The sequence below is a fragment of the Homo sapiens genome, chromosome 20 (assembly GCF_000001405.40).
Source record: "Homo sapiens chromosome 20, GRCh38.p14 Primary Assembly".
Classification (NCBI taxonomy): domain Eukaryota; kingdom Metazoa; phylum Chordata; class Mammalia; order Primates; family Hominidae; genus Homo; species Homo sapiens.
Genome location: NC_000020.11, coordinates 40,472,931 through 40,545,019, shown reverse-complemented (window position 1 = coordinate 40,545,019; position 72,089 = coordinate 40,472,931). Strand labels below are relative to the sequence as shown.

Here is a 72,089-nt window from a genome sequence, read left to right as displayed (position 1 = left end):
TAGGACAAGTAATACTGGAGTAAGTGAGTATGACTTTGACAGGTTGAAAGGTATATGTATTAGTTCTCTATTGCTGTGCATCAAATTTCTCTCAAACGTAGAATTTTAAAACCAAAACATTCATTATCTAACAGTTTTGTGGGTCAAAAATCAGGGCATGGATAAATTAAGTCCTCAGGCTCAGGGTCTCCCCTAAGGCTGCAATCAGGATGTTGACTGGTCCTGAGGTTTCATCTGAGGGCTAATGAGGTCCTGAGGTTTCATCTGAGGGCAGAATTCAATTTCTCATGGGCTGCTGGACTGAGGGCCCCAGCTACTCACTGGTTGCTAGCCAAAGGCTTCTCTCAGTTCCTTGCTATGTGGGGCCCTTAACAACATGGGAGCTGGCTTCCATCAGAACAAGCAACCAAGAAAGGATGAATAAGACAAACAAGAGTCTTTGTTACCTAATTTCAGAGGTGACATCCCATCGTTTTTCTCTTCCAGTAACTTAGAGGAGAGTTATTAGGTCCATTCCAGACTCAAAGGGGGGAATTAAGCAATGGCAAGAATATCAGAAGGTAGGATCACTGGGAGCTACCTTAGAATCTGCCCTCCACAGGGATGCTTCTTACAGAAAAAAGAAGCAACATTGTGTAAAGGCATGAAGGAGTGAACCTGTAAGGTGTATTTGGGAAAAGACAAGTGACTCAGGCGGAACATTTCAGAGGGCAATGTGTTGGGTGGTGATTGTAGGTGGAGGTGACAGCAGATGGCACTGGAAAGGAGGTGAGGACTAGTCCATGAAGAGCCTTGAAGACCCTTGATAGGATTTTTTCTTTAGCCCAAGGACAATGGGGGAACTGCTGAGAGGTTTTGAGGAGGGGAGTGACATGTGGAAGGAGGATCTGCACATGTTTTTGTGTTTTCTCATGGCCTTCAGTGACTGGGCGGACTCTTCTTCAAAAGAATAAAGACTGAGCAGGAAGTGGTGTCTCAGGTGGAGCCAGCCTGCAGTTTCACCCCTAAGCTCTTAGGACTTTGTCTTATGGGTTCTATCCTCATGGCTACTTTCTCTCACCCCAGTATTGTCTCCACCAGCCCACAGATGGATATTCTTTGTTCTTATCAACCTCCTCATCAAATACTTCAACCACTGACTGCCAGGCTGGCCTGTGCTGAGCAGAGGAGATTAAAAGGTGGGTAGGGACAAAGGTGAATCAGATGCAGGCAGGGCAGACCCACCACACCCTCTGGGTAAATCAAGGGTATTTTTTTTTTTTTTTTTTTTTGAGACAGAGTCTCACTCTGTCACCCAGGCTGGAGTGCAGTGGAGCAATCTTGGCTCACTGCAACCTCTGCCTCTGGGTTCAAGCAATTCTCCTGCTTCAGCCTCCTGAGTAGCTGGGACTACAGGTGTGCACCACCACATCCAGTTAATTTTTGTATTTTTAGTAGAGATGGGGTTTTGCCATGCTGACCAGGCTGGTCTTGAACTCATGGACTCAAGTGATCTGCCTGCCTCAGCCTCTCAAAGTGCTGGGATTACAGGCACGAGCCACTGCACCCGGCCTAAATCAAGGGTATTAATAACACAGTTAACATTTACAGAGGGCACACTGTCTTAGCATATTTGGGTGGCTATAACAAAATACCATAGATTGGGTGGGTCACCAACAACAGAAACTTGTTTCTCACAGTTCTAAGGGTTGGGAATTTCAAGATCAAGATGCTAGCAGATTCATTGTCTGGTGAGGGCCTGCTTCCTTGCTCACAGATGGTGCCTTCTCACTGTGACCTCATATGGTGGAAGGGGCGATCAAGCTCCCTCAGGCTTCATTTATAAGGGCACTATTCTCATACATGAGGGATACTCCCTCATAAGCTAATTATTCCCCAAAGGCCTCACCTCCTAATAGCACCATTTAAGCCTTAGGATTTTAACATATGAATTTTGGGGGGACATAAACATTCCGACCATTGCACGCACCATGCACTAGGTACTGCGTTAACGGAGTTATACACACCTCATCTCATTTAACTCTCCGCTAACCTCCTAGTTGGTGGTGTTACTACCCTTTACAGATGCTAAGTGGATATTCTGAGAGGCAGGTGACATGTTGGCGACTGCACAGGAGTCCAGGGAGACTGGAGCCAGAGCCCAGGCTCTCAGATGCTGTGCTGTCCAGCCGCAGTCATGTATCCTGGGGAACCGAGTGTTCTGCATTTTGGTCATTTCTCTTATTAATTATGACACACATATAAACTCATTGCATGACATTTTATAATAATGGAAAAAGTCAAGAAAATAAAAACCAACCACACTCCAAAATGCAGACAATGGGATTCTGCTTAAAAACTTAAAAAAAAAAATCACATTTCTATGGCAAAATGATGCCTGACGCATTGTTTCTCTGGGACATAGGATTATCCAGGCTTCTGGTTGATATTAGTTCTTCAGGGAGGCGATGGAATATAGATAAATGACACGGAGCTTGCTGGAATTCCATCTCTGTCACTTGCAAACTGTGTGATTCTGGGTAAGTAAAACTCTTTGTAGCACATACTGCCAGTGCCCCAGCTTTATTCCCCCAGATCCCTTCACAGTTTGTACTCACCAGCCAATGGGCCAGCATGTGTGCCTTCTGGCTGCAGGAGCCCCTTAGGCACTGTGCATGAGAGCTGGAGCTGAAGGCAATTGCTGGGTGCAGGGGTCAAACATTCTCCAGCTCCATTGTCCCTAAATTGGACAGCTCTGAGGTGTGACCCATACTGTTTGCAGAGCTTCCCTGTGGGACCGAGCCAGACTCGCCTGCTGTGGGACTTTGCTTGATAGTACAACTTTGCTGACCATTTTCCTTCTGTGGTTCTACTTCCTGAGGAGTGCTTTCAAAAAATCTTTGTCTCAGTGAAACCAAAATTGATGGACATTCTACACAATTCCCAGCCAATACTCTTCAAAAATGTTAAGGTCAAGAAAGGCAAAGAAAGGCTGAGGAAATATTTTAGCTTAAAGGAGGCTAAAGAGACATGATAATTAAATGTAATCCCTGGTTCTGGACTGGATCTTGAACAAGGAAAAATAAATAGTTTATAAAAGACATTACTGGGACAATTGATGAAATCTGAGTGTGGCCTGTGCAGATAGTAGTATTGTGACAGTGTTACATTTCATGATTCATGGTACATAATTGTACCATGGTGGCATTGAAAGTGATGCAGGAACAGAAAGCCAAATATCAAATGTTCTTACTTATAAGTGGGAGCTAAGTGATGAGAGTACATGGACACGAAGAGGGGAACAACAGACAGTGGGGTCTAACAGAGAGGGAGGGTATGAGGAGAGAGAGGAGCAGAAAAAAGAACTATTGGGTATTAGGCTTAGTACATGATAGTTAACTAGTACCTAACAGTTAACTTTTTCATCACCCAATAGTTATTGGGTGACAAAATAATCCGTACATCAAACCCCCGTGACAAGAGTTTACCTATATAACAAACCTGCACATGTACCTGAAACTAAAATAAAAGTTAAAAAAAAAAAAAAAGAATGTCCTGACTAGGCATGGTGGCTCATGCCTGTAATCCCAGCACTTTGGGAGGCCAAGGTGGGTGGACCATTTGAGCTCAGGAGTTTTGAGACCAGCCTGGGCAATATTTTTGTGGAAACTTTGTCTCTACAAAAAATATTAAAAAATTAGCTGGGCGTGGTGGCTCATGCCTATAGCCCCAGCTACTTGGGAGGTTGAGGTGGGAGGATCACTTTAGTCTGGGTGCTGGAGGCTACAGTGAGCCAAGATCGTGCCACTGCACTCCAGCCTGGGCAACAGAGCCAGACCCTGTCTCAAAACAACAACAACAACAACGTCCTTATTCCTAGGACATAAACACTGAAATATTTAGGGGCAAAGGTGTATCAGGTCTCTAAATTACTTTCAAATAATTCATTAAAAAACCATGGGAGGCGGGGAGAAGAAGGAGAATAACAAAGCAAATAGGAGAAAATGTAACAATTAGCCAATCTGGATAAAGAGTATTTTGGAACTCTTTATGCTGTTATTGCAACTTTTCTTTAAATTTGAAATTACATCAAAGTAGAAGGAACCTTTGCCTCACCATCTGCTTCTGGGGGAGCCAAGCTAAGACACTCCCTGAGCCTCAGTTTCCTCAATTGTTATAAGAGATCAGGGTCTTTACCTCACCAGACTGATGCAAGAATGAGAATAGCTAATATTTGAGACAAGACTGGCACAGAGCTGGCTCTCCCCTTCCCATTTGTTAGCCATGCATTCTGGAACTCAGGGCTTGGATGACTGCAAAGAGCACGTCACACGAATGTCAGGGGCCTTGGAGAAACGCACTGTGCTTCCTAGTTACCTCTCTCTGAGTCTATGTTCTCTCACTGTACTTGGCTTGTCTCTTTGCAGAACCCTTCCCTGTCTGCAGCTGTGGTCAGTGATTTTTGTAGATTAAAAGAAACTCTGGGGGGAGGCAGAGTTTTTTTCTGGGGAGATCAAAGACTCAGCCTAACATAAAAGAAACCTTATAAAACGATATATATTAGGAACAAAACAAAACAAAAACCAACCTGAGAGCATGATCCATATGTCAGAGTCAATATGTCCAAACTTCTGCAATCTGCTCTATAGAGCTGCCAACTGAGACAGGAATGTTGCCTTGTCCAGAAAAGGCAGCCACATAAAAGAGAGATTTTTATAGACTTTGGCACAAGGATGAGGCAGGAACCAATCGTATGTCCAAGGCTTTGTGAGGAATCTCTAGGAACTGATGTGGCTTCTTTTAGCTCTACATTTTTTTAAACAGCTTTATTGAAGTATAATTGATATTAAAAATACACAGATTTAATGTATACAATTTAATAGTTTGGACATATGCATACACCCATGATAATATCACCATGGTCAAAGTAACAAACCTATCTATTACCTTCAAAAATTTCCTTTTGTACCTCCTTTTTTTGTGATAAGAGCACTTAAAATGAGATACGCCCTTTATACAAATTTTTAGCTGCACAATATCATACTGTTAACTATAGACACAGTGTTGTACAGCAGATCTCTAAAGTGTATCATTTAGTATAACTGAAACTTTATGCCCATTAAGCAAAATCTCCCTTATTACTCTCTTCCCCCCAGCCCCTGGCACCCACCATTCTATTCTCTGCTTCTATGAGTTTGACTATTTTAGCTACTTCATATAGGTGAAATCACGCAGTATCTGTCCTGTGACTGGCTCACTTAACATTATGCCTTCCAGGTTTATCCATATTATCACAAATGGTAGGCTTTCCTTCTTTGTTAAAAGTCTGGATAATATTCCATTTTATGGACAGATCGCATTTCCTTTATCCAATCCGTTATTGTGTAAATCTGGGTTCAACCAGAGACACAGAACTAGTAGGAGATATGTATTCAGATTTATTGCAAAGAATTGGCTTTTGCGATGTGGGGGATTGGCCAGGAAAGTCCAAAATCCATAGAATAGGCTGGTAGGAAGGGCAGGCTGGAGCTTTTGGCTCAAGCTGCTGTCCACAGGCAGAGTTTCTTTTACTGCAGAGGAGCCTCAGCCCTGCTCTTAAGGTCTTTCAACTGAATCAGACCCACTCAAATTATGTAGGATAATCTCCCATACTTAAAACCAACTGATTAAGGATTTTAATCACAGTCACAAAATACATTCACAGCAAGTCCTAGGTTAGTGTTTGATTAAAAAACTGGAGGCTGTAGCCTAACCAAGTTGACACATAAAACCGACCATCACAGTCAGCAAAACCAGTTGAAGCTCCCTGCTAATATCTTCAGGATCCCTTCCCTTCTCTCTGCCCTCATTTATACCACCCGAAGTCAAGCCCCAAGTCAGTGGCTCCTCCCTGGTGTCAATATATCCAGGCCCATGGTCTCTACCCCAACTCAGTGTGGCATACTTCAGGTCAGAAACCGCTTGGCATTCTCCATTGATTATGGGATAAATACCAAAATCTTAAGTTGAACAGTTACTACTATTCATTTTGTACCAAAGCTCTAAGCCACAGTGGTTTTCTCATCCACTTCAAACCTTTCCTTCTGCACATCATGATAATAGCTGACATTTCTTGGCCCTTGCCAGTTCCCAAGAACTGTGCCCTGTGCTTTGACATAGATTGTCTAATTTAATAATGAGAACAATTGCATTTTTTCACATGTGGAAACTGAGTTACAGAGTCATTAGAGTAACTTGTCTTGGTCACCAGGTTAGTCCCTGGCCTAACCTATAATCTCACAAGTCTGACTCCATAGTCCATGACTTTGAGCATTACGTTGTGCTGCTGCTCTGAAGGGTCTGTCCTCATTTATCCAATGATCTTCTACTTACCCTCAATGTCCATCTCAAATGACAACTCTTCTCTGAAGCCTTTCAGATTTCGCAGGTAGAATCTGCAGTCCTCTCTTCTGTGCCTTCAGAGTTCTTTGCTCACTGAGTTTTTTGTGCCCCTTTCTATAATAATTTGCTAACTTGACTGCATTGTCTCGCACTTGATGTGAACTCCTCAAGGAAAGGCAAAGTGTTGGCCTCACCTGTTTCCCTAAAGCCCAACACAGCGTCTGATGTAACTTCTAGTTATCAATAATTGTTGTCGAAAGATTGACTTATCTGGGGATTTATTGTCTTTCCCAAGCCTCACTAATGACCCTGCATTGCTGACAGCCATGCATTGCTCTGCTCTTTGGTCTCTACCCATGCATTCCATGGGAACTGCAATAAAATGGAAGCTGATTTCTAATCCTCTTAATTGCCATTGCAACAGGGTGCTGATGACTGATAACACCCTGCAGATACATTATCTGACTGGTTAATGAAAGAAGGGTAGTATGTGCTTTTCCCCCTTGAAGGAGCTAGGTAACTGTCTCCACTGCCAACTTCATCTCAGCTATGTTTCCCCAGTGTCTCAATGGCTGAATCCAGTGAATTATTCGCTAGCAAAGCAGTTGTCTGGGAGGGTCCAAGCATCAGATGGCATGGTGTCACTGGTGTGCCCATCTGGGGCACCCTGGCATCTCTGGGGTGGCTGTAAGGAACTTAATTTGCATGAGCCCTTGAGATGCCTTCTAGGACCAAAAGGCAAGCAGGGGCCCCCAGTGCACCAAAACTAAAATTCCTGAATATGGGCATCACATGTTACTGCCAATCTTTTAGATTCAGGTTTCTGTAGATTAAAAAATAAATCAATGGACTTGCCCTGAGGTGGGCAAGCTCCCAGATGCCTGGGCTGTTAATGGGAAGTGACAGTGTCTGGTACCAGTTGGCTGTCAGCCCATCTAGCCTCCAAATGATCCATGCCTGAGTCCCCCAAATCCTAGCTAGGATGCTGTTATACTTTGCCCTAAGTGAGAAAGCCTCCCTTGTTTGACAGGGCAATGCGTATTCCTTGGGTGGGAAGGGGATTCTGTTCAACTAAGGGAGAGCATCAGGGATGAATAAGGTAGCATAAAGTGACCCACTCTGGCATGGAGGAGAGATGTGAGGCTCAAATGGCAGGCACATGAAGTATCATGATTAGCCTCCTGTGCATGAAGACTGCTCATGCTATGGGCTGAAAGTTTGCGTCCTCCCAAATATCATATGTTGAAGTCTAGCCCCCAGTGTCATTCTATTAAGAGGTGGGGCCTTTGGGAGGTGTGATTAGTGCCTATAAGAAGACTTGAGAGTGCTCTAGCCATATGAAGACACAACTAGAGGACAACCATCTGCAAACCAGGAGACTGCCCTTATCAAACACCAGATCTACCAGTGCCTTGATCTTGAACTTCCCAGTTTCCAGAACTGTGAGATATAAATGTTTTTGTTTAAATCATCCAGTCAATGATGATTTGTTATAGCAGCCTTAGCTGACTAAGACAGCTAGTCATCACAGAAAGATTTGAATGGTGGCTACTCCTGTCCCTGAGGAGGGAAAGGGGAAATCTAAGCTGTTGCAGTCCCTTTTATTCCGCTTTAGGGCCTCAGAGTGAGTAGCTAGCTGCATTCCCATTGCAGTTTGGCTGGTCTGCCCTAGGCTTGCATGATTTCCCAACCTTCATCTGCTTGCTCCAGTGGCTTCTTCTTGGGAGCTGCATTCTATGACTTTCCTGGACTGCATGCTTCCCAAGGGCGGGGACCACGTCAGTCATCTGTGTCATCTCGAGTTCCAGCACAGGGCTTGGCACATCACTGGTACCCAATAAATATTTGATGAATAAAAATGAGGTGCCGATCACAGGCAAGACACAATTGCTTCATGCTAATAGACATGTTGATTGGTTAAGAACTGCTACAGTCTTGCTTGGGTGCAGATACAGCTACATGTCCTTGGTTAATTTTATTTGTTTTGGCAATTATGATAACAATTATGATAATAAGAATTCTCTTTCACTCCTAAATCTTCTGGCTTGAATGTCTAAGATACTTGCCAAATGCTCTGGGTATTTGCTAGTTCTCCTTTTTTGCTCTGTACTCTGTGGATATGGCCTTGATCCTCCAGAGCACTGGTGCAGAAGTGAGTTTGGGAGTTTAAATTAGTCAGTTAATCTGTTCTTTATTTGGACTAGATATATTAACTGGGGGATTGTGAGAAGAACATGAAACTTGGGGACCAAAGAGACTTGAGTCCTATTATGATTAAGGCATTTAGTCTCTGTGTAATTTTGAGTAAACATTTAACCTCAGTTTCCACATCTGTAAAATGGAATAAACCATATCTGCCACATAGTATTGTTCAGAATATTAAGGAACTACAGGAAAGATCTGGAGATAGAGAGCTCAGGCTGATGAGGGAGATAGACAATAAAAAAATCTCTCTACAATATCTGTATCCTGGCAGGGGTGAGTCTGAGGCCCGCTGTAGGAGCCTGAATTACTGCGTATCCACCCTGTGTCTCAGACTGTGCAGGGGAGAGAGGCCATGGAGGTTTATGCCCATGCATGAGTAAACGCAATGCTCGTGGCTCGCCACAGCCTCTGGCATGCGTGGGTCCTGGCTTGGGGTTGAGAGCCCTGTCAATGGACGATGATGAAACATGTCTTTGGAAGTAGGGTCCTGCACACACGTGTGAATTTAGCTCCCAGTGCACATTAGTCACAGGAAATAGAAAATGATAGCTTTCAGGAGGCAACAGTTAAATGGATGCAGAGGGCACTGGCTGTGGACACTTGTTAGAAACATGAACTTTCATTGTAGGGATCCAAACCTGTCCTTATACTAAACCGCATGAGAAGGGGGGTACATTTTGCTACTTTGTTCAGGGTGGAGGATTTAAATGGTAAGAGAGGGGCCAAGGTGAGGCCAGGAAGGGAGGTGGCCAATTTGTCCTGCTGGATCCCTGCACCTGCCCCAGTGGGAATGAGGGTGATTTCAACAGGAAACATTTAAATAATGGTGTCTAGGATGGGTAAAGGTGGGGGTGGGATTTGGGGCTGGGGAGAAGGGGGCAGTCAGTCATGCAGAGGCACAGTGCTGAAGGCCCTGGAGAAAGAGTGTGGAGTGGGGACTAAGAGCCACGATGAGGTATCAGATGATCTGTGCCAGTTCACCTGGCCTCTCTGTGCCTCAGTTTCCTCATTTGAGAACATGGTGCTGAGCTGTGTTCTGGGCACAGCAAAAGAAAAAAAATGACAGTTAAAAAGGTCTTTGATTACCCAAATCACTAAATAATGGCATTTAATTATTCATAATATGTTTTGAGATCTTGGGATTGAAAGCTATGGAGATTATATCCCGTTATTAGCTGGTTGTTAGGAACCACTGTTCAGGTAAAAGACATAATTACTACGCGAATTTGATATCATGGGGGAAAGGAGTAGAGGTCCATCCTCTAATTCCCACTCCCAGGTCTTCCTAGCTATTCCAGGGTGCGAATGTGCACCCACTTGTTCTGAGCCTTTTTCTTTATCTCATGCATGGCCTGGGCTCCACCACTGTTATCTCCAGGGAGTGCATTCTGGGTGAGGGCTTCCTGGGCTTTTTGGAGTTGATGAGGCTGGTCTCTGCTGTCCCTGTCTATCAATCATCAGCTCTAATTCGATTGAAAACATCCTCCTCCCAACCCCAAGTTTGTGGCAGCTCACATGGCTGCTATGTAAATCTCAGCCCCCGGAGCAGTTTAACGGCTGCGGTGACCATAGGTGGTAACTCAGCCACCTCTATAAATGGAAAGTAAAAACAACAACCTATTATGGATGATGGTAGGTCTGCAACCTGCACGCAGCACATCGTAAACTTGAGCGACTGCTCCTGTGCTTGGCTGAGGACAGGACTGGGGAGGGGGCACAAAGTGGCAGGAGAGGAGACTTGTGACCTGCAGCTTCCAGGTTGCCTCTCCCCTCTCTGTCCTGGCCCAGCCCAACCACAGGTGCTAAAGAACTTCAACCTGCCCTGTCCTGAGCAAGCAGGACGTGGCTTCACATCAGGCTCCATCTCCACCTGTGGTGGGGGTTAGCGTTGGCTGGTTAGTCTTGCTGCTCTCATTCTAAAGCTGCTGTGTATGCTGGACCTTATTGGGGCCACTGCAGTCCTGTTGCCCCTCTCATGTTGTGTCACCAGCTTTGGGGGGGTGCATGACAGAAGGAAAGTGTAAATGCCATAAATATGGGGACACTTTAATCACTTGCCTTAGTCACTGCTGTACCCCTAGCATCTAGAGCTGTGCCAACAATACAGTGGGTGCTCAATAAAGATTTTTCTGAGAGGAGCGGTAAATGAATAAGTAATGTCTCTGGGTTGAGGGGCCTGGTCTGATCCCAGCTCTGCTGCTTACTAGCTGTGTAAAGTGGGAAAGTTACTCAATCTCTCTGAACCTCCGTTTTTCTCATCTATAAAGTGGAAATCAAGTGCTCATGTACCTTGATTGTTGTGAGGGCTAAAACAGATGGCGTTTCTAAACATACCTAGCCCTGGCCGGCACATGAGTTACTTCAGAGTGACAAATGAGGCTATTGAGGCTTAGAGAGGTTAAGGGGTTTGCCAAAGTGGTGGAAAATGTAGGAGGGAAAGCTCAGGTGTCCTGAGTCATCCAGATTTAGTTATTTTAATTGTTGTGAACTATGTGTATGTCCCAGATATCAGAGGGAATTTGGTGGTTCCTCTCTCCAGCCCTGAGGGACTTGGGAGTCCTCAGAACTTATTCAGGTTTGATGTCCATTTCAGTAAGTGTTTATTAAGCACCTACTCCATTCCAAATTGGGGTGAACCTAGGAGTAAGGGTGGATAAAACCAAGTCCTTGTCCTCAAAGAGCTCACAGTCTGGTGGAGAACATAGGCACAGTGGAAATCAGAATAGAATATGACCAGCACCATATTGGCATTATATACAGAGTTCTTCAGAAACTCACAGGTGGGAGAGTCTAACTCTGTCCAGGGGTATCTGGGAAAGCCTTAGAGAGAATAGGATGCAAACTGAGTCTTGAATGATGAGAAGAAGCACTCCTGGAGGAGAAGAAAAACTCTCGATGGAGAAAGGAGTGGAGTATTAGAGATAGAAAGAATAGGGCAGAGGGCAAAACCTGAAAGTCCAAATATATGTGTAGTGTGCATGGATTAATGAGTGGGTTAATGTAGAAGAAGTAGAGGCAAGTGGAGGAGTAGGGGAAGACCAGGCTGGGCCAGATGGTGAAGGGCTTATGGGCTCTTCCAAAGATGTATTAATATTTTTTCTTAAGGGGAACCATTTTTTCACCGGGGAACCATAGTGGACTGTAAGCAGAAGAATGACAAATATATTTATGACTTCATAAGATTACTGTTGACTGACTGGTGAATGATACAGAAGGCTTCAAAACTGGGCACAGTAAATGTAAATTCAGATGCAACTGAAGGTAACCAACTGTGTACAACATGCCTGACTGTCATCTCATTGTAGCTACAGGCAAGGGAGATCCAAGGAATGATAGCAACCATCAGAAACTAAGGAAAATATGGAATGACCCTCCCCTAGAACTTTCAGAGATTGGCCCTGTGACATCTTGATTTTGGACTCTTGTTCTCTAGAACTGTTAGAGAATAAATTTCTGCTGTTTAAACCACTTAGTTTGTGGTGATTTGTTATGGCAACCCTAAGATACTAATACACCTTACACAACAGCCTGTGAAGGAGATGTTATTTTTTTTTGAGGAAATCTAATTCTTGTAGAGCGTGAGGATCCTGACTATCCTCCAATTATGGGAAGGGGGGAAATATCATGCAAATAATCACACAAATAATCATACCATTACAAAGGTGATAGGTGTGATAAAATTAAAGCACAGGACATGGGAGGATTATGGTTATCCTCCCAGTAAGTACAGGATCTGGGGTTTAAAATCAGGTTTATCTGACATCAAACTCATTTTCTTTTCATTAGACTGGTGAGGAATTTTGTGAGCAGCTTATTTGGGAGGGAGGTTAGCTATCTGTGGGAGCTCCAGGTCTGGAAGGTGAACAAAGATGCAGATTGTCTTTGGAAAGCCCCACAGAACATTCTAGAGACTCATTTGAAGCCAGTAGGAACTACTTAGTCAGCTCAAGGGACACTAAGGTCACTGCTCCTTTATTTTTTCCAATTACTTGAGTCCCCACTTACATTATTAGCGTAAAGAGAAAATTTCCAAGGACCACTTGGCGTCTTGTTTAGTAAAAAGGGGGCCCATTCTGTTCCAAATGTCAGGTGAGAGAACTAGAAATCTTCACCTATTCACTAGAGTATCGTTTTGGTCCTGTCCACATGGTGGCACTGTTGAACACCAGTCTCGTACAATCCAGTGGACTCTTGTTCACTGAAGCAGTAATGTTCTTGCTGGCCTAAATTTCTTCAGAAGTCACAGTGGTGGGGGCTTCAGATGTGAGGTGTCCCAGAATGGGCCACTTTCATTACAGCAAGACCCTAGACTTTCACTACAGTTATGTGTATGTGGGTGCCTGTGTGTATATGTTGTATGTATGTGTGTGTGTTTGTGTGTATAAGTGTCCGTAGGTGTATATGTGTTTACATATGCATGCATATATGTATGTGTACATAAAGCACTTGGATTCCCAAGACTTTTTGTAGGATAAGGTAGATTGTCTCTAAAATGATTATTGAAGTAGTCATCCTGATTTGACAGTATAGGGGCTCTGCCTTCTCTTCCTTCCTGGTAGTATGCTGATGGGAAGGCATTTGACCAGAGCTGGGGCGAATAGGCTGGGGACATGCTTAAATGTGACTCCCACAGGGAGGCTTTCCTTCACCCCTAAGTTTAAGTGGGGGCTGCTCTGTTATAACCATGCATGGTGTCTTGTACTTTAATTTTATCATATTTATCACCTTTGTAATTGCATGATTATGTGTGTGATTATTTGCATAATATTTCCCCCCACTTCCCATAATTGGGAACTCCATGAATACTGGAAACATTTTCTTACTTCTGTATTCCCAGGGCCTAGAATCTGGCACTTAAGAAGAATTTTGTGACTATGAACACACTATCAGAGACAACAGCTCATACCTCAGCTCTGTTGCTAACCATCTGGCCTATGAGATCTGGGGCTAGTTGTCCAATCTCTCCAAGCCTCTGCTTCTCCACTGGAAAAATAAAAATAAAAATATACCCACTTCAAAAGGATGCTGTGAGGACTGAATAACATAAAGCATGGAAAACACAGCATAATGCCTGGCACAGAGCAAGTACTCCCCATAGAGTAATTTAAAAAGATCTTCCTCCATCCCGCACTCCTCTCCCTCCCTTCCTTCCTTTTTTCCTTCCTCCTTTCATTTCCATCCTCCTGCTCACTTGCTACTCTCTCAGAGCATTGTGTGTATATGTGTATGTGAGTCCATGTTGTGTGCATGTATATGTATATGCATATGTGGTTATGTTTATGTGGATGCCTGTGTGTATATGTTGTATGTATGTGTGTGTTTGTGTGTATAAGTGTCTGTAGGTATATATGTGTTCACATATGCATGCATGTGTGTATGCATATCGATGTGTGTATCTGTGTTAATTGTATGTGTGTGTATATTATATGTGTACATGCATATGTATTTTTTGTGCATATGTGTATATACACATACATGTATATATGTGTATGCATGTTTGTATGTGTATATACACATACATGTATATATGTGTGCGTGTGTATATGTATGTGTGTTTGTATGTTTGTGTGTGTGTGTCTGTATGGGGTTTTTCTGTATGGGTGTGTGTGTATGTGTGGGGTTTTTCTGTGTGTGCACCTCCAGCGTGGGAGACTCTCACCCTTGAGGAGTAGGGCTGTGAGTAAATCTTGGGTAGAGGAGTCTGTGCTACCAGTTTAGGGGCTCCACTGCCTGGAAGGCCTGGCCCTTCCAGGGCATGTAAGGACAGTGCCATGCTTAGAGCTGTTCTCACCTGCCTGGCGGCAGCTCCACCCCTGCAAGCCATCAGCAGGGGAGGAGGCCTGATTTGTGATGAAGGCCAGATATCCATGCATCTGAGTTTGTCTTTTGCCTGCGTCATCCTGGGTCTTCTCTAGCTCCTCCTGGCCTCCAGGCTTGGCAGGTGAAGATCATGGGAGGCAGAGAACAGGCCTGTTAAGGAAGATGCCTTTACTTTCACAGGCATTGCAGAAGGGCAGTTATCAGGAAGACCCAGGGGATGCCACCCACTAGTGACCTTGCAAGTTGCCAAGTTCTTGATGTCTCAGTTTTCTCACCTGCATAGTGGGAATTTTTGAGATGAGAGTCTTAAACTCAACTTAGTCTTAAACATACCCAGTAGCCAAATGAGTGAAGAAGGTTAATTTTGGGGGATAAAAAGGATGCAGGGAAAATATTCTGACCCACATATAATTCAACCTCAGCCAATTGCTGCTGTGTGAAAAGTTCATCTGAGAACTTCCAACTTTTCAATCATTCAAGAGAAGGCAGAAATCTGACTTTGTACACAAAATCCTACAATACTTCATGTTGAAAAAACATCAAGATTTCTTAAAACACTCTATGTGTTGTAAATAAAACATCTCTATGGTCCAGATATGGTAGTCAGACCACTAGTTCATGTTCTCAGTCTTGTGCATATACTAAATACTCAAATATATTTGTAAATAATCAGATGCTGCTTGCTCCAAGAATGAAAGAAGGAGAGAACTGGGGAGAGGGAGAAAAACAGAAGTGAATAGTGGAGCAGGGGAAGGTGGCCTAGTCAGGGGGGTGGTTGAGGGCCGGTGAAGGGAGAGTTCAGTTGTGAGAGTGTGTTTGGCTTCTGTCTGATCTCAAGGTGGAGCCCCCAGGACACACCTGGCTCCCCCTTCTCCACTGATGCAGGTAAAAACCAATCTCGACGTTGGGATGTTCAAGATGGGGGCTACCAGCCAGATAGGCTTCTGTCCATGTGCATGTCCTCTTTCCCCACCTTGCTGTCATTGTAGAATATGCTATTTCAGAATAAGGAGATTCCATTAAGAGATGGAGGGGTTTTTGAGTTGTTCAGCTTGGCACTTGATATCACCAGACTAAGTCAGATAATATTGCACCAGCTGGGTTTACAAAAATCACCCTGCGCCTTACAGGGCTGGGGCCAAGTTAGGAAGGTGGGTGCCTGTCAGTGAGCTCAGCTACCCGCCTACCCAGATGCATTCCTTCCAGTACATCTCAATCCATGTGCAGGGAGCTGTAACTGCCCTGGGCAAGTGACTTCAACTTCCTGAGCTTCAGTTTCTTCATCTTTAAAATGGGGATAATGACACTTGGCTCACGGTTGTTGGGAGGACTGGGTAGTATGCCTGCTCCTTTCTTCCCACCTTGCGTTGGCCAGTGTTACACAGATCTCATCACTATACTTACTTCCCCTCTGTGTATCCAAGCTTTTTGAGAAGTCCACCTGACTCTAGCCCTGCTCCTTCTCCCAACAGCCACCTAGGGGTCTGAAGAAGAAAGGCCCAAGATATCTCTGGCTTCTAAACCCTAACTCACTCAGGTCATCTGTTGACATGTGTGAGTGTAGACTTCGACAAGCACACTCTGGAAGAGTTCAGCCTTCTTCAGATTCAGGATTGGCAGAGAGACAACGGGCCCACCTCTCAACTTCCTTTGGTCAGGAGGGATGGGGTATGTGGTTAGGGCCAATTCCTCTTTTTTTTTTTTGGGATACACATTGACTCATTTATCCTTGGGGACAGTACAGCATGGAATTAAGAGTGTGGATCAATGGAGAAAAAAAAAACCTCTTATACACTGTTGGTGGGAGTGTAAATTAGTTCAACCATTGTGGAAAGCAGTGTGGCAATTCCTTAAAGAGCTAAAACCCAAACTACCATTCAACCCAACAATCCCATTACTGGGTATGTACCCAAAGGAATACAAATTGTTCTACCATAAAGACACATGCACATGTATGTTCATTGCAGCAATTTTCACAATAGCAAAGGCATGGAATCAACATAAATGCTTATCATTAGAAAACTGGATAAAGAAAATGTGATATGTATATACCATGGAATTCTACACAGTCATAAAAAAGAATGATATCATGTCCTTTGAGGGAACATGAATGGAGCTGAAGGCCTTTATCCTTAGCAAACTAATGCAGGAAAGAAGACCAAATGCTTCATGTTCTCACTTGTAAGTGAGAACCGAATGATGAGAACACATGGATACAAAGAGGAGAACAACAGGCCCTGGAGCCTGCCTGAGGGTGGAGTGTGGGAGGAGGAAGAGGAGCAGGAAAAATAACTATTGGGTACTGGGCTTAATACCTGGGTGATGAAATAATCTCTGTACATCAGACTCCTGTGATCCAAGTTTACCTACATAACAAACCTGCCCATGTACCCCTGAACCTAAAATAAGATTTTTTTTTAAAAAAGCAACTGTCTCTTTAAAGGAAAAGAAAAGCAATTAGCCTGGCCAACATGGTGAAACCAAACCCTATCTCCACTAAAAATACAGAAATTAGTCAGTTGTGGTGGTGCACGCCTGTGGTCCCAGCTACTTTGGAGGCTGAGACATAGGAGGTGGAGGCTGCGACATAGGAGGTGGAGGCTGCAGTGAACTGCGATCATGCCACTGCACTCAAGCCTGGGCAATAGAGTGAGACTCTGTCTTAAAAAAAAAAAAAAAAGGCACGTGGATTCAGAGTCTCTTCCAATCCCAGGACTGCCATTTACAAACTGGGTATCTTTGGGCAAATGACTTAACGTCTCTGAGTTTCAGCTGTAAAATAGACAAAACAATAATGTTGACCTCAACACAGAACCAATGTCAAGAGTAAATAAGACAATGCACAGAGCATGGCAAGTAGAAGCACTCCAGATTCTCAAGTTTACACATGTACTGCGTTGATATAAATTTATAATTCCATCAATAAACTTTAACAAAAAATTGCACCTTTATTGTTTGATAGTATCCAAATCCGAGGGCAAAAAATTCCAGAAGTCTTAGAATCCAGTACAAAAATCCCCTGGCAATTAGAAAGACAATGCTTTTCTTCTGAATATTTCAGGGCACAGTGCAGAGTCTGTGTTATTTCCCTCTCAGACTCCAAGGACATTGAGCAGAGCTCTGGATTGGACTATGGGTCCACTGCAGGGGAGGTGGTAGAGATGAACAAGATGGAAGGATTATCTGGACACTCCAAGAGGGACAGGGGTAGGGAGGTAAAAAACTTCAGAGAAGAGAAGCTGAGGTGGGAATGGGTAGAATGGGAATAAATTAAATTGAAAATACTTTTTGAGCATTTACTGTGATTCTAGACACTCGAGATGGTGGGGAACAAGATGAATGTGGTCTATGAGCCACTCATGGGACAACAGATCCTGAGCAGGAATTACAGGTGTGGGGAAAGCTACAAAGGAGGATGTTCATGGTGCTATGAAGATTCATATAAGGGCATCTAGCCCTTATATGAATGGTGTGGTGCAGAGTCTCCCTAATGAAGCATGCTTGTGTTTTTAATAGTAATAGTAACAACAACAACAACAACTAACAATTACCAAGGTCTCACTATCTGCCAGGCATTTTGGATGTATGATCTCATCACATCCCTCCCAGAGCAAGCCATTGAAATAGATATTTTAAAGAAGCTGTGGCTCTGGGAGGTGGAGTAATGCCTACAGTCACTTGACTATCAAGTGCTGAAGTCCAATTTGGGGTCAAAACCTCATAGTTGTCTGGCGCATGAACACAGCGAATTCTGGGCTTCAACTAGTCCTACTTGGGCTAGTTGAGTGCAATCTGAGTGTAACCAAGGAACAGCCTCAAGCTTCCCTTCTGTTCTCTTCCTCCAGGGTATACACAAGTTCTCATAAGGTAGAAGGAGAGACCCTGGAAAAGTAGACACTCTGAAGGAAAGACTGGCATAGAAAAAGGGAGGGCCATTTCCATCTCCTCCCTTTGGTGGTGATTTTGTTGTCTCTTTCCTTCAGGAATGCACAATCTCACTGCATTCATTCAAACTTCCTGGGCATCTATTTCTCTAGGAGGCTCATACTGTCTATGGAGTGAGTTCTCCTGTGGGTACGTTTCCAACTTTTCCTTTTTATTTGGCATCATTTGAGGTTGAAGAGGGAGCTGAGGTCTATTCCTCTGAGGATTGAGGGATGAAAGAAATTGCCTGATTTCCAGCTCTTTGTGCTGCCACCTTGGGCTTCACGCACTATCCCAGGGACCAGCCCCTCAATTCAGCAAAGGAAGGGGAAGTGTGTTTTTGTGGTCTTTCCAACACTTGGACAAAGCCAGAGGCCCATGTGGGAGAAGACAGATTCATAAGATAAAATCTTCCCAAACTTAGGGATAGCATGAAGTGTGACTGCTAGAAGGGTGCTTGGTATTGGAAGTTATTTTCTTTGTAGACCTCGCACAGTTGCCTGCATGCATGAATGTGGCAAAGTCCCTACTAAAATTCCATTTCCCAGGCAAGGTGAAGGTTGAGCAAATTTTTGCTAGGCCTGGTTGAACCTGGGCAATGAGAAGAAGAAGAGGCACAAGGCACATTTTTAGAATCAAACTGGACAACTCCTCTTTGTGGTTCTAAATATTCAGACACTTTAAAACAAACAAATTTCTGTTTTCCATCTCAACTGGAAGTGGTCAGGACCAAAACTGAAAGCAGTGGCATCTAGGAGTGAGGCTGACCTCTCTGTAGTGGAGTCTCCTGTCCTGGTCTGACCAGAGTGAGACCCAGGTGCTGGGTCAGCTTGGTGAAGACTTCACAAGATAGCTTACTCTTTAGTCGCATATTCAACAAGAATCAATTGCTACTTTTTCTATGTCAAGACTTGTTCTGGAAACTGGACATTGAGAGACGGTGAAGACATAGCTATCCCTGATCTCTCAGGATCTCAAGGACTGATGACAGAGAAAATATATAGTCAAATAAAATATCCCAATGTTAAGACTTAAAACAAAGGTCTGTATGAAGTGCTCTGGCTACAGAGAGGAGTGACTAATTCTGCTGGGTCAGGGAAGGTGGTCAGGCAAGCTTTAAGAGCTTCAATTTAAACTCTAAAGAATGTGTAACCTAAATAATTCTTGACATATCCCATGTGGCTCAGTCTGATTTCGGTGTAGCCGAAGAGATAGTAAAAAGAGGCAAATGTGATTGTTGGAAGTGATTCAAGCTTTGATTCAGTTTCTGAAGGAAGTGTTAAATGGGGACGGGCTACTCTTATAAATACTGTCTTCTTATAGCTCCCTCACTCAGTATCCTCTAGGTGGGAGCGCCTGAAGTTCCTCCTATTTTCCAATCTCAACTATTAATGCCACAAGACTCTCTGATGCTCAGCTCTCTTGTATTTTAAAAAATATATCTTCCCCATATTACCTATGTCTCAGCTCTTTGTTAAATAGGGGACTCAGTCTCTGCATTCTATGGTATCTTTATGAAGACTGGAGCCCTGGTTCTGCCTCCTAAGGAAGTGGAGTGGGGAGGGAAGGAAGATCCTGAATGCTCACATTTTAGTAATTCTTTTTCTTGTTAATGTTAAATGGGGTTTCTCTAAGACAAGAAGTGGGAGAAGGGCCATCCTGGTAAAGAGGACCTTGTCAAAGGTATGGAGGCAAAAAAGAAGACATGAGAGGGCAATTAGATGTGAACAGAGCTGGGGATGTGCATGAAGAAGAAAGCAGGGAGATAAGATTGGAGAACTTAAAAGCCACTGGAGTGTGAGTGGCCTTGAGGCCAATGTGTAGGAATCTGGACTTGATCCCGAGAGTCATGGAATCTACGGAGGATTTTTTTTTTGCTTGTTTTTAATTTGGATAAGATGGGATCAGGTTTGCATTTTAAGAAGATGGCTCAGATGGCCTGTGGGAAAATTGGGTGGGACGGAGAGAGAGGCTTGTAGCCCGAAAATCAGTCAGGAAACTGTTGCAAAAGCCTGTGCACGTGAGACCTGAATTGTTGTGAACAGGGAGACAGGGAAGAAGGGATGAATGCCCAAGCTATTTCAGGGTGGAACAGGCAGGGGAAATAGCTTTGCCTGTTGACCAGCGTCCACTCATTTGTCAAGGTGGTCATGAAAGAAGGCATCAGGCACAGAACACATGGATACTCAATGCCTTGGCACCCAATCTATGTGCGCAGTAGGTTAATTGCACCTGTAATTAATTACAAGTCCAGGCTTGGAAGCCTTTTTCTGAAGACATAGACCAATGGACTCAGAACAAGCAACTGGGTGAGGCTTATCCACTTTCCCAGCTTTCCTGGCTACTTCCCACATAGACTCTGATCGCCAAAGACCAACCTGGGAGCACTGCCCTCTTTCTCAATCCATTGTTCCTGCCTGCTTGGCTTGAAATCTAGGTGGAGGCAATAATAACTTCTTTCCCAGGGTGCATTCAAGAGCACAGAGAGGAGGACATATGGCCTTTTGAGGCAGGAAACCAGGACTCAACTCCAAATACCACTGGCCTTAATGAGTCACTGCACCTCTCAGAGCTTTAGATTCTTCATCCGTAAAATGGAAAAGAGTGCCTTCCTTTGAAAGTTGTGAAAATTATGAAGTAACACATACAAACCCCATGTCATGTGCTTGGCACATAGTAGGTGCTCAATAAATGTTTACTTTCTTCCATTGAATTTTGACTTCCAATGTAAGACTCAAGTCATTGCTTAGGGGGATAAGCAACTGTGTCTGGTACCTGTTATGATTATTTTGTAGATAAGGACATTGAGGCACACACACACTACATATGTCACTATTTGTAAAATATGACTTGTACTACCTTACAGCCAGAAACTTGGCCTGCTTCAAGCTACCTGAAACTTACTCCACCTCAAGCTGGGTTCTGGCTCCTGGCTCCAAAGGACCTTCAGAACCAAGGTTCTGAAACACACAGCACTTTAGCTGACCAGGGGCCTGGGAAGTTGGATTCTAAGGGATGCCACAGAAAGTTTGAGTCTCTGAGCATCAAGCCTATCTTCTGTCCTGTCAGCTGGGTGACTAGCCAAATGGTCCTCTCACCAGGAGGCTGGTTCATTAAGTGTTTATTATGGACTTTGATGAAGCTGGGACTAAATTTCTCTGAAGCAGTTGTGTTGTAGAAGGAAAAGAACAGGAGAGAAGGAATGAGGCGTGTCATAGGTGCTGAAGGAGAGACATTAGAGGCCTTAGAAGGATGGGTCTCAGGCTGGGGACTTAATGAGGACAGCCTTAGGGAACTCTTTTCTTTCTGCCATGAGGGGCAGCTGAATCCCAGAAAGTTGTATTAGTATAGGGCTTTCTATCTTACAGGCATTCAACTTACACATTTCAGCTTTGAAACAAAAAGAAAGAGAGGAAACAAAAATGTAAATACAGAGATAATTCTGACCATTATTCTATTCAGTGAGGGTAGGCACAGAGAGAGCATGTGGTGTGGGGAAAGTGAATCTTCCAACTGGGCATTCACGTGCCTCTTTATGTATGAGTGCCTTGAAGCATCAGGTGTGATTCTGGGGTTAAGGATTTTAATATTTCCATGCAACATTGCCCGAAGCATACATCTATTTTATTCTGTAAGTGCTTAAGGGAAGCAATGGTGATTTGTTCCAATGCTAGAGAGACAATCTGGCCTTGTGGACAGATTGAGAAATGTGTGCGAGTCTCCCATAGGGATCCTAGGATGGTGATTCATAATACTCGCCAGCTCCCTGTCCTTTTCTCTGTCTGTGGACATAGAAGACTGAACAACTTTTAGCTCAAGTGGGGCCATGCGACAGGTTTTAATCAGGTTCTAACCAGTAGGTTGTGAGCAGAAATGATATGCCCCACTATAGGGTTGAAGTTTGTAATTGCCAGTGCAAGAATCTCCAGAGCTGTCTTTCTTTCTGGCATGGTGACCACTGATGGCTGCTTTGTAGGCCCTGGATCCTGAGTGAGTGTAGCTAACAGAGTCTCTCTACCTGCCTGCATGAGAAACATGCAGCACTGAATGAGAGAGAAACCTTCATGGTTTCAGCTGAAATCTTTGGGCCTGCTTGTCATAGCAGCATAACCCAACCCATCCTGACTGATACAGAGATTTTTAAAGGGGAATTTTGGGTATACATGATTGCCACCTTACACTGTGACTTTTGAATCTATGCCCCCATGGGCCCATTAGAGTAGTAGCTCTATACTTCACATGCATGATCTCGTTCAATACTTACCAGTACACTAAGAGGTTGATAGGATATTCCCCATTTTGTAGGTGAGGAAATGAGCATAGAGTGGTCAGATACCTTGTCCATATTCACCATGGCAGGGATGGATTTTAAAGTCAGGTTTTTCTGATGCTAAAGCCAGTGCTCTCTCCATAGTATCACCGGTCCTTATAGCTTCAGAGCTAGGTTCCCCCAAGAGGGAGGGTGAAGCAGTGGAGGTTGGGCAATGGAGCTGCTCCACCAGGCTTTGGTCATTCCAATGTCAGCCAGTCCCTGCCATGTGCTAGGAGTCCCTGCTCATCCACTTACCCCATACTCCCTCCCACACTAATGATATTTACTCTAGCCACCCTGGCAGGGTGTTCCACTGCCTAATTACTGTTTAGAAACTTCTGAAGGCAGAAAACATGATGTTAAGTACTTAATGGTTAAAGGATTTATTTCAAGTCTAGAGTAGAGTGGGAGACCTGGGTTGCTGGCCCAGGGCAGAGTGGAGAAACTGGGGATTGAGACCAGAGAAGGTGCATTGTGTCATGGAAAAGCAGGGTGGGAACAGAGGCTCTGGCAATGCCTACTTAGGCTTAAGCCAAGACTCATATTTTCTGGGTCATGTGGCCATGGGGAATGTCACCCACCATTGTTAACTCTTGATTTCTCTCTGGGGCCAAACTCTCGGATTTGCCATTGTATCACAAATACAACAAACTATTTATTGAACAGTTGCTAAGTGCCAAAAAGCTGGCTAAGGACCAGATAGTCATAATTTCACGTATTCTTCACCATGATGAGACAGGCTTTTTTCCCCATATGGAATCTGAGGCTGACAGGGTGACATGACTTATTCAAAGATACACAGGTGATGAATGGTAGATTCTAATCAAGATATTTCTGGATCCTGAGCTTGGGCTCTTAAACTCCAAGCAGCCATATGTCTCTTTTGAATGAAGTTTGGAAGAACAAAGTCAAGCATCTTTGGAGTCACAATGATATGACTTTGAGACTTCAAACCCTGTGCCTCAAATCCCTATACCTTTTAGTCTGTCTGAATCATGGTGCCCACTTCATTAAGGTGGGAATTGTGATTATATAATGTAATAAAAATTAGTGTCCTTCTTGAGGATTCTTAAGTCTTAGCTTAAAAAGACTGTTCAATGATAATCCTCTCTATCCCAGACTTACAAATTCATTCCTCTCTTGAATATCTCCCAAGATGGGGAACACCACTTCTCAAGGCAGCCCTTTCCCAAGTTGCACAGAGCTCTGTCTCAGAGAGCTCTACCTGAGTAAATGTACAGGCAGAGGAACAGCCCTCATCCCCAGCGGGTGTGGGAAGAGTAGGAGGAGCAGGGAGGGGTGGGCATTTAATGGTTGCATCCTGGTGGGTGTCCAGGGGTGCATGCCTGTGATAGTGATGACTCCATAGTGATAATGGGCCCATTTCCCTAATTGGCATTAGTGATGCCATTTGGTCTGAGCACCCACTTCTGCTTTTCCTTGAGCCACACCTCACTGAAGCTCTGTTCTGAATGGTCACACCTGACCTGCCGATATCCCACTTGTCTTGCCAACACTGATTGGTCCTGGAAGCCTAGGCAGAAGGTGTGTGTCTGTTTTGGGTGCTTCTAGACTCAGGCTTCTGGCCTGTTTTGCCCTGGATACAAGTGAAAGCCTGGTTTCCTTCCAAAATGGGATGATCATTTTCTGAGAGCAAGGCCTCTTATGACCCAGATAATGGCCTGGACCAGACGTTGCCCCTCCTTGGGATTTGACATGGCTTCCAGGGGCCAGAGGCTGACTATCAGCCAGCTCACAGGAGGGAAAGGGACATGCTGACTGACAGAGAGAGACAGGCTTACAGGTCCGTAGGCAGAGGGAGGCACAGACAATCAGACTGAGAAGTAGGGAAGGAGGTACGGAAAGAAGAAAAAAAGAATGGAAGGGAGGAAAAGGGAAAGGAAGGAAGGAAAAGGGGAAGGAAGGGAGGAGGAAAGGAAGGAAAGAGGAAAGAAAGAAAGAAAAGAAGGAAGGGAGAGAGGGACAGAGGGAGGAAGGAAGCAATAGTACATAATTTCATACATGTTGCTTCTTTTGGGAGGCTCCTCAGTTCCCTGACTTGCTCTCTCCCTCCCTATGCTATCATATGCTGGTTACACAGAGACTCATGAGTAGAAGGGCAGCTGAGAAGAAGAGAAAACAGGTGTTCTGGCTCCACTACGCAGCTGAGTCCCTTCAGGCATGTGTCTTAGTGTGTCTGAGATGTAGCCTTGTCTATCAAACAGAGACTCCTCCCTTTGGTTGGTCCTGGAGCTGCTCTGAGTTGTGAATAGGGAAGTTCCTTGGACTCCGGGAGTTGCCTACAGGAAAGTGTGGGTCATACTTCATAGGTCTAGGCCTGGGACATTGTAGGAAGCCATCAATAGGCTGAGGTTGACTGACACTCAGGAGCTGTGTGGTGGCTGGGGGTGGGTGGCCAGGGTCAGCTGCCTCCTGAGGTGAGAGGTCCTGAATGCCTCTATGGGCGCCAGGGGGAAGCTCTTGGGGTAAGAGGGATGAGAGAGCATTAACCCATGGGGATGGGGTTGGTAGGAGAATGATGTGAGATGAGGGGACCATTTCCTGAGCCCTCTGCCATGTGTTTCTGACTGGTGCTCCTCTCATTGACTTCAAGTGGCTTTTATGATTCCCATTTTAAAGATAAGAAAACTGAGGCCTTGAGAAGCTCAAGTCACACCTTCTGATTATGAGGGGTGGGGTGGGGTCAGTGTCTGGTGGTGTCTGCCCCTTCTTCAGGCATAAAAACTGGAAAGTGGTCATTCCCACATGAGAAGTCCAATGCTCTGAATCCACCAGTCCAGGCCAGAGCGTGGCCAGGCTAGGATTCCTGCTGTGCAGGCACTGCAGCCCAGTAGAAGAGAGCCAGAGGCTGGTGAGGGATCTCTGCCTGCTCTGGACTGTGGCAGGAGCCAGCAGGAGGACTCTCTGAGCCAGCCAGCAAGAAGCCACTCACCTTCCTGTCCTCTCCCTGCCTCTCCCTGTCCTCTGGCCAGGGCTGAACATGATGTGGGTGATGCAAGGCCTATGGTTCTCTAAATATGTCCCTCACCTTGCTGGATCTCTGTCTTTCCAGCTGCAGAGGTGAGAGCTGGGGCTGAGTGGCCTTGCAGGGCTGTCATCCAGAACTGAAGCTGTTTCTGCCAGGTGCGACCACCTAAGAATAGGAAGGAGGAGTCCCTGATGTCCCTGACCTTGGGAAGTTCACAGTTGAGAGAAAACAGATCTTAAATACATAATCTTAAATTACATAAGTGCAAATTGTTCTAAGTGCCATGAAGGAAAAGCACAAGATTCTTTGAAATACTGTAACAGAGTGACAATGCAAAGTGAGCCTTAATTTAGAAGGAATCCCTAAGGAAATGACAGCTCACCTGAGACAAGGAGTGTGAGTAGAAGTAGCCAGCATTGAAGGGAGAGTGTTCCTGGTAGAGGGGATAACATGGGACAGACCTGAGGCAGGAAAGACTTAGGGATATCTGAGAACTCTGCTAAGCTCTTTTCATGCATTATTTCATTTAATCCCAATAACACTCCAAATGAGGGTTATTAATATCCTCATGGAAGAGATGAGAAAACCTGGGGCCAGGGAGGTATACATGACATATTTTTTGATGGTCTGCTTTTTATTCTCATCTCCTATGCTCTGCCCTGAATCTCAGTGACCAGAAGCCCAGAAACCACCTTCTGCTGAGATTCCCTTGCCTCTAGAGTTCTAGATGTGATCAGTTTTCTTGCCAGTGAGATGGACTTGTGCAAGATTTGGAAGAAGAGGGGCCCAGAAGCCATTCTTTCTCCTCAAGCAGTGATGGCAGACATGTGAACTGCTGTGAGCCCTGCTTGTCACCTGCCCTGACCTGAAAGTATGGCAGCTGTGAGGGTCAGCAGTGGCTTCCTGGAACCTCCTGACTTCTGCGTCAGGAGGAAATTGCTGAGTTTCTGAAGCACAGCCAGAAAACCTGAACACTAGGGACAGACTCTGATCCTTTCTCCTCCAACTCTTCCAAACGTTTTATAAGCACCCAATTTTCTGAATTAAATTTCCTTCTGCTGGGGATGTCTGGAGTGCTTTCCATATTTTGGACTGACTGCATCCTGGCTGATAGAGCAGATAGGAAATTTGTCCAAGATCACAAGCGAAAAAGTAGAACCAGGAGTCAAACCTAGGTGTGTCTGATTCCGGAGCTTGCATTAAAGAAAACAAAACCACAAAACTTAAAATAATAAAACATTTAAAAAATTGTGGTAAAATACACATAACATAAAATTTGTCATCTTGACCATATAAAATAAACTTTGCCATCGTAACCATTTCTAAGTATACAGTTCAGTGGCATTAAGGGCATTCACACTGTTGTGCGGCCATCACCACCATCCATCTTCAGAACTCTTTTCATCTTGCAAAACTAAAGCATTGTACCTGTTAAACAAAAACTCTTTATTCTCCTTCCCCACCAACTCCTGGCAATTACCTTTCTAGTTTCTGTCTCTATGAACTTGACTACTCTAGGAACCTCATGTAAGTGGAATCATTTGGTATGGATACTTTTGTGACTGTCTAATTTCACCTAGCATTTTGACCTTAAGTTTTATCCATGTAGTAGCATGCGTAAGAATTTTCTCCTTTTTTTAGGCTGAATAATATTCCATTCTGTGTATACGCCACATTTTACTTATCTGTTCATCTGTGGATGGGCATCGGGTTTGCTTTCACCTTTTGGTTATTGTGACTAGTGCCACAATGAGCACAGGTATAAAAAAGGGCCTGTACACTCAACCTACCCACCATGTGGTTTCTAGCTGCCCAGTGGTTTCCCTTTCACAGCATTCTGAAGACATGTGATTACTCTCCTACCTTTGAGGCTGAAGAATGGGACGTCGTTTCTCCAAAGTTGATATGCAAGATTAACAATCATTTCTTAGAAAACCAGGCTGTTTTTCAGCATGGTACTGGTACCAAAGCAGATATATAGACTAATGGAACAGAACAGAGGCCTCAGAAATAATGCCACACATCTACAACCATCTGATCTTTGACAAACCTGACAAAAACAAGCAATGGGGAAAGGATTCCTTATTTAATAAGTGGTGCTGGGAAAACTGGCTAGCCATATATAGAAAGCTGAAACTGGATCCCTTCCTTACATCTTATACAAAAATTAATTCAAGATGGATTAAAGACTTAAATATTAGCCCTAAAACCATAAAAACCCTAGAAGAAAACCTAGGCAATACCATTCAGGACATAGGCACGGGCAAGTACTTCATGACTAAAACACCAAAAGCAATGGCAACAAAAGCCAAAATAGACAAATGGGATCTAATTAAACTAAAGAGCTTCTGCACAGCAAAAGAAACTACCATCAGAGTGAACAGGCAACCTACAGAATGGGAGAAAATTTTTGCAATCTACCCATCTGACAAAGGGCTAATATCTAGAATCTACAAAGAACTCAAACAAATTTAAGGAAAAAAACAAACAATCCCATCAAAAAGTGGGCAAAGGATATGAACAGACACTTCTCAAAAGAAGTCATCTATGCAGCCAACAGACACATGAAAAAATGCTCATCATCACTGGTCATCAGAGAAATGCAAATCAAAACCACAATGAGATACCATCTCACTCCAGTTAGAATGGAAATCATTAAAAAGTCAGGAAACAACACATGCTGTAGAGGATGTGGAGAAATAGGAACGCTTTTACTCTGTTAGTGGGAGTGTAAATTGGTTCAACCATTGTGGAAGACGGTGTGGTGATTCCTCAAGGATCTAGAACTAGCATTACCATTTGACCCAGCAATCCCATTACTGGGTATATACCCAAATGATTATAAATCATGCTACTATAAAGGCACATGCACACGTATGTTTATTGAGGCACTATTCACAATAGCAAAGACTTGGAACCAACCCAAATGTCCATCAATGATAGACTGGATTAAGAAAATGTGGCACATATACACCATGGAATGCTATGCAGCCATAAAAAAGGATGAGTTCATGTCCTTTGCAGGGATGTGGATGAAGCTGGAAACCATCATTCTCAGCAAACTATCACAAGGACAGAAAACCAAACACCGCATGCTCTCACTCATAGGTGGAAATTGAACAATGAGATCACTTGGACACAGGAAGGGGAACATCACACACCGGGGCCTGTCAGGGGGTGGGGGCCTGGGGGAGGGATAGCATTAGGAGAAATACCTAATGTAAATGATGAGTTGATGGGTGTAGCAAACCAACATGGCATATGTATGCCTATGTATCAAACCTGCACGTTGTGCACATGTACCCTAGAACTTAAAGTATAATTAAAAAAAAAAAAAAAGAAAATCAGGCTGTTTTTTCATCCCTCTGGGTCATTGGTGCAGATGGACACATCAGGCTGAAGAAGGAGCTGGGCGAGGGATGCAAGGGAGGGAATGGGTGGAGCCTTGAGGTAGTTTGAGAACCAGCAAACTAGAAGCTTATTTCTGAGCCCCTGGTGCAGAGGCTGAAGACACTGCCCTGCTCTGTTTAGCAGCAGGCTCAGGACACCTCCTATTTGAAGGGCAGACTGTGTATTAGGAAATCACTGGTGGCTCTGGAGTGGGTTTTGCTACCAAAGTGAGATCACTGGGTTGCCTTGGGTCCCTGCATTGTTACTTAATTTCTGCTTTTACCTTTCTTACCTTCTGCTCCCAAGGGCTGGGACTTCACTCTGGCGTCTTTTACTCATTTATTTATTAAAATCATTTATTCATTGATTCAATAACTACCTATTGAGTTTTGGTGTGTGCCAGGCATGGGAGATAGAGCAGCAAACAAGCAGATACAGTCCTGGCTTTGCGAATCTTGCATTAGAGCGGGAGAGGCACAGAATAAATACACACATAGGATTACTTAAGACATCGGCTGGTGCCATGAAGAAAATCAAGCAGGGTTGTAAGGTAGAGAATGACTGGGTGAGGGGAACGTGAGGAGGTGGGTTAGGAGATGTATCTCTGAGGGGATACATGAGGAGATGTATCTCTGAGGGGATACATGAGGAGATGTATCTCTGAGGGGATATCTCTGAGGGGGTGATGTTTGAAATGAGATCTGAGTGACGAGGCGCCAGCCCTGCAAGGACCTGGGGGAGGGCATTCCAGGTGCAGGGAAAAGCAGGTGCAAAGGCCATGAGGCAGGGAAGAGAACTTGGCATGTTCACAAAATAGAAAGAAGGCCTCTGGTTACCAATAACAATGAATAGTCCTTGGCCAGGGCTGCAGATCACCTGAGGTCAGGAGTTCGAGACCAGCCTGGCTAACATGGTGAAACCCCATCTCTATTAAAAATACAAAAAATTAGCCAGGCACGGTGGCAGGCACCTGTAATCCTAGATACTTGGGAGGCTGAGGCAGGAGAATTGCTTGAATCTGGAAGGCAGAGGTTGCGGTGAGCCGAGGTCCCACAAATGCACTCCAGCCTGGGCGACAGAGTGAGACTCCATCTCAAAAAACAAACACAAAAACAAAAAACAAACAAAAAAATGGATAGTTCTCACGACCCAGTAGAACATAAAATTTGAACCGAAGGCTGCCTGCCTTGAACACCCACTGAAAATGGAAGTGGCTTCCCTTGTTAACCCTTACTTCTGGTTAACCCTGGTCCTGGTTAATCCTTATTTCCCTCACTTCTGCCTCTTCCTATGCTGTCTTCATGTCTCCCTTCACTGCTGTGTTCCAAGCATGTTCCACAGCTGAGCCCAAGAAGCCAAAGGCCTCTTTTTAGATACAAGTTCTTACTCAACTTTGAGGCAGAGTATGTTTCCCTAGACAGAGGTTTGTCTGTTTCTGACATGGCATGCCCTGGGGCCCATAGCACCGCTTTGACCCAGGCTCACAGATTGGGCAAGTCCAAACTGGGGTTGCAAACACATCACTCATTTATTCATTTATCAATAGTTATTAGCATCACCATCAATAGAAACAAGTATAACAAATGACAGTTAATGAGGGGAAGTTAGCAAGGAAGATATTTTTTGAGGGCACCTAATTGGGACCTGAGGCTCAGGCAACATTTTTAGAAGGAACTGATGTATAAATGGGAGTCTGAAAGATAAGTAGGAATTGGCTAGTAGAGGGACTCATGAGAAAGAAGAGAACTGTGGATTCTGGAAACTGCCTGTGCAAAGGCCCCAAGGTGGAAGAGAGCATGGGGTATTTGGGGACTTTTATATGGATATAGAGGTGTTTTTAAAGGAGGGTGTATGTGTAAGAATCTGGCTGGGAATCCTCTAGCCTGTAGGGTCCAGATTCTGCAGGGCCTTTTTCACCACGGTTTTTGTGTGCGGATTTTTTCTGCACACTTCAAAGTTCTTTATTAGAGAGTCAGGCCAATCTCAGAGGTAAATTATTGCAGAGAAGGAACAAAGATTGGAGAGATGATTAACCTCGACTTTCTCTTGTGCTTTTCCTGCATATGGAAAGTGATCTCTACAGACACCTCTTCCTTTCTGAACCTTGCTTTCCTCCCTCGGTTTCTGTCCCTGCCTACACATCCCCATTTTTCCAACATTGCACCCAGCTACCCTCCTGACTATCTTTGGAAAATTCTGCTCCTTCTGCCGTGTGGGGTTTAAGCTCCGGAGCTCAGGCTTGGGGTAGACAGACTCCAGCTGTGGTTAAGAGAATGAATTGGAGGAAGACAACATGGAGGGAGAGAGACCAGTTAGGGGACATTGTGATTATCTGGGATGGCAATCATGGCACAGTGGGTGCAGAGAGTGGCCATGTTTGAGAGATTTTCAAGAGGTCTTTTGGAAGGTGTGTGGCTTGGACCTATGGATGGACCTACAATGGACATAGGCACTGAAAAAAGAAACACAGGAGGCAAGATGGGGAGGCAGAGTGGGGCTGGGGGAAGTCACAGTGTGGAACTTGGAGTCACACAACTTCATAACCTTGAACGAGTCACTTAACCCCTCTGAGCTGCCTTTCCTTCCTCTGTAAAGTGGGGAGACAAGCAATGCCTGTCTCATAGAGTGGTGGTGAGAATTAAATGAGTAGTGGTTAGCACAGCGATTGGCACACGCAAGCTATCACTGTTAAATCCATTCCAGGGGCTGCTTTCCATAAACACGTGGTTACTATAGATCTGAAGTCTTGGAGGAAGACCTGGCTGAAGGCAAAGATGTGAGATTTATTTCCCTGAGTCATTGCTCCCACCCACAGGGTAAATGTTTGCAGTATTAATATTGAAGTGTTTAAGAGAATCAACTCTTCACCGAACAGCTTCAGATACTTTAGAGGAACTTGTTTGCATTCAAACAATTAATATGCCAATTGCAAACCAAGCCACTTCACTCATCAGAGCCACCCAGGGACCAGTTGGTGGTAACATTTCAGTGTTTAGTGTGAGTTACAGTATGTGTTGTGGAACAATAAAACTGTAGTTAGTTTTTTTTTTCGAATGCATTTCACTTTTCCTCTTTCAGATTTTCAGACTGGTGTTCCTTCCCAGTAAGTAGCCTGTATTCATGGAGTGTCTGGAATCACTTTGAATTCACTTGTATTTTGGTTCTAATGGCAGCCACAGGGCTCTAAGTGGCCAGCTGTCCTGAGAAGGGCGTGCTAATTGCATTGAGGGGCAGGTTCATCTGTAATCTGTGAGTCTATTTGAGGTGGCCTGGGGTGGTGGCTGATTCGAATTAAGATAATAAACATATAATTTCTTCCAACCAGCCTCCGGGCTCTACATTTCTCCCATCTGAGGAGTCTAGTTGAACAAGAAAAAGTCCTGTGACTAGCAAAGGAAGAGATGAATGGGTAAGAAGATGGACCAGCTGTAAACTAAATAGTCATACCAGGTATTTGCGCTGTGCACAATACAGCCCCAAAACTTAGTGGCATAGGACAGCAACTTATTAGGCTGGGCGGGTTTTCTGCCGGTTTCCTCTGGGTTCATCATATGGTTCTCTTCAGTTGGGACCTGGATTCAGCTGGGATGGCTGGGGATTTCTGGGCCTCTCTCCAAGGCATGGGTCACCCTAACCTTCCTATAGGCAAAGCAGTCTCAGGGCAGATGTCTCATTGGCCAAAACAAGTCACACGTCCAAGTCTAGGGTCACTGTTGGGGAGGAGACTACAGAAGGGCATGGATTCTGAGAAGGGGGTGTCATTGTGGGTCATGGCTATGACAGTCTATCTCAATAGCCTATGCAACATTTCAGACTTAATAACTGCAGATTCACTGACTCATATAAAGGTGGTGGTGCAGATGCTGATAATAATCATAATACTATTATTAATAATATACACCATTTTATACAGCACTAATGAAGTGTTAGGGGTTTAAATAATGCATTCAATTATTTAATCTTCACAGGAATTCTTCCAGGTTGGTACCACCTCCCAGTTTATAATTGAGGAAACCGAGGCTCAGAAAAGTGAAGTACATTTCTCAAAGCATATCTAGTGGCTACAGTTCTTCCTGAAGTGGGAGAGGCATGACTTGAATCCTTCCGCCGTGGCCAAGAGATCTTTGGACAAAGCTAAATCACAATTCCACAGGAGGTCCTTTGACTTGTTGAGATGTAAGCAGCTTTCACCAAATAGCACTTTGATGAGCTGAGCCTAAGTGAATCAGAAACACGAGGCTGATATTTGTCTTCATCTGCACAGGGGTTTGGCAGTTTCCAAATTCCCTTGGCAAGCAGGATTCAGGCTCTGCCAAAACCTGGGGCTCTGGCATCATCGTGCAGGCCTGCAGGTCAGGCCAGGCCTCCAGCCCTCCTGCTGTTCCAATCAGAGTCCGGCCCCTTGTGGTTTCTCCTGCTGCTTCTTCCTGTCCTCAAGTCTCAGGGATAGAACAACAGGAGGTATCTCCATGACTCCAGCACATGTGGGGGCAAGATGGCACAGGCATGGTTTGCTGGAGCACTGTCAGGGCAGCAGTCCCTTAGGTGCCAAGAAACCCAGGCTTCGGAAATTGTGGCGGCAGGGCCCCTCCACAGGGCGTGCTGTCGGGAATAAGCTCTGGGTGAGGAGAAACTTGGCCTAACAGGACAGGGAGGCTCACACCCTGGGCCAAGAGGGAGGCGATCTCGCCTGATTCCTTTAAGATCCTGGGATGTCAATCTGAGAAAAAGCAGGTTTCAGGCTGAAAAAGTTTGGAACAGACCTGGTTAATTATGCATTTTTTATTGCAAAACTTCTCAGAATCTTTGATATTCTGATGTGTCAATCCAAGAAGGGAAGCAGGGGCGCGCAGATTCAAGCTTGTTTGACAGTGGAGCATTTGGCTCAGCATTTTTTGGGGCTGCTGTTCTACAGGAGGCACAAAAAGATGCTGCTTTCAGTGTGCTCTCCCTGCAGGCGCCAGAACGCAGACTCATGATGGCAGGGACTACCCCTGCTTTGTTGATATCTCTATAGTCTAGTACATGAGAAGTGGCCAGTGAAAGTTGGGTAAATAAATCAGTGAGTGAATGAATGTAGGACATTCACAGAATCCCTCGCTCTCTTCCTTTCCTCCTCCCTCCCTCCCTTCCTCTTTCCCTTCCTTCCTCCTTCTTTCCTCCCTGCTTCTCCTCTCTTCCTCCCTTCCTTCCCTTTCTCTTCCTTTCTTCTTTCCTCCCTTCCTTTCTCCTCCCTCCCTCCTTCTCTCCCTCCCTCCCTTTCTCCCTCCTTCTCTTTTCCCTTCCTCCTTTCTTTTTTTCTTTCCTCCAAGTATTTCTTACGGTAGTCACTGTGCTAGATCCTAGGGACACAATATAGAAACAGAACAAGACGGGGAATGGTGGCTCACACCTGCAATTCTAGCACTTCGGGAGGCTGAGGTGAGAGGATTGCTTGAGGCCAGGAGTTTGAGACAAGCCTGGGCAATATGGAGAAAACCCACCTCTACAAAAAAATACAAAAAATTAGATGGATGTGGTAGTGGGTTCTTGTGGTCCCAGCTACATGGGAGGCTGAGGTGGGAAGATCGCCTGAGCTTGGGAGGCCAAGGCTGCAGTGAGCAGTGATCATGCCACTACATTCCTGCTGGGTGACAGAGTGAGACCCTGTCAAAATAAAATAAAATAAGAACAGTTCTGTTGTATGGTAATTCATTAATTACAATTTTTGACTTCAGGAGACTAACTGCTTTTGCTCCCTTAACTGGAGAAGGGTGAAAGGCTGAGAGCTGTCCAGACGACCCTGCCGAGGGCTAGAGAGCAGACACCTCCTGACCCATAGCAGGTTGGCTGCTTGTTTGTCAAGATCAGACTGCAGGCTACTTCTTGCTCCCCTGGAATATCCCTTAGCACCTCTTTGTCGAGAAGGCCTCCTATTACCCAGACCTGGCAAAGCAGGCCACCAGCCCTCTAGCTCCCTTTCCTTGCTGCTGCTAAGGCCAAGACACTGGCCTGGCAGCTTTGGGAGGGCAGGGGCCATGTCTGCCTTGCCCACCAGGGAATCTCTAGTACCTGTCGGGGACCTGGCATTAGTGAATACTTGACAAATGATGAAGTCCAGAAACAATGCTGATTTAAGGCATAGGTCCACATCCATGGGTAAGAAAGAAACAAAAGGAGCAGTGTATGAAGTTCTGGGGTGTTCCTGACTTCTTGATCATGGTCCCAGCTCTGAAACTACATATGTGCCCCTTGCAAAGGCTGCAGAATGTTCCCCCAGCCTCCCTTACTGATTCCTGAAGCTGGAGCTCAGGAAATACCCCTCCATCTCCTCTTATGACCAACTTTTCTTCCAGGGATCTGGAAATACCATTTCTCATCCCATGTTGGCCCTTAGCATCTGCATCTGGTGGCTACTGGTTGGTTCCATCAGATGCTAGAGCTGAACTCACCTCCTAGATTCAAGGCAAAGATCTGAATACATGGGGAGTGTTAACATTGTATTATCATAAGCATGGAAACCTGCTTCAGATCACAGTATGGTGATGATGAGAAGGGGGTGTCTCTGGGGCTTCCTCCAGCATTGAACACCCACAATAGGTAGCTGACTGGGCTAGGGCCTGTGCTCATGCCTTACACAATCCTGCAAGACAGGGGCTGCTGCTCCATTTTACAGATGAGGAAACAGTCTCAGTGGACAAAAGTGACATGTCAGAATCCAAGTGGCTGAATGGGCTTTGAAATCAGGCATGGCTGATTCTGAAGCCCCAGTGACTTTCAGACAGCCGCCTTGTCTCCTGAAGGTATGAACTTTTCAAGGCTGTCTCCTCAGCTCTGATGACAAAGGGAAAGCCTCAGGGAGAGATGTGAGGAGTGAGACCACAAGGTCACAGGGTAAGGGAAGAGGAGTAAAGCTACTCCTTCATTTATTCATCCATTAAGATAATACTGAGATCTACTCTGGGCTAAAGGCTGGGGACCCAGTAGAAAGAAATATAGCCTGTAGACTCAGAAGGTGAGTCACATATTTTTTAAGTATGATAAGTCTTCATTTAACATTGTTGATAAGTTCTCAGAAACTGTGACTTTAAGTCAAAGAATGTGCTATATAACAAAATCATTTTCCCATAAGCTAATTGATATAAACAAGAAGTAAGTTCCTATGGCATGCAGTAGGTCATTTTGCTTAATGTCACAGTTTCTGAGGGCCTATTGATGATGTTAAGTGAGAATTTGCTGTATTCCACACATAAATGTAAATGGAACCTGTGAACAGTGCTCTGAAGGAGAAGTGTGAGATGATAAGAGACATAATGAGAGGGCTCTGGTTTGTTCAAGGAGGATAAGGTGGCTTCCCTGCAGAGGGAATGTTTCATCTGGGATCTCAAAAATGAGTAGGGGCTGGGGACAGTGGCTTGCACCTCTAATCCCAGCTACTTGGGAGGCTGAGGCAGGAAGATCGCTTAAGGCCAGAAGTTTGAGACCAGCCTGGGAAACATAGCAAGAACACTCCCTCTTAAAAGAATGAGTAGGAGTTAGCAAGATGTGAGAGTGTGGAGAGGCAGGAGCAAGAAATAGTCCAGAGAGCACCAAAAGCATATGCAAAGGCCCTGGGCCGAAGAGATCCTGGGTCTGTCCGGAGAACAGTGAAAAAAGTCTGGGTGGTGTCTTGAAGTTGGAGCACAATTAGCTACTGAAATATTTTAAGCACAGGAGGGGACATAATCATGTTTGAATTTGGAAACTATCCTTCTGGCTCCTACACAAGGGGGTATGCTTCATTGTAACTGCTGAGAGTAAGCCTGGCAAGAAGGGACTGGGAGCTGAATCTCGGCAAGTCAATTCCTTTTGAGAGGCCTCAATTTCTCCATCTCTATAGTGAGTTTGTAGTCAATGGTGGATACTTTCCATCTAGTTTAAATGCTCTGTGGCACTTCCTTACTCTCTATGCTGTCCCTCAACAGGACTTTCAGTCCTGGGGAGAAGAAATTCTTTGTATTTCTCAGTCTTCCTCTTGACCATTTTACCATGAACTCTTGGAAAGTGAATTCCCATGTGCACACGGATGCATATTTGTAGATACTTAGGAAGAGAATAGGAACTGTTTTCTTGGGAGGGCCATGCAATGGTATCTATTGAACCCAAACATGTGCAGCTATGATTTAGAGATTCTACTCCTTGGTGTCAACCTTCAAAAAATACCTGCATGTGGGCAAAGAAGGATTATAGGAAAATATTCATCGTAGTATTGCTTGTGAATAGAGAAAAAAATGGAGACAACTTTAAAGTCACTACCTGACAACAATTAAAAGGTATGGCACATTTATAGTATTAGATACTAAGCAGCCATTAAAAGAAATTGTGGCTCCTCTGTGTAACAATGTGGAAAATCTCTGAGACATTCTGATGTGTGAAAAAACAAGTTACGGAAACATACATACAAGTTATGCAAACATACATACATACAGTTGGGAAAATAAGTATAGAAATGTCCCCCACACCTAGCCTTTCTTATGAGAGTATGAGACTGAGGCTCAGAGACTGAAATGATTATTTAATCACATAGCTAGCAAAAAGAAGCAGGATTCAAAACCAGGTCTATTTGAGTCCAAAACTTACCTTCTGTAGTTACTCGTAAGTCCTGTCAACCTGCGGGCACACACTCTCAGCGAGACCCGGCTCTCAGCACTCCTGTTTCTCTATATGTAATCTGTACATATATGTAATCTATACACACCACACAAAGAATAGAGATTGAAGGAGAAACACTTAACTGATAATAGTGGTTGTCTCTGGATGGGATTGGAGATGACAGCGTCAAGGAGGACTCCTGCCTTCTTAGTAATATTCTAATATTTCTAAAAGGAGGAATGTTAGTTTCTTGTGTAAACTAACATTAATTAAAAAATAAGACAGAGCCCTTGAAGACACTCAGGAAAATATTAACCATATTTACAACTGCAGAGGCCATGTGGTAGGGCCTGAGGGGTGGTTTCCCATTTCTATATTTCTATATTTGATAGTCTTTACACTTTTTTCATAATGAGAATATATTTATATAGTCATGGTGCAATAAAAAAGGGAAAAAAGGAAGTAGTCCTTCCAATTTAGTTCTTCTCCAAATGAGCTCAGCAACGAGAACACTTGGGGGAGCTGAGGCCCAGGGAGCCCATGTGATTGCAAGCAAGCATGCAGTGAGTCAGTGGGCGAGGGAAGAAAAGGCCATCCACAGCGCCCGGCTGCATCACGTGACCCCAGAATGCAGCAAACTGGCTTGTTTTGCAATCCAGGCAGGTCCTTTAACCACAGGCCTGCTGGCTGGCCCCATGCGGCTGGGGGAGAAGGTGCCAACCCTCTTCCCTCGAATGAGTCATGCCTCTTCCCGCAATAGCTGGGGGGGGATGTGGAGAAGTTGGTCTCCGGGGCAGAGGCACAGCTACTGCTCATAGGCCCTGCCAGGCTGGGCACCCTGAAGGTTGAAGGGCCCCAGGGGCCTTTGGGGATGTCCCTAGATGGGGGCTGTAGATGAACATAATCATGGACATCTCTTGTAGGCCATTGCAGTCAGTGCCCACATGTGTTGATTATAAGGAGGTGGGGTTTTGGGGACCTTCTATTGCACACTGATGTATATTATGTCCAGGATACTGGGCCCATGTGTCCTATTACCTGTGAGACAGGGCTGACTGTCCCCATTTCACAGATGATAAAACTGAGCCTCAATGGAGGTAAGTAACTTGTCCACATTCTGAGGTCCAAGCTAGTAAGTGGTATAAATGGGGTGCAAAACCAAGTGTAGCTAAATCCAAGACCAGGTGATTTTCACTGCACTCTGGTTGCTTCCTTTGGGCAGAAAATATGTGCTCCCAGCTGTGTGTCCTTGGAGGCCACTTCTCATGGGACACGCTCTCAGGTTTGCTTATAGAAGCAGAAGATGAGGCACAAGAAAAGTGGGAGGTCCTTAGGGATGGCAGCACAGTGATTCTCTGCCAGGTACCAGCCTGAGCACATCACTGCCATATGCTCTTCAGTCTCCACAACAACTGGTGAAACAATCGTGCCTGTTTTGCAGATGGGCAAACTGAGGCTCAGAGACTGAAATGATTATCTAATCACATAGCTAGCAAGAAGAAGCAGGATTCAAAACCAGGTCTATTCGAGTCCAAAACTTACCTTCTGTAGTTACTCGTAAGTCCTGCCAACCTGCGGGCACACATTCTTGGCGAGACCCGGCTCTCAGCCCTCCTTTCTCTCTTCAGCCCAACTCTTGTCCATGAGGCAAATTCTCATTCATGCTTCAGTACTCCATGGGACATGGCCTTCTCCATGAAGCCTTCCTCAGCTCCTCAGTGAGGGATTCTCACCTCTGTCCTCATGGCTTCCTGACCTCAAAGACCTGTAATGACATAGGTCACATGGCTTTGTGGCTCTCCCTACTTATCTATTCAGGAGACTGGTGATCACATGTAGGGTAGAGACAGTATCATGTTTTTCAATTTTTTAACCCCTTTGATTTTTTTTTTTATTTATTCAGAAGCTAATGCAGTGGTTACATCATAGCTTTATGGATCCACAGATCTGGGTTTGAATCTTCACTAGGCTGGGTGATGTTGGGGCAATTACTTTACTTATTTCAGCTCCATCTGTAAAATGGAAATTCTAATGTCTACATCTCAGTGACCTTGTAAAGATTAAGTGAAATATATATGTAAAGTGCTTAGCACAGTGCCTGAGGCACAGAGTGCATAAATATTATGACCCACTGGCTTAGTCCTGTGGTATATCAAGACTTGACTGGGGAAAGTGTGGCTGTCCTTGTTAATGAGGCTGCCCCTACTCCATTGCAAGGACTTGATTTGAAGCTTTGAGTACTGCCCACAGTTTATAACTTTACCCCCTGAATATATCATTCTTTATTCTTCAGAGGTGGCCATGGATGGTGACTTACACCCTAAATTTACAGATGCAGATAGGAATGGGATGGGCTGAGCAAATCTCTAAACAAAAATTCACATATGAAATTATGTAAAAATTAAACAAACATTTTCAAAAATGTTAATTCTTAGTTCTAACCAAGGAGATTAAAATGATTTACGTTAATCATTTAAGAAAAAAATGTTATTAATGACCAATGCTGGTGAGGTTGGAATGAAAATCATGCATGCACTGCTTGTGACCATCCAAATTCTTACAAGCTTTTGGGACAATATGAGAACATATTGTCACACCCTGATATTCAAGGTGTGAAAATGATCTTGAGGAAAGGACTAGCTATAAGCAAAAGATGTGTGTTACATCAATATCTAGAACAGCAAAACCCTAGATAATTCTCAAAGGCCCATTTACAAGGGTGTGGTAAATGAAATCATGGTGCACCAATGTAATCATCAGCAGTGTTGATGACAAAGATCTCATGGAAACATACAAGATGTTTATTATACATTACCTAGAAAGCAGAATATTAACTGGAATTTATGAATGTAACTATGTTAAATTTATGCAAGAACAAATATGGGCAAGAAGAGAAAGGTCAGAGGCGAAATGAAAGGGTTGAGATGGGTGGCAGGCTGTGGATCGCCTCCAGTGCTATTTGGACTGAGTCACCCTGTAAGTGACCTGAAGAGGTCCCCTGACTTTGGGATTTCATGGCCAGCATCCTTTTCACCAGGCAGTCCAGACTCTCTGCATCTCCTGCATTCAGGCCTCACCACTGATTCCTCAAATACATTTTCCAAAGATAGAAATGCATATAATTGCCTTTTGTCTGGCTTCAGAAAGCCAAATGGCCTTTACTAGGGATTTTTGGGAGGCCAAAGCACTCTGATCTTGACTGGAAGGTTCCCCATGAGTGCTCTTCAGCATTGATCAGCAGGAGCTGATCTCGCTCAATGGCTCCTAAGAGCTCTTTTCATAGAAACAAAGAGCTTTCATGATGGGGAAGCCATCTTAGGCCTAATGAGGCTGGTGGGAACCTCGTTAGTTAAGTTAGGAAATTTGGCTGCCCAAGAAATATATGTGGGAATCATGCACTTTGGCCTACAGGGTCATTTTCAACTTTAGACAAGGCAATATCATGGATGGAACCATTCATGTCTGAAAGGAACTGCAGAGGGGCCTCTGCAGGTAGAAAATTCCCAGCTCTCCAGCCACCCCACAGTCTCCCCAGAATCTTCTTTAGCTCCATCCACAGATGCAGGCTCCTGTCCTATGCTTCCATCACAGATAGCCCCGCCTTTGCCCAGCTGCTGAGAACAGGCGTGCACTGCCAGTCAACACCCAACCCTGCCACCAAATCGCACTATTACAACCTGAGTAACCTGAGTAGGCAAAGAGAAGTGCTTTGGCTCAGTAATGATTTTACCTTTACTATTGTTCATTTGTTCATTCACTCATCTGTTCTTCAGTTATGAAGCACCACCTGCTCTATGTCAGACACAGACACTGTTCTAGATCATGGGGATATGCCAGGACCATGGTGGCCCCAAGTGAATAATAAAAAGCCAAGAAAATAACATATTTACATGAGTTCTATAAAAGAAATCAGTGGGGTGTTCTTTTCTGATGCAGAACAATGGGTAGGGATGAGCAGGGCAGACCTTCCTTCCATTGGGGTGGCTACTGGGGAACTTTTTGAGGTAGTGTCAGTTCAGCAAAGGCTGGAAAGGGGAGGAAAAGCCAGCTATGCAAGAATCTGGGGGAAGAGCCTTCCAGGCAGAGGGAACAGCTGAGCAGAGTGCAGGCAGGGAGGAACTGGTGTGGTCCAGCGTGCTAGAAACATGCTTCCCTGTCTCCTTTCACTCCTCTCTTTCTGTCTGTCCCTGCTCTCTTGCTCTCCCTCTTTCCCTCCTTAGTTGATCATTTTTGTCCCCATCCGTATCTTGGTGTCTGATTGACTTACTTCGAGTCTGGCCATGTTTGTCTCTGTCTCTTTTATTTTCTTCCCCTTCCTGACTCTTTCAGTCTCCCTAACTCCGAATAGCTTTTTCCCAGCCTTTGTCTTTTTTTGCACACTCCCACCCCTGCCCTGTGTTTTCTTAGTGCCTCTCACTTTCTCTCTCCCCCTCCCCTTTATCTCTCTCTCTCCACCTGACTTTGGTTCCAGTGCTATGTCCCTCTTTCCGCCCCTTTGCCTGATGTCTCTTCTGTTCCTGGGCAGAGGCCGCTGGGAAGCGCGTCTGATTGATATTGCTACTGACAGTCAAAGCCTTTAAATCATTCCCACAGTGCGTCTCTGGGAGGTGGTAAGCCGGCAGTGTTTTGTCTGTACCCGAGAAAGACAGGGGTTTCTAAACAAATATATACATTCTCAGAAATCCAAGTGATTGTATTTCTCCATTGATCCATGCTGAGTAAGTGTAAAGCTTGCCTGGTGTCTGCAGGGAATCACAGAGTGAGCGGGCTGTGCTGGGTGAGGAAGGAGGAGGGGGCTGAAACTGGCCCAATGGGGCCCAGGCTCCAAGGACCTGAACAAAGTGGCTTACTTGTAGAAGGGAAAGGGATTACTTCCTGTTGGGAGAATCAGAGAAAGCTTTATGATGCTTGAGCATCATCTCTTTTGTGAAACCCTTCCTGACCACCTCTCTCATCCCTAAAGAGAAGTGACAGCTCCCCTCACATGTGAGCTCCACTGTGTATGGATGTCTGGCTCAGCACCTAGAACTCTTTTTTATTTTTATTTTACTTTAAGTTGTGGGATACATGTGCAGAATGTGCTGGTTTGTTACATAGGTATAAATGTGCCATGGTGGTTTGCTGCACCCATCAACGTGTCATCTAGGTTTTAAGCCCAGTATGCATTAGGTATTTGTCTTAATGCTGTCCCTCCCCTTGTCCCCAACCCCCTGACAAGCCCTGGTGTGTGATGTTCCTCTCCCTGTGCCCATGTGTTCTCATTGTTCAACTCCCACTTACGAGTGAGAACGTGCAGTGTTTGGTTTTCTGTTCCTCTGTTAGTTTGCTGAGGATGATGGTTTCCAGCTTCATCCGTGTCCCTGCAAAAGACATGAACTCATTCTTTTTCTAATGGCTGCATAATATTCCATGGTATATATGTGCCTCATTTTCTTCATCCAGTCTCTCAATGATGTGCATTTGGGTTGGTTCCAAGTCTTTGCTATTGTAAACAGAGCACCTAGAACTCTTTAGGGTCATTATTTGTTCATAGGTTTTTCTTCTTTAGGGGACTATGCACTTCCTAGAAACAATGATCCAGGGGTACTTAATTCACACCCTCCGTGGCCATCCTGCAGCCTCTATCCTATCTGGCTGAGTCTGTTTCCAATTCAGTGCTCTTTATGGGGGTCTATGTAAGTAACACTCACTCAGTAGGTTGGTGGCTTTGGGAAAGTGCCTCAGTTTCCTCATCTCTAAAATAAGTGTATCAATGAACCAGCGCAGGTGAAGTGCTTGGAATACGATAGAAAATGCTCAGTCATGTGAGCTCTTGTAACTGCTATTACCATTATTATCACTGTTGTCATCATCATCATACTCTTCAGGCTTGGGTGCCTTGTAGTTAATTGGCCATAGAATCCTAGCTCTCTTAGTTATGAATGGATAGGACACTATAATTTTTGATGCAGAAGGCTAGTTATAATCCATGTGGGCTTTTTTATTCTCTGAAATATATTCTTTCACATCCCGAGTCTCTGTGCAGAGATATTTGGAGAACTCAGGGACTGGTTTGGGCATAACAGATGTTTGAGGAGTATTAGTTCCTTCTCCTCTCTCTCTGCTTGTCTGCTTTGCCTGGAAAGGCCTCCTCTGTTGTGTATCTGCCTCCCTACTTCCAAGCTGATGCAATTGTTTCTTCCCAGTGGTGTCTTGCCTGATGCCTGGCCCTTGCCAGCTCTTGGGAAGGTGAGATGATTCCCTTCAGTTGGTCATAGCTACACAGCATAAGCTCTGCCTGAGTGTTTGCCACAGTAGTTTAAGAGGCTCAATTTATTTGATTCCAAAACTTTTTACTGCTTCTTTCTGAGGTTTGGCTTATTCTAGTGTAAAATGGGAGTATCATGTACTTATACCTTAAATGAAGATTAAATGAACTAATACGTTCTCCATCCTTACCCTAGTGTAAACTATCCAAGGGCAAAGGCTATGTCTGATTCATCTCTGAAGTCCTAGAGCTGTGCTATCCAGCATGGCAGCCATGAGCCACATGTTACTATTGAGAGCTTTATATATGGCTGGTCTGGATTGAGCTGAGCTGCAAGTTCAAAATACACAGTGGATTTCAAAGACTGAGGGCAAAAAACATGCAAAATAACTCAATGTTTTTTATATTGATTGCATGTTGAAATGATAAGATTTTGAATATGTTGAGTTAAATAAAACGAGTGAAAAAAGTATTAAATATTAATGGTATTTGTATTTTATATTAAAATAAATATATACTATGCTACAATACTCACTTTATAATAACAAAAATAATTATTACATAGTAACTTTATTATTTAAATTGATTTTACTTATTTCTTTTTTATTTTTAAAAATATGGCTACTAGAAAATTTAAAATTACATGTGTGGCTCACATTATAGTTCTACTGGGTGGCACTGCCTTAGGACACAGTTAACAATCTGCTTACCGCAAGTGAGCAATGCATGTAGATGGGAATGGATGGGTAAATAAGTAGAGGAGGAAAAATAAAAGTAAATGAATGGATAGATAAATAAATTAGTAAATTAATAAAGGGTTAAACGAACAGATGAAAATAGATGAATAGAGAGATAAATGAATAAATAAATAGAAGGATGGATAGATGGGGCAGGTGAATAGATGAATGGAAGGAAGAATTAATAGAATGAGGGAGTGAAAGAATGGCTATAAATAAAAATGAATAATTAGTAGATAAATAAATTAAGAAAAAAGTTAAATATGTAAATGCCTACATACAAAAGATAGACACATAAAGAAATAAAGAACAGATGTCCGGAGAAACCAGGACTTGACTTTGACAAGAAGGTTTGTTCTTGTTCCTGGGCCTGTGGAGTCTAAGTCTTTGACCAAGAAAAAAGGTTTACCCTTGATCTTGGGGAATTTATTATTTTAATTGTTAGCCTTCATCAGAGGTTATTGGAATTTCTTCCCCCTCAGACAGTTTATCACTTGTAAATTATTTGTCACATCGTTGCAATTCTATCCAGATCCTTAACTTTCTAATCATGCATCTTTTATGGGGTCTCCTTTAAAGAAGCACTATAATTACGTGCCAAGGGTCTCAGTAAATTTTATCAGGCCATAAAATATTATACTTTAATTATTTGAAAGGGGAATAAAGGCAAATGTTCCCTCTGCAATACTGGTGATCAATACTGCAGGGCCCATGGTAGCCCAGGCTGGTGCAGACGCCCTTCTTGGGGAGTCCAAGAGCTGATGCTTCCTGTCCCATGCAGAGTCTGCACACAACAGTGGGGCCTGGTGTACTGATGGCCTTTCTTGATTCCCCAGTGGACATTGGGCAATAATCAACTCATAAGTATACATCCTTGAAGTGGTTTCATTAGGCGAAGCAAGTCTAAGCAGTTGTTGGGGAGAATGCTGTTATTTCACCTTTTTCACAGATGAGGAAACTTAGACCCAAAGGGCAATTAGACATGGGATTCTAACTTAGGTCTCCTGGCTCCATGGTGGTTTTCTGCCCCCCTCATCATGTCACAACTGCTATTATGAACTTGATTCAGAGGATATATATGAGTTTACTGAGTGGATTTTTTTTTTTTATTCTCAAGGGTTTGGAAGTAGTAATACTCTGGCGTCAGCACTTTGCCTCCAACATTTAATTAGGTTGTTTCTTCATGTTAAACCCTGGTGCTGGAATGAAGCAGTAAACAAGGCAGACAAGCCCATGTTCCTCTGGGGCTTGTGGTCTCCCTGGGGAGACAGGCATTGGTCAAATTATCATACAAACCATAGAAATTGCACCTATCATGACTGCTAAGAATGAAGGGTACATGGGTTTTGAGACCTTAAAAACAGGAGCCTTTAATGAGTTGAGGGAGGTCATGGAGGCTTTCCAGAGAAAATAAGTGATCTGAGATCTGAAGGATAAGTAGAAGTTAACTAGGTAAACAGAGGAAGGGAGAGTGTTCTAGGTAGAGGGAACAGGATATGCAAAGGGCCTGTGGCAGGAAGAAAATGCAGGGTGGCTGAAGCCAAGTTACCAATGACAGACAGAGTTAGTAAGCCATGTTAAGGCCTTTGGTTTTTACCCTAAAAGCAATGAAGTTTCAGGCAGAGGTTTAGTGAAGAGAGACTTCTTTAAAGGCAGTGCAGGTAAGATAAAGCTCAGTGCAGGAGACGAGAGGAGGAAGGATTGTGTGTACAAATGAAAGTCAGAGGACTCGTTTACTCTAAGCACAGAGGTGAATTCAAGAAGAGGAGGAAGGCAGGAAAGGATGACTAATCCCCACTCATCCTTCTGGTTTTGGCTTCTATGTCATTTCCTTAGGGAGTCCTTTTCTGACCCCCAGTTTGGCCAGTCCCTTCACCCCCACAAGTGGTTCCCCACCCTTCACTTCCCTTTTCACAACACACACACTATTACTGCCACATCTTACTTAATGGCCTCTTCCCCTCACTGGCTGTGGGCCCCATCCGTGAGGGCAGGGATCAAGTGTGTCTTGAACACTGCTAGTTGCTCCACTCCCAGCCCAGGGCCTGGTACATGGTTGGCAGGCGAGACATATTGCTAAATGAACAAATGAATGATTGGGACACCCATGAGTGGTGGAATTTGTAAGGGGCATGTTTCCTCCAGACTCTTTCCCTCATTGCCCCTCCCATCCCATCTCTCTCTCCCTCCTTATTCACTTCCCTTTTTTGCCCTAAAGCTGAACTCTTCCAAACTTCCTGTTTAAGGGGCTCTCATCTGAAAGATGTGGTTGACATATGAGAAAATCTCTGAGCTCCGGGTCTGAAATATCAATTTCCCCAGAAAGGGTTGTGCTGTGTATGTTCTTTATACAGACAAATTACCTTGATTGTTGATTCAAGAGGTAAAATGACTTACTTGGTCATGATTATGTAGAAGGAAGATGACAGAGCAATTTATGAAAATCCTTCATGTCACCATCTCAGAGTGACTCATCTTGTTACTAGGTTTGCTGCTAATTATCTTAGGGTGAACGGTGAACACTTTTTGGTAAACCCTGTTGTCACCAAACTGGCGAAATCCCTAGCAAAACATTTCTGACCAAAGACAGTTTTATATATATATATATATATACACATGTATATATGTGTGTGTGTGTGTGTATGTATATATATATATATATATATATATATATATATATATAAATACTTATGATGATGGTAGCAAGCATTTGTTCCAGGAACTTTCCCAACTCTATATCAGGTGTCTACCAGTCCAAAATGCTGAATTTTCTGGCAGGATTTTCTTTCTGGGCAACTAAGTATCTGTTATTACATAAAGATACTCTTCAAATAATAACTGGAAACAACGATCATTTACTTTGTTCCCAAATCTGCAATTTGAGCAGGGTTTGGAAGTGACACACAATACTCCACACAGCATCAGCTGAAGCAGCTCAAGTGAGGCTGAAGATAAACTGCCGGGATGACCCACTGACAAGGCTGGCGCCAGGGTTCTCGCTCTTGGTCCCCTTTACAGGAGGCTCTCCACAACATACCTTGGGCCTCCTCACAGCATGGTGGCTGAGTTCTAATCATGAGCATCCTAAGTCACAAGAGGTGGAATTCACCAATTTCTTAAGGTCTTGGCGAAGCTTGCAGGAGGTCACTTTTGCTATATGTTATTGGTCAAAGTGTCATAAAGCTGCCTAGATTCAAGGGAAGGGACGGAGACTCCTTCTTTCAATGGGAAGTGCTGCATTTTAAAAAAGTGCTATATTTTTAAATTTTTAAATATAAAATTTAAAAATTTTATATTTGTAAATTTGCTATTTACAAATAGCAAATATATGTAACCATCTCAGGGGTTCCTTGAACCATTACTTTGATCCAGTATCATCTATCACTGGTTAGGGTGACCTGATAATTTCTTGTCCAAACTAGGAGACCTTAAAAGAATAAAATGGGATGCTAGGAATAACAGGACCAGCCAATGAGTGCAAAACAATGGTCCCAGACAAACCAAGTATTCAGTCGCCCTGTCTCTGGGGGCAAAGATTAATGCCTTTTAGGTGTCCCCAAGCAATTTTGGAAAGATTATATAAAGACCACTGTGTTCTGTTTAAGTATGGAATCCACTTAAGAAAATCTTGGTAAATCCTTTAAAAATAAAGAGTAAATAAAGAGTAATGTCTTACCTGGATATGAAATCATCGTTTATCTGGACATCTCATTTAAATAGAGCTACTGCTTTCCTGAATCTTCCAGTTAACTGTACTGCTCCGTGAGTTATGCCACCATTAGATACAGAGCACCCCTAAATGCCACTGGCTGTGGCTGTCCTGGCCTCTACTTGCTGAGTGTTCATTCTGTACTTGTCTCTGGGCTAGATCCCGAGAAAGCAGATGTGGGTAAAACATGAACCTGACCTCTAGGTGCTTGTAACTTATTAGATAAGACAGTCTAGAGCCAATAGGCCATTGTAAAATTCAGTGATAAGGGCCACCATAGAAGTAAAAGTCAGATTTTGTGGGAGCAATAAAAATCAGGTAAATGGAAAAATTCCAGAAAGATTTCACAGAGGGAAGTTACATCAATTTACTGTTTTAATTACCTAGAATGTCTCAGGCACTTTGCTAAGCATTTTATGTCTATCATCTCCTTCAATATTTAGAAAACCCCCTTTGGGGTAAACATTATTACTATCTGTAAGTTATAGATGAGGAAACTGAGGCTTAGAGAGAGGAAGTAATTTGCATACAAGTGGCAAGCAACAGAAGCAGAACGGGTACTGGGGAAAGTGTGACGGAAGATGAGTAGGAGCTTCCAAAGCCTTGAAGAAGGGCATTTTAGGCAGAGGAACCAGCACTGGTAAGGATGGGCTAGTGGAATAGAGCTTGACTAGCCTGGGATAAATCTGGCCATTTGTTGTGCTTGGAGCACAGCTGCGGGGAGGTGGCGGAAGGAGGGTGAAGTAGGGTCTGGCTGGGAAGGAATCTTGCAAGGTAGAGAGTTTGGATATTCCCAACAGGCACTGGGCTCCTTCTGTGTGTTGAGGCAAGGAAGTGAGTAGAATGTTAGTCTTAGCCAGCGTGAGCCAGCTCCAGCCTGGGCCCCTTGCTCTTCCAGGAGTAATCCGTGGACCAGCAGGATCACCCAAAAGTTGCTTAGAAACATAGCATCAGGTCTCACCTCAGACCTATCGAATCAGTGTCTGCATTTTAGCAAGATCCCCAGGTGCTTTGTCTGCACATGAAACCTTGGGAAGCACTTTTCTGGCACAGCGCAGTTCCCAGAGTTCATAACTTTATCTTTGCTCACAGTCAAGACCTTCCGCTGATAGTTTCCAGTATTGCAAATCCAAACAATGGTTTGCAAAGGTTTTGAGAAAAGGTCAGAGGTGTAACATCAATAACTGTGATCCAGCCATTAGATTTCCTTCTCCTGGTTGTTCTAGTGACCTGCACACTCTGCAGTGGAACCAGGCCCAGCTCTGGTTCCACCCACCCCCTCCAAAAACTTGGAGGAAGTCAGCTCAACAATACAATTTTGTGGGCCACTGGCAGGTACCACTGGTCACTGAGTTCTTATATCATGAGTCCATTGTTGCTACTCCCTGGGGGCAAGTATAGATATGAACAGATCCCTACTCTGCCTGGCTCATAGAACAGCTAACCAAGGCTGAATGGGAAAGTGACATCATATTTTACCAGGACAGGGGCTTTCTCTGGTGAAGCTTGGGGGTCTGAGGCCTGAAATGGCTCCCTTTGGCAATCATAATCTCTGCTCACCTGGAGACGCTCTGGGGCAAGAGTGAGGGCAGATGGTGGGGATATCAGATACCAGAAGGCTTACGTTGCAGAGATGTTGACTCTTGCTTCTGGCCATCAGGGAGCCTTAACTAGTTCCTAATGTCAGGAGGGGTGATGCTGGGTAGAAATGCATCTTCCTGGACACTTCCATTTTTCCTCCTTCCCTCTGTAAGCCATTTCATAGGTACTTCCTCTTCCATGCCAGCCTGTGCTGACCTCTGGGATGAGGAGTGCAGAACTAGTTATTGACCTGCAAGAGCACTCAGGATAATGGAGAGAGAGACAAGCAGTGCAGTGTTTTAAAGGCTCTGAGGGAGGGAAGCAGTTGGTGCTGGGAGCACAAGAGGAATGGGTCTCTGGTTCCACCTGGAAGACGGCTCTGCCATTTGCCACCTTTAAGTCTTTGATCCAATGTCACAGCCCCTTGGATCCTTAAAATCTTAGCCATGTATGCCATGGCTACACTAGTTTCCTCTTTTAGGTTGAGGTGGGGACTAAAGAGCCTATGGGACAGTGCCCAGCTGAGGATGCAGCACAGGGTAGGCATTCACAGAATCTTGCCCCCTAACCTCAGACTCCAAGCAGGACCAACCATCCTGGTCACCAAAGAGATACATTGAAAGGGCTGGTTTCATTTCCAAGCCACAGTTGCCCAGGGTTCCTCCCTGTCTCGTAGGGAAGTGACCTCCCTCACGTGCCTGAGAAGATGCATGTGATGATGGCGTGCCCCAGGCAAACAAAGGGCTCTTGCAAAACCTATGATTCTCTCCTTGTTGCAGAGGAATGAAAGGGAGGGAGGAAGTAGGCACCCCTCCTTCTTGCATGGCCCACAAGGGGTCTTAAGGCTATTTTTATGAAGATGGACTCTGGGTGATTCAGGGACTCACCCTAAAAGCACTTCTTTCTTGCTTTCCTTTTCCTTCTCCTCCTTCTCCTTCCTCCTTTTCTCTTCCTCTTCCCTTTTCTTTTAATAACATACCTTCTATGCATTTTCTTGAACTTTCTCCCATAGAAGGTAACCCTCAGAAAACAGTGAACTACTCTAGGCTCCAAGGGGCTTAGTAGGAGAGCTTGTTCATTCTGTGGTTTGCACCAGCCTGGCAGCTGGAGAGCACAAGACAATGCTCCCAGGAGGGCGGTAAGGCATAAACCTGGTTCACAGAACTCAGAGAGGCTTCAGAGACCTGGAACTAATAGGCTATAATGTCAATGAGAAGTTCAGGCCCAGCAGAGGAGGTGAGCAAGATGGGACCCTGCTCTTCCTCCTATTGGTCAGACTCTATCCATTCTTGCATGCTCGGCTAGAGACATTTTTCTCTTGATAATCTGCTTTTCTTGATGCCCCAAGGCTTTTGGTCTTAGCAGTAGGTGATGACTAACCCCTTCCTTTGAGCAGCGAGAACTCTGTGTCCTTTGAAGGTAGTGTGAGTAATGGGTCCACTTCTGCACTGTGGCTTAGCCTCTCTTCCTAGTCACACCAGGAGTGGCCCATGCTATGCGATCTCATGGGGTCCACATATATGCATACTCCCTTGCACACCACTAGTGTGTGTACATTTATTTACACCCATATATACACTTATGATTTAAGTGTACTTGGCTCCACACAACTCACAGGTGCAGGCACCTGCAGCACAGGGCTCATACTCCCCTCCACAAGCACGTCCTGCCCACTGACTCCATCAGGGAGCTTTGTTGCCTGAGCCCCCAGGTGTTTGCAGACCTAACATTGGCAGTGACTGAGTGGGTCTTTTGGTGACACATTCATAAAATCTCATAAATCGTCTCTGTGCAACGTCGCATGAACATTTTTATTTTCTTCAATAAATACACACATTCTTATTTCCTAACAGCTCCAGCATTGGCAGAATGCCCGGCCAAGAGGTCCACTTACTGTGCACTTGGCCAGGATGCACAGTGGATAGGAATGGGGCCACTCTGTTGGTTGTTTGAGACTGAAGACATCTTTGGGGACCTGGGATAATGGAGGTCTGATTTGGATGGGACAATAGGAGTCATCTTGTCTGGATACATATTCTACCTCTCCCTTGCAAGCCATTCATCTTTTCATTTGTTCATTTTTTTCTATTGAAACTCTCTTACTGAGGTTTAAAGCAAAAGTTACGTCACGCCTCAAAACTCAAAAACTGAGGCTCAGAAAAATTAAGTGATAGTCAAGGATGGGGCCTGAGGATCTGCATTTGAACGACACTCCAGGTCATTCTGAGGCAAGTGGCTCCTGGTCAGACTTGAAGAGTGAAGGTATTTTGTGATTAGACCTCAGGGCATAAAACGTATTTTTCCCTTTTTCAAAATAAAAACACCACGAGTTCAGGAGATTGAGACCATCCTGGCCAACATGGTGGAACTCCGTCTCTACTAAAAAAATACAAAAAAATTAGCCGAGCGTGGTGGTGGGCGCCTGTAGTCCCAGCTACTCGGGTGGCTGAGGCAGGAGAATGGTGTGAACCCGGGAGGCAGAGCTTGCAGTGAGCCGAGATTGCACCACTGCACTCCAGCCTGGGTGACAGAGCAAGACTCTGTCTCAGAAAAACAAAATGAAGCAAAAACCAAAACCAAAACAAACAAACAGAACAAAACACCTTGGACATAATAACTCTGAAGAAGTGAGGAGTTACTCTAAGGACAAACATTTTTTACCCAAAACTTAAAACTCTAATAACTTTGGAGTTGACCCTCCAGAGAGGCTGGTGGAGGTGGGCTATTTACCCCTTTCCATGCCAGTGCAACCTTCTCCTGGCTTTGCTCTAACTTGAGTGTCTGACTGTCACTTGCCCCACCTTAAAAATGATGACATTACCTTATAAGGTGATACCTCTTTACCCCTTACAAAGTTCTTCCACAAATATCATCTAATCCCCACAACAGTCACTCAGCGAGCTGTTCCCACCTTCATTTTACAGAGTGGGAAGCACAGGGGTCAAGGTGAAGTTTCACTACCAGTAAGGGTCAGAGCCTGGACTATGACTTCAGCTCCCCAGCCTCAAGTACAGCTGCTAATTGCCATGAACTAACAACCGTTTGCTTGATGTCAGGGGGTTGAGCTTCCTTCCCGTGAACTTCCAGGTGGCCATTGTGATGTGTGCTAGGAATTCCAGGGCTGTGGTAACAACAGTCTCCTGGAATGGAGAGAAGGCAGGAAAAAGGGAGATGAGGGCTGAGGGCAGGGACTGGAGGGTCCTCATTCAGCATTGCCCTATTTTGTGCTATCAAGTCATGCTGATTGGGTGCCATGTCAGAAGTGAAGGGGGACATGTAAAACAAAGGAGACATCTTTTCTCTGAGGCTTTTAAAGTTAAAAGCTTGGGTAAGGTGGAAGTGAGGGAGGTATAGAACTCTTTGCTTTGCTTTGGTTTGTGTTCTGGGAGGTCCATTATGAAGGAGCCATCAATGGTCTATGAATATCACAAAGGACATGGGCCAAAGGGGAGCTCCATGAGCTCTGATGTACCAGCCTCTTTCTGGGTCCCCCCAAAATCCTGCCACCAGTGAGTGGGGATGGGGCAAGTTCTCTCCTCTGGGGCACATTTGCTGAGCAGGATGTCAGAATAGATCACACAGTTAATCCCTTACAGATTCTGTGCTCATTTGAGATGCTTCCAGAATACAGAGGAAGATGTTGATATTATCTTGACTCTTCTGACCCACCCATGGGAAATCATAAATTCTGGTCACTTCAGCCTGTTCTCTAAAGTCCCGAGTCTTCCGTATTCCTATTAGCCCCGTTTCCTACTTCCTGCTTTGTGCTTGTGCTCACAGAACAACGAGATGTAACTCAGGAGTCTCTTGGTGCCTCCTCTGTCACTTGTATGTCTATAATTCATCAACTAAATGGCTTTGGTGGCGGGGATGGAGGTTTTGCATGGGCTTAGCAACATGGACTTTCACTCCTCAAGGCTGCTGTCTCTGGCTATGACAACTGCTCACTGCTTTACCTACTAACAGGAGTGACCCACTCTGATTCCTCAATATGGCACTTTTCCCCTGGGGATCAGCCTGGTGGTAGGGTAATTACATTGAATTATTTTTATCATAGAAGGAGCAGTGCTTTGTTCTCATGGGAACTGACACTTACTCTAGAAATAGACTTGTTTTCTCTGCCTGAAATGCTGCTTCCAGGACCACCACGGATCTCAGAGGGCCCTCTTTACCATCAGTGTTCCAGGAGCATTTCTTCTGACCAGGGGACTCATCTGACAGCAAATGAAGATCAGCCATTGGCTCATGCTCATTAAATTCACTGGCCTTTCAATGTCCTCCATCAGCCCAAAGCAAGTGGCTGATAGGATTCTGGAATAAGCCACTTGGAGACTTTATGGCACTGACTGGGTGGTAGCACTTTGTGGGGCTGGAATAATCAGTGATGGTTTCGCCACAGCCAGGTTTCATAGGTCTGGGAATGAACTCCTCTTACTATTACCCTAGTAGTCTGAGAGCAAAGTTTTTGCATCCTTCCCTGTGAATTTAACCTGTCTTTCCTCATTTTTTGAGATGAAGTCTCACTCTATCACCCAGACTGGAGTGCAGTGGCACAATCTCAGCCCATCGCAACCTCTGCCTCCTGGATCCAAGTGATTCTCCTGCTTCAGCTTCCTGAGTAGCTGGGATTACAGGTACCTGCCACCATGCCTGGCTAATTTTTGTGTTTTTAGTAGAGATGGAGTTTCGCCATGTTGACCAAGCTGGTCTTCAACTACTGGCCTCAAGTGATCCACCTGTCTTGGCCTCCCAAAGTGCTGGGATTACAGGTGTGAGCCACCGTACCCAGCCTAACCTTTCCTAACCAAGAAGACTTAGACCCCCAGGGGAGAAGTGCTCCCCCAAAAGGGGCACAATAACAGTTAATTAGAGGGAAGTTGAGACTGCTTCCTGGCCTCCTTGGCCTCCTCATGTCCCTGAGTGGACCCACAAAGAAGGGAGTTACTGTGCTGGCTAGGGTGACTGATCCTGAATACCAAGGAGTGACTGGGTTGCTACTACGTAATATGGGTAAGTGGAGTATGTCTGGAATGTAGGGCATTCCCTGGGGCACCCATTAGTATTTCCAAGTCTGGTGATAAAAGTTGAAAAACCACCATGACCAAATACAGGCGGGACAGCTGACAACCCAGATCCTTCAGGAATGAAGCTTTGGGTCACTTTATCAGGCAACAAAGCATGATGAGCCAGGCTACCTGCTCATTGCAAAGGGAGTGTGAAAAGGATGGTAGGAGTGCACCAGGACTACCAGCCATGGCCACGTGACCAGTTGAAGAAATAAGGCCTATAGTAATTATGAATATTTCTTCATTATTTTGATATAATTATATTTGTATTAACCAAGTCTTTTCTTTTTCTCCACTCTCATTCTCTCTCCATCAAATGCAAGACACATTAAGAGAAGTAAACCTTGTAACTCTGCATTTAACTTACAGAATATCAAAAGGGTGTGACTAGGTGTGGCTTAGCTGCAAGATGAATGAACATTACCCAGAGATGGCTAAAGTGACATGTGGGACTTTGTATCCTCTTTTGGGGTGATAGCATGTTTTCAACTGTTTGAAGAATAGTTGGATCATGTTAAGCAGAAATATGACTTTGCTGGTGTCTTTATTTGGGTATTATTAAAAGAGTTATGCACGGATGCCAAGTTGAGCAAAGGGTAGATGGTGATGGTTTTGAACTGTGCCAATTTAGCAAAGATGGAACTATGTTTCCCCACATTCCCCTCCTTGTATGGTTCTAGGTTAGGGTTGGCCACAAGAGAAATTTACCTGAGACGAGGAAGGTGGAAAGGAAGCAGCTCTCATTTTACTCTGAAGATCATTAACGCAATCATGGAAAGTGTAGGGCTCCACACACTGCTACAGCCCTTGTATGATTTTGCTGATCAGCTCCTTCCACTGGATCTTGTTGATCAGTTTCTCTGAGCCTGGTTCAGGTATATGTGCAGCTCTATGACAAATGGTGTCTGCTTCTTCTGAAAGTTACCAGTTGTCAAGGTTAGACATGGAGAGAGAGAGATGTGGATCCCAGTTCCTTCCTCTCCTCTTCTTCACATCATTTGATATCCTGATTGCCAACCCTGCTAGCCTGTAGCAACTTCAGATCCACCACCAGATGCAGAGTCTATAGCCTTCTGTACACTTTTCCACCAGCTCCAACAGTCATATTAGGGCTAATTCCTATTATAAATCTTTTATTTCATACCGTTCGTGGGGTCCTGCCTACATATTCAGAAATTTGTTCATGGTAGAGAAATATTTATTAAGTGTCTTCTACATGTCAGGCATAGTCTGGGGGTCTGGGATGTATCAATGAACAGAAGAAAAATACATACTTATGCATTCGGGACATGCTTTTATACCCCACATTTTAATAATTCATTGCCTATTAGAAATAAAATCTAACTGCCCTGTGTTCTTATTTGCTACTCCTGGCAATCCTACCCATCATGGGCAGTGAGATACTGGTGGACTTCCAGCCCTGTGTTTGGGACCCAACTTTGTACCATTCACATTGCACTGATAGCCTCTGCAGTTCCACAGCCTCAGCACATTTGAAGTGACTCATGGTGAGTCTGAGTTTCCTCCAACAACAGTCTTTTTATTAGAAGCCCAAGCTCTCGTTCACTTTTTTACCTTTTTGGAGACCAAGGTAAATTTATTACCTTGAAATAAGTGGTGCGATGCTATATCCTCTTTAATTCTCACACCAGCCTTGTAAGGTACATATTATTACTAATTACATCTACAATGTAGAAAGTGAGGTTCATAGAGATTTAGTAACATGCCCCAAATCCCAGAGCTGGGAAGTAGTAGAACCAGGATTTGAACACCAGTCAATCTGACTTTCAGTGGGCTTTGTTCACCTACCTTATTTATGTCATAGATGCCTCAGTTTCTCAGCAAGGGGAAGCATACCTATGTTGAATCAGTTAGACTCATCTTTAGCAAATAGTCCAATCTGCTTGGATATATAGCCTTGGGCTTCTTTTTGGGAAGCCCAAGCATGTTGATGACCATGGGGTGATGGTGATGATGATCTCCAGGCACAATGAAGGCTGAAGAAGAATGAGTTCTCACGCTTACAGAACACTGATGGTGGTGACCCATTCAGTTGACCTGTTTCTCTGGTTTCCCAAGGCCAGGTGCTCATCTCTGCTGTAAAGAACTCCATCTGTGACAGGGACTGTAGAGGCTTGTTAGGCTGGTTCTCTTCCAAAGTAGAATAGAGGATGTCACGCATCGTTGGCACCAGGCTGTGGTCTTGGGGGCAGCTTTGGGGAACAAGCCATTGGCTGAGATGAGGGAGCCAGAGCAACAGCTCAGCTTGTCTTCAGGTCTCTTTCTATTGACCTCTTTTTAGAAGCAGAGACAGATGTTGACAGAGACACACACACATTTGAGATGATATTGCATATAGTATTTTGTATCATGAATCTTTTCCTAACCCTATATTACAACTTTTTGACAAGTTTTTAAACATTCTTCAAAAACACGATTTTTAATGACTGGGTAGTATTACTTATGGACACACCATAATTTAATAGACAATCTCTTTGTCATCAGTTATGTAAGCTCATTCTTTTTTTTCCACATTTAGTAATTAGCTTATTTCTAGATGATTTATATTTTAAATTACATATAGGAGGTATTAAATATTTTTAAAGTTACAAAGATGATAGATTTCCATTAGTTTTCTAATATGTTATTATTGCAATTTTGAAAAAATGTATATTTATTTTATATCAAGCCCTTATACTCAATCTTCAAATTAACACATTTTTATTTGATTGTCTTAGGATTTGAGATGTGTGGTAATGTCATGAGTAAGTGTTCATAAATTCATTTTCTTTTTTCTAATAGTTACATTTCAATGTTCTTCTTGTTTTATTGCTTTAACTAGAATTTCCAGAGCAATTATTAGTGATGATATTGTAGGGAACATTCTTGACTTGCTCCTACTTCTAATAGCAATGCCGCTTATATAGTGCCATTAGGTATAAAATTGACTATTGCTTTCAAGGTAGACATTTTAATCATGTCATATTAGGTTTGAATTTTCCTATTCCTTATATTCTATGATTTTTTTTCCTAAAAAATGGACATCAAACTTACCAATTACTTATTAATATTTATCCAGATAATTGCACTTTCATTGACCTGATACATATATTTGTAATGTATCATTAAATAATAGCATTAAATAGCTCTCATTAATAGCATTAAATAATCTCTTTATTAGTGATTTTAAATAACTGTTTTTAATATTTTAATGAATTACATTTGCTGGTGTGCTTGTAGAATTTTTGTAACAATCTTTAAAAGCAAGGTTAGTTTATAGTTCTGATATCCATATAGTACATGCATACTGACATAAAAGAGATGGGAATAAAATACATCAAATTGTTAGCAGTGGTCTCTTCTATGTTGGATGGTGGAATACTGGATTCATTTTACTACTTTTCCCTAAAATTTAATATACATTTTTATGACAAAAGTGAACATTATATCAGTTATCTACTGCTATGTAAGAAATCAACCCAAAACTTAGTGGCTAAAATAACAACCATTCTATTGACTCATGACTCTGAGGGCCAATAATTTGGGCTGTGCTCAGCTGGGTGTTTCTTCTGTTGGTCTTGCCCACAGTTACACAATTCTATTGCAGTCAGCTGGTGGATTTGCTGGGGGCCGGTTGATCTAGAGGACCCTAGCTGAGACACTTGTTTCTGTTTCCTGTCATGTCATTCAACTTGATAGAAGGAGCAGCAACGTCAAATTGCAAAGGAGGGGTGCGTGCAGCAATGAGAAGTACTATTGCAGACAACTTTGCCAAGTTAGCTACAAACATGCCTTATAATTAAAAACAAAAAATAATATTTTAAAAAAGGATAATATGCAGTGATGAAAAAGATGGCAAAGTGAGTTTTTTACACATTGCCGATGAGGCTATTAACATTGTAACAAAAAATGATTTGGCAATGAATTTCATGAGTGGTAAAGTGTTAGTAGACTTTGACCTAATTTTTCTATAACTTGGAGTTTATTCTAAGGAAATAATCAGTTTAATAAAAATTATGTATAAGAATTTTTCTGTATAGCATTATTTATAAGTGAAATATTAAACACAATGTAAATGTCAAATATTAGAGGATTTAGTGACAGCAGATGGCATCTCCATATGATGAAACATGATATAACCACAAAAATTATATTTTGGGCATGACAAAGTTTAAAAAGTAAGATTTGTGTGCTTTCATTGAGTCTAGTTTTGAAAATTGATTGTATTCATATATGTTAATACAATAAACTTTTCTTCATATGAATACAACACCATACATGTATGCATATACAGAAAAATAACTGGAAGACCTATATGAGCATAATAATGGTAATTATTTCTGGGTGGTGCTTGGGTTACTGGTGGTCTTTATATTATTAAAGCCACAGGTGTCAGTTTGGGGCCAACCTGCCACTTTTGAGTTAGACAGTGCGGATTTTAACTGCCATCCCATGTCCTGTGGAAAGTCCACATCTTCCTAATGAGTTGTGTGGATCCTTGAGGACTTGCATTCTCATCATCACCTCTGATAGTGACTTCTTATCTTTAGAATTCCATTATTCCATTCTCTCTTTTGTGTGTGTGTGTGTGTGTGTGTGTGTGTGTGTGTGTGTGTGTGTGTGTGTTTAAATTATTTTTGTAGAGACAGGGTCTCACTACGTTGCCCAGGCTGGTCTCGAACTCCGAGCCTCAAGCGATCCTCCCACCTTGGCCTCCCAAAGTGTGTGGTTCTTATATCTCTGATCTGGTAGCTTAACCAATGCATGGGGCATAGTTCCTTCTCTTTTATTTCTACCTCCAGTCCTCCTTCAAACAATCTGGAATATGAATCTCTTGCATGTACCATACTAGACTCTTACTAAAGATCTATGGCTTAAGAGAAGGGTTATTATCATATACCATATAAAAGATGAATACATCCTATATTATATCAGAGATACTTAAAGATTTTCTTTTTTGTTTTCATGGACCCTATTGGCAGTTTTGTGAAAACTATAGACCCTTTCAAATATTATGTTTTTAAATTCATGCAATAAAATGTACAGGATTATAAAGAAAATGAATTATGTTGAAATAAAGTTATCAAATATTTAAGAAAAAGCAAACTGGTAATACAGTGATGTAAAGTGCTTCTTTATTAATAATGCATTCAGTAACATGATACACAGGTTAGACAGAAATTGAGTATAATATTAAAGTAATGATAAGTATAAATGATATCTTGAAATGTATTCAACAACTACAATATGACATGAGACCATCTGTGATTTCTATTGATTGCAAAGCCACAAAAGTTACCAATAACTATTGTGATGTGTTGCCTACATTTATAATTGAAGAAAATGTTAATTTTTAGTTGGAGGTTGGTGAAACTAAGCTGTAATTTTTCCCCCAACTCAGTTCAAGGACTCCCTGAATTTTATCTCCATATCAATTGGGATCCATGGGCCCTGGATTAAGATCCCTTGTATTAGATTCCTGTTATTCAAAGTCCATTTGGCTCTCCACATGGGTAACACTATACCATGTTAAGCTTCCTTCTCTTGCCATACTACTTTTCTCTCTCTCCGTTTCTCTCCTCCCAGTTTGTTCTGGGAAACTTGGAATTCTTCTCTCTTTGTTAATTGGAGTGAGTCTATAATATCTGATTCCTAATTTTAAAGGTATCTTCTGCCTTATCTTTGAATGTCCACAATCCTTCAGCGTGTTTTCAATCAAAAGAACTGGTCATCTACCCCTTTTGTATTAATAATTATGTTAGCCCCTGCTCACAGAGTGTTTTCCATGGATGAACATTGTTCTGAAGAGGGCCTTATTTCTTTTTATTTTTGCAAGGGGCAAAGCTTACCCAAAGTCATGCAGCTAGCAGAATGTGGAGTCAGCTCTCATCCACCGTACTAGGCTGCTTTCCATTAGTAGCACCCAGAAGAAAATGAAATGGAGCTATTTGGGTCTTTCTTTTCATAGGGTTGGCCATCTTTAGAAGGCAATTATTTTAAAATAGCATTTTGTTTCCTCTGGTGGTACATTTCTAAATCTTTCACAGTGGTTTTCAATGCTTTGGCTGTCTAGGCTCTGGATCCTCTGGGAACTGCTAGGAGAAAGCTAGTGCATAGAATGAGAGAAGATTGGAGCAAAAGACTCTGAGAGAAGCAGAAAGAAGGGGCATATCTGGGACTTCCTGGGTCCAGTCTGTTTGGAGGACTGGCTGGAGCCTGCACCTTAGGTTCTCAAGTAACTCCTATGGCCTTCTATCATAGGCCCCTTCAAGGCTTATGTTGTCTTCAGTTGGTTTTTGCTACTTGTAAACAAATGTATTTAACAAATACATAATTGACATACATTAGTTTTAAAACCAGGAAGAGAGTACATGTTATCAGCAAGCATTATCAGTTATGAGAAAAGATGTATCATTCTTCCCAGCCTATGTCCCAGGATTGTGCCATTCTAGTGGTAGTAGAAGTGATGAGAATGGTGGTGAAAGTGATTTTGGGGAGGAAGGTACAAGAAAATGAGAATGCATACATATCCTTCTTTGTGTTTCTACTGTGGTTTTTAAAGCATTGAAAAGCAGTACCATTGTGGAAGGTGTAGAAATGTACCACCAGAGGAAACAGAATGCTATTTTAAAATAATTGCCTTCTAAAGATGGCCAATCCTATGAAAAGAAAGACCCAAACATCTCCAAATGTATATTAATGTTCACCTCGTATCTTAGCCACTCTTTTGGGGACAAATAGCTTTTTGTTGCTTGTGAAAGTTTATTTGTTGAATTTGTCTTTCTGTATTTCCACCCTGTGGGAATATATACTCCTGCAAAGTAGAGGCCCTTTTTGTATCTGCTGAATTCTAAATGCCCAGTAAAAGATGAAATGCAAGACAGCCACCATGATGCTGTTGATACTTGGTGGACTGTGATGCTGGTGAAAGTGGTACCTTCCATCTTGGTTTGTATTTGCTAAGTCACCCTCCTATCTTCACTAACCAAAATGCTAGTCCATAAAGGAAATTTCCTGTACTCTGTTAGTGTCGGGAACAATTATCTCAGGTCTTTTACTCTTGTTTTAAACTTGGTGTTATCCTAATTGTTCCAGGCTTGAAGTTTGTGTTTAGTCTCCTTGGCATGAAGGACTTGCTTTCCCTTAAGAAATGTAGCTTCATCTTTAGGCTTACTTAGGTAGGAGATCATAGTTATCCCTTAGAATCTCAACCCCAGGCCCTGGCTTGCCAGCAAACACTTTGATATGGGATGCCAAGCTGGAGTGTAGTTGGAATAGAGGTGGGAAATATGAACCAGGTAACAGGGAGGGTGGTTTTAGTCAAATCCTTTCATTTTTATGCCAAAAGAAACCCAATTCAAAGCAGTGTAAGCAAAACAATTAACATTTTAAATAACTAAAACTATGGGCATGGCTGAATCCAGGTGGCTCAACAATTTTAAAAGAGCTTCTCTCTCTTTTTTTCCCCCTCTTTTCTGATTTGCTCCCTTCGGTGTATATTTCATGTTAAATAAGCTCTTTTTCTCCTGTTGGCAATTAGTAATCTCTAGCAATTTTAGACTTACCCAGACCAGCCTTGTGATTCCAGTGACAGAATAAAAAAAGAGTCTTTCCCAATATCAGTAAAACAGATGTATTCGTATCTTGGGCTCAAATTTTGGACCAGTGATGGAACCACATGACATGGGGAAAGGGAAGGAAAGAGGTGTGTTGGGAAGATGCAGACAATAGATTATCCACTGCAGTGGGAATGGCCAGAAGAATAATTATGTGGGAAAGACAGGCAAGGGAAGTGACGAGGGTGAGAGTAACAGTGGTGTTGTTGTGAATCCAGTCATGGAAATGGTGACGCTGGTTATGGTAGTGGTGGGGTACTGGTGATCGTGAGAGATACTCCTTTTTGTTCCAGATCCTACTAATTCTAAGAGCACAGTCCAGGAGGATGGTGTATGCAACCCTATTAGTAAAGACACATGATTTCCTGCGGTTCTTGCCTTTAAGGGCAGAAAGGGCTACACGTTTGTCCTAGAAAAAAATTCAATGGTTCCTGAGTCAGCAAGCTCCCTATGCTTGTGGAAGCAGATCACATGGTATCTCAGAAATATACCTATGCATGTTAGCAAAACAACAGAGAAAAACAAGCTTCTACCACCAGGATGGCAGGAAGTGTGGTCAGCTTTCTTGGAGGTGAAGCCAAGATGAAAGGTCGTTGACTTGTACTAATGAAGAGGCACAAAAACTGCTGATTTAAAGAATAATAATAAAAAAAGCACCCTGGGGGACATTTTATTGCACTTAGAAAATATCCAAGTTCATCCTTCATATAAAAAAGTAAAAAAAAAAAACATTTTGACTTTCATAAAAACCAATAGATTAATACAGAAAGAAAAAGTTCCCAGCCAAGAACTAAGCCACAGTTGTGTTCATGTGTATGCCTGAGCTAACTCCTCTGGCCTCATGTGAGCCTCTGCATTTGGCATGCAGATCCCTTGTTCTGTAAAAACTATTTCAGGAACACTTTGAAAAGGCTGCCCAGTGATGGCTGCCTCATTTGGGATTTATTATAATATCATTAGAAGGGGTTATATCACTTGGTATAATGTCAGACACATTGTAGCCTGTGGTTTTATGATGTGGACAAATATCACACTCAGGAATAAGATGGCTCTGAACAAATCAGTTCCATCTGGGTCCTACTGTAAATAGAGCTTTTCCCTTCTGCCATGGAGGGTGGATTTTCATCCTCATCCGGTCCCTTGACCTTCCATTCTGCAGGGTCTTTCTTTTCCTGACCTCCTTGCTCCCCAGTCTCTGGGGCCTAGGAGAGAGAGAGAGAGAGAGAGAGAGAAAGAGAGAGAGAATTTCTTAACACCCCAAAGCAAAGATGCTCGTCAAGCTCAGGGAATGCAGGGAGACTTGGGAATTTGCTTTTATCCAGTGCCTGCCACATGGCTGAACCTGTGCTAGATATTTTCACCTGTCTCACCTCACTTCATTCTTACAGCAAGCCTATAGAGTAATAGATAATGTTGCTATTTTACAAAGAAATACTGAGACTGACATGTTTAAAAATAATCTATATATATATATTTTTGAGACAGGGTCTCACTTTGTTGCCCAGAATGGAGTGCAGTGGCATGATCTTGGCTCATTGCAGCCTTGACTTTCCAGGTCCAAGTGATTTTCCCATCTCAGCCTTCCAAGTAGCTGGAACTACAGGTGTATGCCACCACACTTGGCTAATTTGAATTTTTTTTTTTTTTTTTTGAGACAGAGTCTCACTCTGTCTCCCAGGCTGGAGTGCAGTGGTGCGATCTGGGCTCACTGCAAGCTCCGCCTCCCAGGTTCACACCATTTTCCTGCCTCAGCCTCCCGAATAGCTGGGACTACAGGCGGCCGCCACCATGCCTGGCTAATTTTTTGTATTTTTAGTAGAGACGGGGTTTCACCGTGTTAGCCAGGATGGTCTCGATCTCCTGACCTCGTTATCCGCCCGCCTCGGCCTCCCAAAGTGCTGGGATTACAGGCTTGAGCCACCGCGCCCAGCCAATTTTTTTTTTTTTTTAGAGATGGGGGTCTCATTCTGTTGCCCAGATTTGTCTTGAATTCCTGAATTTAAGCAATCTTTCCACCTCGGCCTCCCAAAGTGTTGGGATTACAACCATGAGCCACCCACCTGGCCTAAAAGTAAAATTTTGATTCAAGTCTGTAAACTAGTGAGTGGGGAGATTGAGTTTTGAAGCTTATCTGAAGTTCATTCCAAAGCCTGTTGTGTTCTTTCATGGTATCCTGCCATCCCCAACATCTGTATGTCCATGAATAAACTATTCACAGGAGGTAAGGAAACAAGAAATGTGGATATAAGTTGTATTTGGTCAAAACGTAGTTATTTTAAAAGCAAATGACAGCATGGTACAACCTCCTTGCAGAACTCTGTGGCTTTTTTGAATAAAGTTAAATATCTGCCTATCCTATGAACTAGAGAAATCATTCCCAAGAGAAATTCATACATAGGTACATGTTCACAAAAAAGACTTGTACAAGAATGTTCACAGCAGCCGTTTCATAATAGCCCCAAATACTCATCAGCAGGAAAATAAACAGACTGTGGTGTGTTCATATGGTAGAATACTACACAGCAATAAAAATTAGTAAACTAAGGATATATGCCACAAAATGGATGGATCTTATAAATACCATATTGCGCTAAAGAAGACAGACACAAGAGAGAACATAATGTATGATTCCAGTAATATAAAATTTGAGAATGAGGAAAATTACTAATATCTAAAAACTCAAGCTCAAGAGATAGCTAACAATCTAAAAATATTAATATTAAGATAAGTATCTGAATCCTATAGATTATAATTAAACTGTATTAATCTTATAGGTCAAGGTATTTATCAATATCCAAAGGTAGTAAAATTGCTAATATCTAAAGAAGTCACCTTCTTTCACTTTTGTTTAATTTTCCTCTTACTTGAAATTTATATAATTGGAATCATACCTTACACAACAACACCGCTGTCACTCTCACCCTTTCACAAAGGTGAAAGGAGTTACTCTGGGGTAGGAGGTGGATATTGCCCAGTAAGGAGCATGAGAAAACTTCCTGAAGCTATGGACGTGGATAGTTACTTATAAATAGACAAAAATTCATTGACTTCTGTATTTATGTTTTTTGTTTATAGACTAAATAATCAAAAAGCAGAACATAATATTTAATCAACTGAAGTGATAGGAAAAGGTGATCAAATTTGTCACTCTCAACGCTTTTGTTTTTATAAATTGGCTATTTGGTTAATTTTGACTCTACTCTTTAAAAAAGGTAGTGTGGACATGTGGAAAGATATATGTTATGCTATAATATTGGATGTTGGATGTTCAGGAAGAATAAATAAATGGTTTATTGATTTATTTCTAGCTCTTCTTAATATAGACAATGAGGTGTCATTCTCTTCCCTTGATAAATTGTTACATGCATCTCCTGCCTGCTCCCTGCCCATTTCCTGTTACCTTTATTCTTCCTCTCACAACTGCTATCACTAGCACATTTGTATTACACAGTTTAACAGGTCAGAGGACTTTAGGTGAACAGAGAGAAAAGGAAAAAGAAAAGCTGACTTCTTTAATTTTGGTGTTAAGATATATTGAAGTACTTTGCATGGCTTTTATTTTATTATTTTCAGAAGGGCTCTTGTAACAGGTCAACTCATAAATTGGCATGGCATCCTGTTTGTTTCTGCCAAAAATCAGTCAAAGTGAGAGTATTAATTTATTTGCACAGATATGTGTCAAATTCACTTAAACAATGCTGGGTTGTTAACACTGATGCATGCTATAAAGGAATGCAGACTTGATTTTATCACCATCCCTCTAAGGAGAGCAACCATATATTGGGAGGGGTTTCTATGATATTTATTTATGTTCCATGGCTTTTTATTTATTTCATGACTTCAATGAAGCCTGGAAGAACAATTCTCAAGTAAGCTGAGGCTGTGTAGACAGGTACTCTGAGTAATTTAGATAATTCATCTACATGTCTTACATCATGAAGTAGCTGCTCAGTTCCTTGCATCTCTTCGTGTAGCTGTGGGTTATTTGGGCCAGAGATCCTGTTCCCCTGAATCTCCAGGGGCTTTCTCTTCACTTTGGTAGCTTGAGTATGATTTCCAAAGGCTGCCTTTGGCCTCCCTGCTCTTCTGTGTGGATGCAGCTAATGACCTCAATGGCTAGCTAATGGCATCTTACTCTGCAGTGATGGCTGTTCTGAACACAGAGTGGGAGAATGGTGGTGGGTCAGGATGAGTGGAAAAGTAATAGTTTGATGATGGAAATGCAGACAACTCTTGGATTAAACTCAGTGCTCTGTTCCTTCTCCGTATGGATCATGACATGTTCTCTACTTCTGTAATTGAAAAAAAAAGTGAGAGCACAATTTGTATAATCACTGGTAGAGCATTAAGTTGTCTGGGCTGGCACAAAACAGTGGACAGAAGAGCCAACTGCTGACCTCAGTAACACATGCCTAACTCCTAGTGCAAGGTTTGGCTTGGTAATAGGATCTTGGTCATAATTACTCATGGATGTTCATGGTTATCTGGACTGGGACTCACCCTCCCTGTCCATGCAGGCAGTCAGACCCTGCTGAGAGATGTGCAATTCATAAAATCCTTCTATGTGTCTAAGTCCGTGGTTGCTATTAGTCTGCAAAACATGAGAATAAAAGGACTAATTAAAAAAATTTAAACCCTTCGACTTTTATTTCACTCTGTTCCTTATGAAATAGTTGTTTTCTCAGCTACATCGAGACACTCAACATAGTAATCTGCTTAGTTTTAAACAACGTCCAAATGTTTTCATGTTTATGTACTCCAGTCATTCTTGGCTTGCTTAATAAATTCTACAGATATTTACTGAGTACCTACTCTGTGCTAGACATAGTTCTAGGTAATGGGGACCAAGAAGACAAAGGTGAGAAGTTTCCCATTATTACAGGGCTTATGTTCTAGGGAGGGAGGAAAACAATAAGGGGATAAACAAATATACAATGCTAGGTGACAGGGTTAGGGGGTGGAGAAGGTGGGGCAGGGGGTATGGCTGTAGTTAGGTGATCAGGAATGATTTTCTGTTAGAACAGAGACCTGATTGAAGTGAAGGAGAAGGCCATGTGGCAACCTGAAAGAAGAGTTGTGGTGATGAGAATAGCCATCTTGGCCTACCCTCATGGAGAAAGGTGCAGAAATGTGCAATATAATTTGGTCCAGAGATCAGGTGAAATCTCTACTCTCTGGACCTCTTGATCAATGGAGGTCCTTGCTAAGAGTGGGAATCCCCATAAGCTAGTATTTCCATGGTTATCTTGGGCCCTGAGGTTCACCTCTGAAAGAGCACTTACTGATCCATGCCATATTAACCCAGGCATGGTCAGCTCCTTCCTTGATTGTCTATTCCCCTGCCTTACACGCATACAGAAGTAATAACTCTTTAGACTTCAACGATGGCTTGGCAATTAGGAATACCAAGATAGCACCTACATCTCAGCTTCACAGCTGCTTCAGAGTAAACATTAGGTAACCTCCTTGTTTGAAATGTCCTTGGGTCCCAGGACCTCTGGAGAAGCATCACTGGCCTGTTCCCCAGACAACACAACTCCCAACCTCCTGATATCTTGATGGCTCTTTGATTCCTTTCCCCCTTCCCTACCTCTCTTCCTTATCGCCTCTTTCATGGGTTGCTCTTGGAATCTCCAAATTCCTCTGGCTTTATTGTGTATTGGCTCTTTCCAGCTTCAGCTCCATCTTTGGCCAATATTTGTCTATCCAAACTTATCAACATGCTCAGCATAACATGAGCCTTTTGTTAAACAGCATACCACATTTTCTTTAGAAGGCAGTAGTGATTAGAGAGAGAAAAATGCCGAGAATGAAGCACCATATGTATAGATCTTATACGGATACTGGGACAATATGTTCTGCTGGGTTTGTCTAGTGGTTAAGTCTAGGGTTGCATCTTCAGGAAGGGAAAGGACTGGGTGCTATGGATAAGAATAGTATGAAGAAGAGACAGACCCTACAGAAAGAAATGGGAAAGTAGAAGGTGGACTTCAGACCAGAGACATTCCCTCTTCAGGCTTTGTTCTCTTGAGCTTAAGTATTCAGAATGTGTTCATGGGCTTCCATAAACAGAGATTTATGTTTCATCTGGGGAGTGCAGCCCTCTGACTATATGAGTTGATAACCTGGAGAGACTTTTAGGGGAAGAGGGCATGTACAGCCAAAGAACCAGGCTGGGCACAGTGGCTCATGCCTATAATCCCAGCACTTTGGGAGGCTGAGGTGGAAGGATCTCTTGAGCCCAGAAGTTTGAGACCAGCTGGGACAACATGGTGAGACTTCATCTCTACAAAAAAAAAAAAAAAAAAAAAGCCGGGTGTTGTGGCACACACCTGTAGTCCCAGCTGTTCAGGAGGTTGAGGTGGGAGGATCATTTAAGCCCAGGAGGTTGAGGCTACAGTGAGCTGAGATGGTGCCACTGCACTCCAGGCAATGTATCCATCAGTATTCCATAGGCATATTCTCTTTGACCTAGTGTTTTCACTTATGGAAATGTGACCTAAAGATACACTTTCATGTGACATATATACAAAGATTGTGATAACAGATCACTAGAAACAACCTTAATGCACATCACTGGAAACTCAATGTAAAAAGTGATACATTGATAGATGCTTCTAATTGTAGCCATTGAAAAGAATGAAGACCCCATTACTGGATGGACATAGAATGATATCTAAGATATGTTGTCCAGTGGAAAAGACAGAGGGCCGTGGAACGTATGCAGTAGGCTTTATCAAAGGAGTCTTGAAAAAATGTTTCTATGTAGAAGGCGTTGTGTGAATTAGTGTTAGACTGAGCTGTATCTCACCTGCTTGGCATGGTTCCTCCTAACTTCGGTGATCTGGTTCCCTGGGAATTTTATGCAGATCCCTGGCATGGTTCCTGGAACATAGCAGGTCTCCATCTCTGCTTGGATTCCCCTGGGGATGGAGCTTATCACTTCATTTTCCTTTGCTGGACAATTGTAATTCTCAGGGAGAGTGAGCTCCTCTGCCTCTTTTTAACACCCAGTGGGGGTTCTGGCCTGCCTCTGAGCAGGGTCACTCTTGTTGACAGTGCCCAGACCTTGCTTGATTGAGTCAGTTCTCAACCAGATTTTCTTCTAGATTCTCAGTAGCTCCCACACTGCCTTTAAAGCTAAGGAGAACCTTCCACACTTTTTTTTTTTTTTGAGACGGAGTCTCGCTCTGTCACCCAGGCTGGAGTGCGGTGGCGCGATCTTGCTCACTGCAAGCTCTGCCTCCTGGGTTCACGCCATTCTCCTGCCTCAGCCTCCTGAGTAGCTGGGAGTACAGGCAACTGCCACCATGCCCGGCTATTTTTTTTTGTATTTTTAGTAGAGATGGGGTTTCACCGTGTTAGCCAGGATGGTCTCGATCTCCTGACCTCATGATCCGCCTGCCTTGGCCTCCCAAAGTGCTGGGATCACAGGCGTGAGCCGCCGCACCCGGCCAACCTTCCACATTTTTGAGATGAGCTTTGCTCCTAGAGCATGGTCAGCCTGCCTGGGCACTGCTGCTAACGCCTCCCAAGATCTCTGGGAGCTGGAGCCTCTCTCCCTATCTAGTGAGTGCTTCCTTGCTGCGTTCTTGGACTCCTACGGTAGTTCTGGCAAGTTAGGGGGCCAAAGCTTTAAAAAAGGCTTGTCTGGCTGTCTCTTACTTCGAGGCTGTCAGCCATCTCAGCTCAGTTGTATGTAGTTTAATGAATTGTTACTCTCTTGTGCCTGTGCCCTGAGGTGATTTCTTACCACAAAGGGCAAACTTAAGAAAATCAAATAAATAAATACTAATAAACAGGGAAGCAAGGTTTGGAGAGGTTATTTGCTTTTCTGGGGTTGCAAGGTAGTGAGAGGGGAGCTGGGCTGGCTGCCACCTCTTCTGTGCTCCGGCCACTTTGCCATTTAACTGCCCCAAAGAGGACCACTTAAAAGCAAACATATAAATGGAAGTAACTTTTTCAGCAACTTATTGGGTCTTTTCCCACTTAGGAATATTGATTTTTCTCCTCACTGAGCCTGGGATGGAGAGGAATGGTTGAGTCTGAGTCTGAGCACCAAGTAGGTGGGCATGGTCCCAGCTTGAGTAGGTGTCAGTGACTGTACATCAGAAGTGGTTTCCAGGAGCCCATGTCCTCTCTGTGATAGACGGATTATGTAAAAGGCTCCAAGACACCATAGAAACCTGGCCTGGTTTATACCTGAAAGGAGGGAGGTGTACGGCGTACATTCTATTGTTCTAATCACGCCACTTTAATGAGATACAAAATTGTGCCAGTTTCATAATTATGATATATATCAGGGCTTAATTATATGTACAGGATGGCACATTCAATTGAATACATGCAAATGGAACAGAGATTTTCATTTCACATGTCTCTCCTACTCTCCCTAACAAAGAACTTTCTAGGGGTTTTAGGCATATGGGCATAGTGGAGAATCAACTTGTACCATATGCCAGCATCTTCTGGCTTTCAAAACAACAAGGAGACACTGAAAACCCATGACTAGTGAGCTAAGGACACTGAATAAATAAAGATGAACCTGATAAAAGTATAGTGGCTTTTGATAGCCCATGTAAACATGTCTGGCTTCAATTTGTGGGAATTTTCTTATTGTTAAATGACAAAAACATAAGAAAGAGCTAATAAAAATTATGTGGCTAAAGGTCTTTTTAAAAAGTACTAGAAAAGCAAGTTCAGAGTCATGGCTGCATTTGTTACTGATTATGAGCAGAAATGGGGAAAAACATTGACCCCTGTGACTTGGCTCTGAACGTGCTGATGAAGCCCCTGGGATCTCCCTGCATATCACTTTCTGATGCCCGTAGACTCTGGGACAAGAAGCAAGGAGGGAGAGCTCCATGCCAGGCCACGTTTTGTTGTAGGAATGGCTTTGTGAAGGGCTCTTGTGACACTCCAGGATCCACTTCGAGAAATTTCTCCAGTAGGCAAACACTATGAAAGAGAGACCTTGTGGGAGGAGGTAAGGTTGAACGATCTATCATGTCCCTGGCTTTGTCTTAGGTATTGGGAACACCTCTGGCAGGTAGAGAGGGAGCTGATCTTAGGGACTTTCTTCTTTCACCCAGGGCTACCTGATGACTCTCAGGAAAATCTGTGGAGCCGGGTCTTGGTAGCGAGCTGGCTGCCCTTTGTTTATGTTCTTGTAGAAACACTGACTCTAGAGAGAAAAACTGACCCATCTGTTGAGATGTTACCCAGACTTGCTACTGTTATTTTTCCATTCATTCACTCATTCATTCATTTATTCATTCTTCTCATGAGCTACTAATATGTGCCTGTCCAAACACTAAGGCCCTAGGAATGAATAAGATGGATGAGTAAGGCCTAATTCTGTCCTGCAGAGGCTTGCAGCCCAGAGGGAAAGGCATACAATAAAGTATAGGATATCCTCTGGTGGGTCCTAGCATAGCAGAGCTTTCCCAGAAGCAGGTGTAGTAAATGCTGCTCTGAGTGGGAATGATTTTGCAAGGAGATGACGATTGAAAAGTGTCAAGAG

At 43.4% G+C, this 72,089-nt stretch overlaps 2 annotated features.

Moving 5' to 3' along the window:
- Positions 37,834-38,345: an enhancer, noted in NCBI's record as "H3K4me1 hESC enhancer chr20:39135315-39135826 (GRCh37/hg19 assembly coordinates)". NCBI's record gives its function as "activates a minimal SCP1, AML or CMV promoter by ChIP-STARR-seq in primed H9 embryonic stem cells {active_cell/tissue: H9 hESC(primed)}" and the evidence as "EXISTENCE:reporter gene assay evidence [ECO:0000049][PMID:30033119]".
- Positions 38,346-38,857: an enhancer, noted in NCBI's record as "H3K4me1 hESC enhancer chr20:39134803-39135314 (GRCh37/hg19 assembly coordinates)". NCBI's record gives its function as "activates a minimal SCP1, AML or CMV promoter by ChIP-STARR-seq in primed H9 embryonic stem cells {active_cell/tissue: H9 hESC(primed)}" and the evidence as "EXISTENCE:reporter gene assay evidence [ECO:0000049][PMID:30033119]".